General features: G+C 33.7%; 3 protein-coding genes and 1 long non-coding RNA gene across 9 annotated transcripts; 1 reads left to right on the top strand and 3 right to left on the bottom strand.

Moving 5' to 3' along the window:
* Positions 1-13,020: 13,020 nt before the first annotated feature.
* Positions 13,021-40,236, bottom strand: LOC148304911 (uncharacterized). Of its 5 annotated transcripts, none has more exons than XM_088267539.1 (17): positions 40,003-40,236; positions 38,518-38,706; positions 37,412-37,664; positions 36,686-36,800; positions 36,435-36,559; positions 35,620-35,780; positions 34,680-34,850; positions 33,960-34,079; positions 33,202-33,426; positions 31,355-31,425; positions 31,027-31,211; positions 30,522-30,635; positions 29,728-29,931; positions 28,735-28,905; positions 28,374-28,496; positions 27,766-27,900; positions 13,021-16,663 (listed from the first exon to the last, which is right to left on the bottom strand). In XM_088267539.1, exons 2-17 carry the CDS (start codon positions 38,681-38,683, stop codon positions 13,153-13,155), a joined length of 5,850 nt encoding a protein of 1,949 aa, XP_088123665.1. In that variant the 5' UTR covers positions 38,684-38,706; positions 40,003-40,236; the 3' UTR covers positions 13,021-13,152. The 5 variants fall into 5 exon arrangements, with proteins under 5 accessions (XP_088123665.1, XP_088123666.1, XP_088123667.1 ...); XM_088267540.1 differs by having other exon boundaries at positions 33,295-33,426; XM_088267541.1 differs by lacking the exon at positions 33,960-34,079.
* A 185-nt stretch (positions 40,237-40,421) lies between these two features.
* LOC148304910 (uncharacterized) lies at positions 40,422-41,215 on the top strand. Its single transcript, XR_015838282.1, has 2 exons — positions 40,422-40,647; positions 40,726-41,215. It is a non-coding gene; the product is annotated as an uncharacterized LOC148304910 (long non-coding RNA).
* A 110-nt stretch (positions 41,216-41,325) lies between these two features.
* On the bottom strand, positions 41,326-47,783 carry LOC148304909 (soluble calcium-activated nucleotidase 1). The gene is made up of 4 exons (XM_088267553.1): positions 46,885-47,783; positions 45,682-45,891; positions 44,386-44,619; positions 41,326-41,638 (listed from the first exon to the last, which is right to left on the bottom strand). Exons 1-4 carry the CDS (start codon positions 47,422-47,424, stop codon positions 41,435-41,437), a joined length of 1,188 nt encoding a protein of 395 aa, XP_088123679.1. The 5' UTR covers positions 47,425-47,783; the 3' UTR covers positions 41,326-41,434.
* A 328-nt stretch (positions 47,784-48,111) lies between these two features.
* Positions 48,112-65,802, bottom strand: beta'COP (coatomer subunit beta'). 2 transcript variants are annotated; one of them, XM_088267578.1, is made up of 19 exons: positions 65,721-65,802; positions 63,378-63,536; positions 62,031-62,223; positions 61,305-61,453; positions 60,637-60,811; positions 60,401-60,506; positions 59,636-59,716; positions 58,718-58,851; positions 56,958-57,257; positions 56,292-56,382; positions 55,939-56,104; positions 55,151-55,320; positions 54,133-54,301; positions 53,182-53,407; positions 52,023-52,179; positions 51,064-51,193; positions 50,023-50,213; positions 49,141-49,246; positions 48,112-48,300 (listed from the first exon to the last, which is right to left on the bottom strand). In XM_088267578.1, exons 1-19 carry the CDS (start codon positions 65,721-65,723, stop codon positions 48,259-48,261), a joined length of 2,748 nt encoding a protein of 915 aa, XP_088123704.1. In that variant the 5' UTR covers positions 65,724-65,802; the 3' UTR covers positions 48,112-48,258. The 2 variants fall into 2 exon arrangements, with proteins under 2 accessions (XP_088123704.1, XP_088123703.1); XM_088267577.1 differs by lacking the exon at positions 65,721-65,802 and having other exon boundaries at positions 63,378-63,542.
* Between the last annotated feature and the right edge of the window lie 6,287 nt (positions 65,803-72,089).

The raw sequence follows: 72,089 nt of genomic DNA, 5'->3' as shown, positions 1-72,089 counted from the left end.
AATTGTGAAAAAACAGCCAAACAGTACTAAACTCTTTCTCGTCTAAGAACAAAAAGCTATTCTACAGGTTTAACTATTCGTAAATTCGGTACTTAGAAATATTAAAACACGTATAGCACATAATAAAATTTGATTAAAAATTTCATGATTTAAAAAACCCTAATCACGAAGTTACAGTAGAATTGATTGATGAATTATAAAACAAAGAAATTAAAAACTAAATTAATAAAAGTTTCTTAATTCGTCTCTGTCATCACACATAATTGTAGCCAGTGGGAATGTGGCGCGGTTTTATTTCCTGAAGCCGGCACTAACATGAGCGAATTCAGTGCATATTGCCTCGGGATACAAAATTGAAACTACAGACTGGATTTACCGAAATCCAGGATAACATATTACTAAACAGGGATAAAAATGACCTAACCATCTGTATACTTCGTGAAAATAGCGTTTTCAAGTAAGAGAGACGTTTTTACATATTACACTTTACTTGTGTGAATAAAAACTTTTCCGTCGAGTTTTCTACAAGTGATTCGAGTACAGTGACATATCTCATTTACATACATACTAATGTCAGTACTAAAACAGAGGTCGTACCTACATTCGAAAGATAAAATATAAGATATATTAAAGATGAATCAATAGAGATGAAGCAATTAAGGAGAAAGGAATAAAATAATACAGTAAAACCTCGATTTAATAGACTAATTGGGAAGAGGGGGTGTCCGTTAAAGCTGATAGTCCGTTATATAACAATAGGTTTAAATTAAAATAAATTAATAAACTTTTTTATTTAATATGAACATTGTATTAAGATATAAATAAACAAAACAAAACACAAATAAAATGCTATTTATTGCCTTAGGACATTCGTAAAGTGACGTTGCTGTTTGATATCGACGCGCTTGCTTTCGGTAATCCTGCTTTGAAAAAATAATTGAATTTTGTTTGCTCTTTTTAAGTTTTTAGATATTATTTGTGATTATCATATCCGCTAATTTTTTTTTTATGCGGCGACACTTGAATTTACGCATTTACTAACAGGACGATTAAATTTTTTTTTACATATGACCTGATTTTTGATCGTTATATCCAAAGTTCTTACATAGATGGAGACCCATTTTATCGAGGTTTGATAATAAAAAAAATCGTTTCATAAATTTGTTTTACATTTAATTTACATTCGATGAAAAATCTTTGCCGGTGACTTTGTGAAATAAAAAAAACACATCTATAGTACACCCTGTTTAGCTCACGCTGTTTTCTTATCATGTTTTGGAAGATCCATCTTATCCGACCTTTTTGCCGCATTTTTCCATTGTGTTATTTTTACGAACCCTAAGCAATTACGCTCAAAGAAGTCTGTAATGCATTCCAATAAAATCTTTATTCCAAAATGTTCCTAAACATTGTACCATTATTGAAATCGGCGCTTGGCAAATTAGATTAGGGATTGGATCGAGTCTATCTTCCCGGCTTATCCCGGGTGAGCCCGGGTGAGGTCGGGGAAACCCGGGAGAACCCAGGATTGTTCCCCTCCCAACAATGGGTGTCGTGTGAAAGTGAATTACGGTATTTATTGGATCCCGAATTGATTTCGTCGCTGTATCCCGAATACGTTTTATCTCTTGATGAATTTTTCCAACCCCGACTGAACCCGAAGCACCTAATACAGTGCTTCCCAATATTTTTAAATTTATGTTTTACTTAGTAAATACCACCATTTCATTAAATCTACTGTTACACGTGTTTCGATGCATTCCGCATCATTTTTTTTAAATAAAGAGAAATATTTCTGTTTTTATTAGTTACACAAATGTTTCAATTTCATACTATTTCTGTGAGCCTAAGCGGCTCATTATTAGAAATAGGTATCAAATTGTGGTAGAGTAGGCTCGAAACGAGAAACTCTGACTTAAGCATCCGTGACAATAACCACGGGACCAAATATGTTCAAATATGTACCGTATTTGGTGTTTGAAAATGATGAGGAATGCATCGAAACACATGTCACAATAGATTTAAAGAAATAGTGGTATTTACTAAGTAAAACGTAAATGAAAAATGCATAGATTTTATCGTAAATGTCTGCCCAATCAATTAATGAAACTTCTTAATTTTATGTATTTTTAATTTTACTCAACTATTTAAGGCACCAAGTAAGAAAATATTTTTATAACTACATATAGCAGAATCTCGATTATTAGAATTTTCTTTTATTCGGATTCGATTTACATATCACAACATGCACTTAGAATAAGATCAAAAAGACAAAAAGGATATTTTTGACGAAAATGTCAATTCACAGCCTTTTTAATGTGTCTAAACACTTACCAGATTTGTGAACAAGTAATTTCATTAAGTGGCATTTACTAAGTATAACATTAATTAAACATTCTCAAAGTATAAGCTGCATAAAAAAATTAATTCACGTTTCCCAGTATGTAAAAATAATCCGAGGTTCGGATCATGCATACATCCAAATACAAGGGTATCTGCTAAATAAAAGCTTCCTCAATCTAACATAGGTGGCTGTTGTGAATTTTATGTACTCATAGGCTGGTTAAGTGATCACTTTACACACATGGGACATTCACCAGTCTACCTATGATTGACAACCAAACTTCTTAAATTTTGGGAATCACACATGTATGATCAACTTCATGACGTTCAGTGATTGCGATCACGACAGCTATCTATGAAAGGATTTAGAAATCTTTTATGTGGGAGACACCCTTTTATTGTCCGCCTCCGGAGTGTAATGGTCAGTACGCTCAGCTACCGTACTGGAGGTCCCGGGTTCGATTCCCAGGGAGAGTCAAATAAATATAAGTATTTTTTTCACTCTTATATTTATTAAATATTACCTTGGACTGGTACCGGAAGCGGAGGGCTGATCACCTTTCCTTCATGTGTTAACTATCAAGATAACACTGCGTTTATATGATGCAGTGCCCTTTGCACCATAGGGGTGCGGATAAGGGTTTAACCCTTTTATTTGTGTGCATTTTTTTTGTTAGTTTAGTTTTTTTCATAACTTTTCACCCCCACAGTTTGTGAACCACCGATCGAATATAGCAATAACGTATAACAACATCCGGGCGAATTATCGTTTATGGTCGAGATTACAGCATTCTGTGGGCGGCCTCAAGTGATATAGGGATAATTTAATTTTAATGTCACACCATTAAGCAAGTAAAATATTTGCTTCTTTTTTAAAAGTTAAACCGAATATGTGGATACGTATTTATTTCGGCGTGAAATTTATTGCGATTCGGGATTAACTTTGTAACTCTTTATTTATTTTGTTATTGAAATTCATTTCTGAAGTTCCATTGTTGTAAATAGTGTAATATTTTTCACTTTTAAACTCAATATATGTATATATATATATATATATATATATATATATATATATATATATATATATATATATATATATATTTTTATATACATATATATATATATATATATATATATATATATATATATATATATATATATATATACATATACATATATAAGCACAAACCAATCCAAGCCAATCATCCGTTTTTTAACATGCTAGCCGGACTGCCAGACAGTAAAATTCCGTGTAGTGCACAAGCGCCCAACATACTATAGATCGCAACTTAATTTTCTTTAAACCCACGTAACATTAACGTTTTTAATTAACGTTTTACTTAGTAAATGTCACTATTTCTTAAAATCTACTGTGACACGTGTTTCCATGCATTCCGCATCATCTTCAAACAAAAATGATGCGGAATGCATCGAAACAAGTGTCACAGTAGATTTTAAGAAATAGTGACATTTACTAAGTAAAACATTTTAAAAAATTGATAGTTTTTTACCACAAAGTGACTGCCAAATCAATTGATGAAACATTTAACGTAATTGAATTTTTGCTAGAAACACCGATTTTCTTTTGAAAAAATAAGTTTTTCTTCGAAATAAATATTTATATGGTTTTGAAAAAAAAAGAGTTATTAAAAGGTAAAAACAAATGAAATTTTTGTTTCAGTATGTGTATTCTTTTAAAAATATCTAATTCCAATACACATTCTAAGGAAAAATGTGCGCGGAGGCACGTCTGGTCCCTCGCGCGGCCGATAGCTTAATGAATTGCATGTTTGCGAGTACCCCATAAACATATGGTTTTCAGGCTATTCTGAGTCGTAGCGTAGAATGTAATCTACATTGTATATTTAGATTTCACAGCACATCTAACCAATGCAGTGACCGACGTACTATTTGGTACCGGCGAGGGAGGAATAGGGGTGAGAATTTGTATTTCCGTTTCCGATCGACGTTCAATGGAGTTTACAGTTGGATTGTAAAGGTTTTAATTGTGCGCAAAGCAAATTACCCTTTGTCCAATGACAATGTAATTAGTTATTAAATGGGTCTGGAGCATGACGTGACGTCATTAATAGATGATTGTGAATTCATAACGATATCACCGAATTACCAGTCGGGTGGATATATTCTTCTACACCCAAAACCTACGTTCAGAGCTAGGTACTTAAATATAAACGTAATGTTAGTGAGTCTTCGTTTTTAACATTGAAAGAGTCGTAAGAGATAAAATATTTACAACATTTTGAGTGTGTCCAAATACTTGTTCACAAAATCTGGATTATCTCCAATTACAGGAGTTATTTTCATATTATTTTTTGACATCTAAATAAATTATCTGGTCAAATTATAAGCTTAAATAATAAAAATGAGAATGATATTTTCCGGCGTTTCTCATGTGTGTGATTATAATCACATACTACTAATTAAAGAGTTTCTGCTCAATAAAAAGCTTCTTTTCACCTCACCAATAGATGTCTCTAGTGAAGTTCTATTGATTCAAGAGTGTTTCAAAATTGGTTCATATGAACCAATTTTGAAACATGTATATACATAGAACTTCCAAGCATTTGAGTAGTGTGGTTGTCAATAATGGGTAGAATTGATGAATGCTACACGTGTGTAAAGTGATCACTTAAACCAGCCTATGACGGTCGTCAGCCCCGTAAATGCCCAGACTTCCATATTCTTCTTCATCTTTGATGAGATGTCAAAAAATTAGATTAAATATTTATTCTTCCTCAAACCCTTATCCCCACGGCAGTGGTGCATAGGGCACTGCGTCATATAAACGCAGTGTTTTCTTAATCGTTAACACATGAAAGAAAGGTGATCAGCCCTCCACTTCAGGTATTGGTCCAGGGTAATATGAAATAAATATTAGAGCGAAAAAAATACTTACCCTTAATTGGACCTCTCCCCCTGGGTAACGAACCCGGGACCTTCAGAATCGTATCCGAGCGTGATGGTTGTCAATCACGGATAGAATTGGTGAATGTTACACATGTGTAAAATAATTACGTAAACCAGCCTAAGACGGTCGTAAGCCCCATAAATGCCCAGACTTCCATATTCTTCTTCACCTATGTTGAGATGTAAAAAAATAATCTGAAAAATAACTCATATAATTGGAGATAATCAGATTTGTGAACTTGTATTTGGAAACACTCAAAATGTTGTAAAATAATAAATAACTTTATCATTTTATTAATGTTTCCTTTTTTGGGTTTTCTAAACTATTTTGATAGTTCTTAAGTAAGCTCTTAAGCTACCACCTAATTTTAAATTAAAAATATATTAATTATATAATATATTATATTAATTATATAATTATGTAATATATTATATTAATTATATAATTATTATTATATTATTATATTAATTATATAATATATTTAGAGCCTTAAAAGAGTTTTAGGAGAATAGCGTAATATTATTAATGTTATTATCAAATCACGTCTCTGACGAATACAGCCCGCGTTGAATTATTTATTAATGTGATATAATTACATACAACTGGTGCATTAATTCCTGACCACATAATGGCTATTTATGACATATCCGAAGGTACATCGCTTGCAATACTCGCTGGGAATATTGTTAAATATTATTCTTATAGGCAGATGTTTTGCATTGTTTTCATTTTAAAAATGTCGCATATATTTTCATTGTTTTTTTTTCTATTTTAAATGTGCTCTTTTTTATTTTGTTAGTGCCATTTTATTTATCAATAACTTGAGTTTTTATCTGGCTTTCCCGCGTTATTAGGGCATATTGCAATGAACGAAGACTTTTCTTCTTCTTCTTCTTGGTATAGGCCTTGTGACCTGTTTTTAAGGGGTTTTTAAAACCTCTTGCGATGTCAATTTACAGCTGTCAATCCATCTCTTTGGTGGTCTACGTCTACCTTAGGGTTGACCATGCAATACAATGTGGGGGAGCCTAGATCGTTCCATTCTCCTTCCAGTTATCTTAGTTACATCCCCCACCTAACGACATCATCGATCTCGCATATTTCCCTTATCCTGGTGTTCCTTATTCTATCTCGTAGACTCTTGAAATGCTCCTTAGAGTCTTTTTTTCTGACACTCTTGGCACGTTTTTTTGTGATTGCGATGTTCGCTCTGCATTTGATCCCGTATGTCATGATGGGTCGCACACAGGTTTAATGTTTATTTTTATAATTTTGTTGCTGATCTTCGTGTCAGGGTTTTCAGACTAATCTAAGACGAAGTAAAGAGGATTCCGTGGTCGATCACCAGCTTGATACATGTAGACAAGTCAGCTACAAAACTTTTCGTGATCGAATAGACGAAAAATGCTACATGTAGAGAAAATGAAAGAATAGTAAGAGGGATTATGAACGATTCTTTTTTTTCTTTTTCTTTTAAAGAGAAATATTTGTGTTTTTATTATTTACAAAAATACTTCAATTTCATACTATTTCTGTGAGCTTAAGCGGCTCATTATTAGAAATATGTTTCAATTTTTGGTAGAGTTGGTTCGGCTCTGACTCAAACGTCCGCGACACAAACCACGGGACTACAACACGACACGTTCTTCTATAACCACGACCTGTTCCGACAGAAAAAAAGAATTATCGCTTACCTTACGTCCTCCGTAATAATTAACTTTCTGATTCCAATCAAAATAATTGACCAACTTGAAAATCGTTAGCCTCCAGAGCATACCTTGTGGCCCAGTTTGAATCAACTTTGATGATTGCATTTTTAATGGTCGATCTAGTAATTTCCTTCACGTGCCACAGTCGCTAATTACCGCATACCCCTGACCAGTCCCCAGCTCCCGACGGTATGGGTAGGGGTGTAAATGGATTCGCAAACACGATATCCGAACTCAACACTTGATGGAACTTTGTGTTTGATCTGCGGTGGCTGGAAATTAACGAAAGGGTTCAAACTTTCGATGAACTTTCGAAAATAAACAGAAATTTTACGTTCATATTTATTATTACATTGTTAACGTGGCACACCTGTGTAACCTTACCCAGAGAAACTAATCTCTGCTTACTTGATTATTTTAATTTTGTTCGGGAACGGTTGATTTACATTATACATATATTGTACATTCGATATACGAGTACTTTAACTGACGTTTGTTGAATAAACGAAAGGGTACAGAAAATAAAGAATTACATTTTTCCGAATTTTAACTTTTAACGCAACGAATTCGGTTGCGTTTGTTTTCGGCTTTTTCACTAACAGACTCTTAGCGTTGGGAATTCACAATTTAATTTTAAATGGATGAGGGTAGGATGCAGTAAGTACAGATATTTTTTGCATGAACTTTTCTTAACACTTTAATTTTCAAAAATTACACAAAATATCATTGATACAGCTAATTAATTGCATTTATCTGCATACATAAACAAAAACATAGATATCATTGAAAAACAATTTTTCAACATAACTAACTAATCATAACGCAGCTTCCCAGCAGAGTTAGACAGAAAAAATAGAACGTCACACCAATCTATCTTTGCAAATAACCTTCGCATCTTCTACATTCATGAATCTCCTCGTACATACCCGCCGATTGTTTCGACTCCTGAGCTGACCGCCATATGTATCATATTATATATTTTCCATATTTAAACAATAAAATAAACAAATTATGTAATTAAACAAAACAAAACAAATCTAACATATCGCTGGTTTAAATGCCAAAGGGCCACAACGCAAAAAAATAAACTCGTTATTCCAAAAATGGTATCTAAATCGTCAACATTTTTATATTCGAAAATAACACTTATGATTAGAAATGGACATTTACAACGATAGAATCATGGGTGTCTTTTTCGAATATAAAAATGTTGACGATTTAGATACCACCTTTGGAATAAAGAGTTTAATTTAATATTTTTTTGCGTTGTGGCCCTTTGGCATTTAACCAGCAATATATAATTATATATTAAAAATAAAATAAAATAAAACATCAAAAAGCAAAATTAATCTACAAATATTTACTTAACTTTTTTTGAAATCTCGTGATACGTTTGCAGAATTCTCCCAACACGTTGAGTCAATAATGGGATTTTATTATTTTCCGGTCAGCAGAAATAATGATTGCTCTATTGCTGATTGAAGAACGTGATTTTTGATCAACCGACGGGCTTTTTAATTAATTAAAGTTATTTGTTTGGTGTTTACACCAGTAAATGGCTTTGTATTGCGACAGGAAAATGCAATTAACGACAACAAAACCAATCAAACCGTTTTACCAACCTACGGTCACTTATCCAATGGAAGACAACAGTTTCAGGCCAGTTCTAATAGGGAAATTTTGTATGCTTTTTTATTTTCTTAATGTTGACAGTCTCAGCCATTGACACGTTTAATTTCATTATGTTAAATTTGACTTTTTATTTTTTATGACGTCCATGCGAACTAAGAGAAATATTTGTTTTTGGGTTTAACCTTTTTCATTCTAATAATCGGCGGGTATGTATGAGGAAATGCATTAATGTGGCGAAGATTATTTGAAAAGACAGCTTGGTGTGGCGTTCTTTTCTCTCTGCTTACCCCTGCGCAGAAGCAGGGTGATGGATAGTTAATTTTAAAAAAATCGATTCATCTTGATAACAAGACGACCAGATTGATTTTCATTCGATTCTGAAAATCAATGGATTAGTCCCATCATTATTTTAATGGTTACAAGTTAAACTCAGTAGTAGATTGTACAATCACGGGTATGCAACCTCGAGTGTCCTAACTATTCCTGTAATTTTTCTTTCATAGCCTATATTGCTCGCTATTTCTCAACCATTTCAACTCAAGCACTAATGTGCTCTAAAGGAGCACCCTTATCACATATGTTTCCCATAAAATATACTCTTCATTATATCCACAATCTAGATTATATCTAGAATCGAATAAACATTGCATCGATGCGACGCGGTACCCTATTTAGAAGAAAAAAACAAAATAAAAATTGATTACTTTTTTAGAGAAATGTATTCGTGGAAACAGTTTTACATATATCTCTTCGTAAAACTCATTTTCAGAAACTTAAGTCACACACATCATGATACTTTATATGTTTTTTTTTAAATATTCTTAAGCGGTTAGAGCTTTTGGTACGCAATAGTACTCGGTTGCAGCAGATTGACATAGTAAATGGCCATTCTAATTGGAAAACTGTAACATTGTTTTTTTTTTAAAGTTGAATGTAATCAAATGCGAGAAAAAAATAGCACTCCGATGCGTATATTTTAAATTTAAACGGTCGTGAATGAAATATTTTTGGTAATTTTACAGAATATAATTGTTGTTAATATTAATAAATGTATTCACTTTACGTGTTGAATGATACAAATCATTTGACCAAAATAATAATACAAAAGAATAAATACTAACGAGAACCGCCGGCTCTTATGTGAAAGACAAGTCCTTGGAGACAGTTTTAGTCGGTCCTCTGGGCCTCTAACGGTCAGTCCTTACAGGGGTCGTTTGTTTAAAATAGGAGGCCTCTATTAGATATCTCTGAGGCATATTAGGGAAGGCTCTGGAGGACCATTAACTCAGACGTGGATGTTTCTTATGCAAAATCAGATGTGGAATGCGGATAATAAACATTATATGTGTATATATATATATATATATATATATATATATATATGTGTGTGTGTGTGTGTGTGTGTATATATATATATATATACATATATATAGACTTTACTTTAACTACTGCTTTTATAATTTAAATAACCCAATAAATAAAAGGTTCCCTAAAATTAATAAAAAAATTCTTCTTCCAACCCTTATGCACGCACCCAATGGTGCACAGGGCACAGCATAGTATATGGTATAAGAAGTGTTATTAGTTATTAGCGATACTCGTACGGTAGTCATACGCGCTGAACCACTACTCTTAAGAGGGGTGCATAAAAAAATCATAATACTACCTCTAAAACTATATTTAAACATTAAAAGATTCCTGTGGTCAGTATTGACCTGTATCACGGAGTAATTTAACAAAAAAGAGTAGAGATTTAAAAAAAATGTTATTTACATTTATATGCATACTATAAATTTAAATTTTAAGAAAAACCTCTATATTGTATTTTGCATAGAAATTCCTTTAACATTTTTAAACTTGCAACACCAATTTTCAGCATCCTTCACGACCTGACATTTCAAAATTCCGCCGAAAATATTATTCGACCAATCATAGCGCTTGTGTCATCGGGTACCCGACAAATAACTGGTGTGAGAGGGAGAGGGATATTCTTGAACAAGTTCCAACATATCTGTATTCTTACTTTATGATTTGTTCTTCTTGGACCTACCTTCTCGAATTCCTTATTTAAAATTTAGTGGCAAATTATTTCAATAGATTCAAAGAGTATGTGATGATTCTTATTTTAAAAATGTTTTCCTTCAACTCAGAAAAAAAGATGGCGCACATATAGAATGGCATATCAGGCAGATAAAAACTGATATATTTTTGAAAATTTTGTGGATATACTTAAAGGTAATTTTGATGAAACTACCCGAATATGAATTGTTAATTTGTTCATAATTGAGTCAAGGCTAAATATTTTGTACCAGTAGAGAATATGTTTCATACAAAAGAAGAAAAAAAAAACACAAAATTCAAATAATATCACGCTTTATTTAATATTTTATCAAATTGTACACTTTACAACAATGTCCCTTACATAATGTACTGAAAATAAACTAAAATTAGGACTATACATTCAGGGTAACATAAATTTCTTGAAATCAAAAAATATAAAAAAGCATTTCGTAACTTTTAAAAAGTAAAAAAAAAATTGAAAACTGAAACCTGAAAAAATGTTATGTATAATGGGCTTTATATACATAATGTACGGGTATACAGTGCAAGATAAAACACGTGATCAAGATAACGCAGAATCAATGCGACCCAGAGTTTTAAAACCATTGATAAGAAAGTAATATTATTGCTTGCTTAGTAACGACAGCTTCAATTGATATCACATAATATTATAGTGAGTTTTAATATTTGCTTACAAATGACAGCTTAAATCACTATCATATAATATTAAAGTCAATTTTAATTCATTTTATTAACTTCGATTTAATCGATAAGGAGAGTTTTTGTATTGATCTTGTTTGATATCATAATAATAATAAATGACCATAAATTGTTTCATTAAATTAACACACTGGTAACGCTTAAAAACATCTATTACATACTGTTGGTAGAGAGCGGGAGATGCTTTAAACGGTTATATTTACTTACTTCTGGTAGAGCACGAGATGCCAAAAAAACATTGTACAGATTGGAATTGGATTTGCGGTTACTTGCGATTAGTATACTGAGGGTCGGGCGGCAGACTGTCTTAGTGTAATTAAGGCCGGGGTTGATGAAAAAACCGCCCGACAACAATGTGTTAAGTGAACAAACATAGTGATTCTTTAGCCACATTGTCATCTGCATACAAACGATAGAAAGTTCTATACTAAATTCAATAATAATATAATCAATTTAGTATAGATGCCACACTTCTCATGAGGACAGTATTCAGGCCTAAGAAGGAAGCTTAAAAGCAATCAATATTATTATATTATTATTATAATCTATCTAAATGTCAAACCCAATAAAAGGAAAAATAACATAAAAGAGAAACAATTTTTCCAATTAATTACAAGTTTCTTTGGCCCTGAGGTGTTGAGATTGAGATGTTGCGGTTGCAGATGACATTTGAACGGCCCCAAATTATGTGACAAAGATTTGAAAATAATGTGCCTGAATTGCGAATGAACCAAAAAAATATCACATTTTTTCACTCATCGGCTAACTGTTTTCAGGCATCAAATAATTGAAAAAGAAAACAACTAAAAATAATTTTAGCTACTGAATATTTTAGTACAACAAAATAAACTGCTACTACATATTGCATTCCTAACATGACTCGATTATTTAACTTTAGGATCAAAGAATTTTAAATAATACGAGTAATTTGTGAATTTCGCAAAGCACCTATATATATATATTAAAATATATTTACAAATCTGAACTACGTAGAATTAATTTTTTCACGGTTTAACGGTTTTTTGTTGACAAACCGAGTGTCATTCACAAGTTAAACTGCTATCAAGAAATTGTAGTATTTTTCATAAACTTCAACTGTCATAGTGATATCAAAATGCATACATTATCATTTTATTAGGTAAGTAATGATAAACATTGTCTTTATTGGTGAAATGGTTCACCAATACAAGTAAAACTCGGTGCAGAGAAATTTGTCAGTTTATCTGTATCTTTGTCTGTCTCATAAAAATGGAAAAATAATGAAAGTGGACTCTTTAAACTATATTAGAGTATAGTTGAAATAAAGAGTTTGAATGTTTAATTCACCTGACATCATATTATTAGGTGAAAACTTTGATACATCGAATCCTCAGAGGCAAAGGAAGAAGATTGTATACATAGCATTTGAAATGTAGCGCCGGCAACGTATATTGCGTATCCTATGGACGGCGAAGAACAATATTTCGGACATATTTATCACACCGAAGACGACATAAGATGTTCATGATAGTTGGAAACTGAACATGACTCTGGACAGTGAAAGATGGAGAGAGCTGATAAATCTTAGGTTAGAGATCATCACATACTACCAAAAATAATATTTAACTATTGAATCAATAAAGAAAACATTTGTACATTACCATACACTAACAAATATAATATGCATTCAAATATTTTAGACAGACCCGCTAAAGTTGTAATGTGTATATTGGGGAAAAGATACATGTTGAATGTGAAAGAAATCTTAGTCTAAATTGATCACTTGTGTTTGGACTTCTTCTTTTTCTTGCTGGCCTTCTTTTTGTGCTTGCGTTTCTTCTTCTTCTTTTTAGGTTCGTCAGAGCTGGAGTCAGAGTCGCTTCCGCTCTCGCTGGTCAGGTGTTTGGTCTTCTTCTTCTTGATCTTTTTCTTCTTCCGCCGCCGCTTCTTTGATTCCGAGGAACTGGAACTGCTGGTGTCGGTACTGCTCTCGGAACTCTCCGAGTGAGATCGCTTCCTCACGTTGCTGAGGTCCAGGTGTATGGTGTCGGAGTTACCGACTTCGCTGTTTGCTTCGGGGGTTTTGGCCTTTTTCTCGTGGTCTTTTCCTTCCGGTTCCGACTCGACTGTCTCATCATAATCCGGCTCAAAACTAGCTTCATCTAGGGTCGATTTCTTTCTTTCACCTTCACTGGGTTTCGATTCATCTTTACCATCCTTTTTACCGGCGCTAAGATCAATCGAACTTTGGACCTTTTTAGGTGTTCTATCTCGCCCGTCGTCAACGTTTTCTTTCTTGAGTTTCTTTTCTTCCTTTTCTTTTCTGTGTAGCCTTTTCTCTTTCTTTCTGATTTTCTTTTCAGGGCTTGAACTTCTGTTGACGCGCCTCTCCCTCTTACGATCTTCCCTGGCGGCAGTTCTATCCTCTTCTTCTCGACCTCTGTGTTTATCATAATGCCCGGTATCGTACCTTTCATGAACTCTTCTCTCTGGAACCCTATCTCCTTGATTTCTGGGATCGATTTCTTCTATTTTGCTGACGATTCTACGCCCTCTTTCTCTGCTGGGTTCGACGGTGATCCTTCTGTGGGGATCTTTATCGAATCTTCTCATTTGCGGAGTTTTAGATCTGGACTTTATTCTTTCGATAGTACTCTGTACTACCCTTTCATCTCTACTTCTTCTCGGTGGTTCGTCAACTTTCCCCCCCAGTCTCTCTTTGATAGAAAGTTTAGGAGGAGGAGTTCTTTCTTGCTTGCTCTTTTTGCTATCGTTAATTTCTACACATCTCTGATCGAAGTTAGATGGAACGGTGATTTGTATGTTGTTGACTATTTTGCCGTCACCGTCTACCGTTTGAGGTTTTAGATCCACAACTTCTCCACTGTACAGTTTAGCTCTGTCAGTGCTTATTTTCTTTATTTCAATAGGTCTGATTGCGTTGATAGCTTTAGCAAATATAGCGTTCTCGGCCCTCTTGAGAACTTCCGAAGTCACTTTTCCAGACTTGTCAGTCGGTGACTGTTCTCCCGACTCTCTCCTTTCATTCCCTGATATTTGGTCTTCGTCCACTTCCCATTTCGAGAGTTCAGGAAGGGGAGCGAGCATTTCACTTTTAGATTTATCCTTGGTTATGTCAATAGTATCAGGTTTCAGATCGAGATCATTCGCTCTCAGTTCCAATCCGTCAAATGATGATTCTTTCTCATCCTCATTATTAGCACCATCGGACTGCGCGTCATTACCATAAGGTTGGATAATTTCTTTATCTATACCCTCCGTTAATACACCATTGTCTATGCCTTCCGCGCCATTCTCGGGTGAACCTGAAGTTTTAGGAGCATTAGCGGCCAATTTTGGGGACTTGTCCTGCGTTGTACCATTATCATTGTCTTCCTTAGAAGCCTCTTTATTCTCAACATCTTTTTTGTCACCATATTCTTCATTTTTCGGTATGTCAACCTTTTCTCGTTTCTCTTTCTTCTCTTTTCTCTTTTTCTTATCTGTCTCTTTTTCCTTTTCCTTCTTTTTCTTTTTCTTATCTTTGATCTTTTTATCTTTATTTCTGTCATCATCAATCTTATTCTTGTCGTGATCTTTTTTAGAGTCCCTCCTGTGATCGAGTTCTCTGGATCGGGCGCGCGAGTCACCCCCGCGGACTTTAGATTTATCATCTTTGGGTTCGCGCTTGAGTGAGAGGGAGCGTCTCTTTCTATCCGGGCTGTAGTAAGTCCCGTAATCTCTATCCTTTTCTTGGTCTCTATTTTTATCGTAATCTCTGGGCCTCTCTTCTCGAGTCCTGTCGTAATTTCTGTCGTGATCCCGTTCCCGTTCCCTTTCCCGTTTATCCGAATCTCTCGGTCTATCGGAATCTCGGTGTTCCTTGTGTTCTGCGTAGCGATCTCGATTATAATTGGGTTTAGAATGACCCCTTCCTTGTCGATCGTGATGGTATCTACTGTTACGAGAATGGTTGTCTCTGGGTTGACCGGCGGGATCCCTCGAGTGATGAAACCTTTCGTCCCTGTGACCCTCCCTGGGGTGGGGCGGGCCGTCTCTCGGGTGGGGCGGGCCGTCTCTCGGGTGGGGAGGATTGTCTCTCGGTTCTCTCGGGTGAGGCGGACCGTCCCTAGGGTGAAGGGTGCCGTCTCGGGGATGTATTTGGGGATCTCTGGGATAAGGGCCATCCCTGCCGTGCGGGTGATTATCTCTAAAGTTTCCGTCTCGGAAGTTAGGCGGACCGTCTCTATAAGGCGGTCCATCCCTGAGAGGTCCGTCGCGAAAGTTTTGTCCATCTCTGAATCTAGGACCGTCTCTGAACAGTGGGGGAGGCCCGTCTCTGTAGCCTCCCGCTGGCGCGTCTCTATACCCGCTCGGGGGTGGGTCCCTGAAGCCAGGAGGTTGGCCATCAGGATAGCCATCTCTGAAGGACGACGGCGGTGGCCCATCTCGGAAGGGGGGCCCCTCCCTGAATCCACCCGGCGGGAGGTTATCCCTGAAGGGGGGCCCTTCTCGTAATCCAGGAGGAAGATCTCGGAAACTGGGCCCATTATCCCTAAATATTGGTGGCGCTCCATCTCTCATTCCGAGAGGCAGATCTCTCATTCCCGGAGGTAAATCTCTCATTCCCGGTGGCAAATCTTGAGTTCCTGGTGGAAGATCTCTCATTCCGGGTGGTAAATCCCTAAATCCTGGAGGCCCATCTCTTGACCCTAGCGGGGCATCCCTAAATCCAGAAGGTCCATCTCTGAAACCTGGTGGGCCGTCTCTCATTCCGGGTGGCCCATCTCTCATACTGAGTGGTCCATCTCTAATTCCAGGCGGGCCATCCCTCATACTGAGCGGTCCATCTCTCATACCGAGTGGTCCGTCTCTCATTCCGTGAGGTCCGTCTCTCATTCCAGGTGGTCCATCTCTCATTCCGAGTGGTCCATCTCTCATTCCAGATGGTCCTTCTCTCATTTCGGGCGGTCCGTCCCTCATTCCGGGTGGTCCATCCCTCATTCCGGGTGTTCCATCTCTACCGACCCGGAATGGAAGACGAGGCTCCCTGTAAGGTCCATTTCTGAATGGAAGAATCAGCCTGTCTCTCTCTCTTTCCCTGTCGCTTACTCCGGGCGGGGCCAAGTCATCCTTCCGATCCAAGGGAGAGTGCTCAAATCCAGGAGGCGGGGGTTGCGTTCCCGGAGGAATGTCTTCAAACGGAGGCGGGTAGCGCATTCTCTGTATATCCGGTTCAATAGGGACTGCTAACAGGGCGGGGGTAGGGCCATTATTCCTATGATTATACCTGCAAAAACAATTAAAATAACTCGCTTAGTCAAGCATGTACATGTATACAATGTAATTTGGATGAAAGTGACTTTAGTAATGATGATGTTTGGAGATCAATTTTGCATAAATATTAGGATATGGAATGTTTTTTTAAAATTTGTAATCTAAAACTGAAAAATTCTCTTTATAAACCAATTTTTCAGAAAAAAGAGGTTTTCTTTTGTCCTTTTTTCTAATTCATCAAAATATATATAGCGTCAAGAGACGAAGCATATTTTTATGGAAGTCTAGGCATTCAGGCCATCGGCAAGGCTTATGACCTGGAATTAAAAAGATACTTCAGTTCTGTTGTTCAATCAAATAAAATAAAATGTTAATATGAATGTACTGTATTATTACTCTAAAAAAACTATGAAAACCATACTTGATCCAATTGCCATCCACCGTAGGATCTTTTTCAGACTTCATTCATGATACAATCAGCAAGCGGCATAGGCTCATACTTTTGCTTGAATTAAGTACCAGGGATATTGCTAGTAAATGGTTCAAATGAGCAAGATCGGCTATGGTGTAGGAATTACGTGTAAATAAAAACTGCCGCTGGCTGCTTGTATCGTGACCGCCGCCTCAAAATGATATAGCGTGGCAATAACTACAAAAAAAACTGTATAACTATGAGTTATCTAGTTCATATCGCAGTTTACATCACCATACGACACCACTGTAATAAGGAGCCTGGGGAGTTACCACAAAAAGTATTTTCTACATAGTGCAAATAAATTCAACTGGACTTGCGTAATTAATTTTTTCCATGGTAAAGTTAAATTTATTGGCATTCGAGTGATTTTTGTAAATAAATCATTTGTAATTTCGGAGCAGGATAACAAAGATTAAGAATTTTAAATGCAACACAGTGAAATAAATTTCATACGAGGTATGAAAACAATATTTTTTCACCAATATTGTAAATCCTCAGTATAAGTTTTTAGCACAAATAGTCCTCGAGATCTGGTTGAACAAAGGAAGAGGAAAAAGGAATATGTTTGTATGGAGTGGATCCCAGCTTTGTGAAGGACTCCCAGGCGTATGCAGACATCACTCTCTGTTGAAGATTTGGAAACAATATCTTGGTTAAAGGCATACTGCTTCTTTGAAATTATTATGGATATTACTCATGGGAAATATTATATATGTAAATGTTTATTATATATGAATAAAATTTAATAATATTTTTTTTAACACTTTCACATTGACACAAATTGAATTTAAATTCTCTGACGGGGCAGTTTTACACACATGCAAAAAAAGCATTGTTTTTGAAAAATGGCTATAAATTTTAAACTAGTAGGGATTTGAAAACAAATCTTTCATAGATATTTCTTTAAAACCCGAAGTATTTAAAAATAATACTATCAGAGGTTCTTAATTTGTGTTCTGCATATTCAGGGTGACATATTTTATTTTGTTCTGGTTAGTAAAATCCTTCTAGTGGCATCTGTGGTCAAAATCTTGCTAAGTAATATAGCTCTGATCTTTTTTACGTTTGAAATATGACTTACGCAAAGACTCATCAGTGTTTCTTAGAAGAAATTTTAAAAAATTCTTAAAAACTTATACGAGTCGTCCGTAGCGAATGAGTTAACAATATTTTGAGCGAGTTCAAGTGAGAATTTCACCCTAGAAGGGTTTTTAACACACTGTTTGCGGGAGACCCTTAAAAGCGTGTTTTAAATACTGTTGGTAGAGAGCGGGAGACGCTTATAAGCGTTCTATTTGCTTACTTTTGGTAGAGCGCGTGACGCCACAAAACACCCTACACATCAAAATGGGGTTGCGGTTACTCGTGATTAGGTTATTTGCGATTAGTACACAACCCTAATTAGTATACTAATTTCGGTCGGGGTTGATGATCAAACTGCCCGACAACGTTAATGTGTTAATAAATAAAAGGTAATAGCTCTTATTACTTAACAGAAAATCCCAATAGATAAATGGAGACAATTTTTTTTATGTAACTTTATTTTAATTTTATAATTATTTAATTTCACTCTTATTTCAAATTCGAGTTCATAATAAAATGTATAAAACTACCACGCAGCCTCACTCCACAGGCTACGTAGGTAGAGATAATAGAATGCCACACCACTGTCTTTGTATACAATCTTCGCCTCTTTCACATTCGTACATCTCCTGATACATACCCGCGGATTATATATAACTCCTGAGCTAACCACTTTCAAGTATTTGAAATACTTGATCATGCCAAGTTTTCCTCGGTTATCGTGTATGGTGTATATGCGATAATGAAGGTTTGCACACTCTACCTCAAGATTTGGAAAAAGATATATAAATAATAGATAAAAATAGTCACCCTGTTTTTTTCCACTTATCTGAATATACTTTTGATATATTTTGAATTTTTTATACAAAATGGTCAACAAAAGGGCGAAATATATCAGATATTTCTTTTTAAAATTCTAAACAATCAATGTATTCATTAACATGATTTAGTATTTAACAGTGGTTTACATATGTAACAGAGAAAACTTCATTAAAATGAGAAAAAGTTGAAATATTCACTTGTTACATATTTTTACGGAGGAATATAATCATTCATTGAACATCATGATAAATTTTTCAAAATAATAATTTAAACTTGTGCCTTAAAAGGTAACGTAAAGAGATGGAGTTAAAGCCACAGCTTATATTTTTTAACATAGTATTTAATGTTGGACAGGTGCCGTGGCGTAATTGGGTAAACTACGACTACAAAACTGATGTGACGGATTCGATTCCCGCCAACTACAAAATAAATTTGACAAAGATTTGCTATCAATTGGTCCGGGTGTTTACGGTGTATTTTTCACATTTATCCCCACTTTCCTGCTAAGGACAAGCCTCTAAAAGTAGAGGCTGTGCGGGTTATTCCTTTTTTATTTATATATAAAAAAAATTATATGTTTATAATTGTAAGATTTGTAAGTTTGTAAGCCTGCAGTTTGATAGCATCCGAACAGAACTGTCAACCAAAAAGGCATGCGGCAGCACCTCTGCTAACTGTCTGACGTGTCAATACATTCCAAAGAATAATTGGAATGGCATAGTCTAATGAAGATATGGATGTGTCGGTCTTAACTGTGTACACCATTCACTACATGGAGTGGAAACATAGGCACAGAAAAAAGAAAGTATATTCTTTCTTACTTTGGATTACATATTGCCACGGAGGATGAGGAATTTTAAGAGCTGGTAGTTACAGGAACAGCTGAAGGTAAGCTTACAAGAAAACGGTCTTCTACAAGATGAGTGACCAAATACAGGAGTCGTATAAGTAAATGTGCCATCAACTAGAAGAGTGGAGATGAACTTAGCACAGAGTTCCTGACACTCGAGATGATCCTCAAAAAACTAAGACAAAAGATGAAAAGAGAATCTATAGCTATTCTTATATAAAGTTGTGATTTATATGCTTATTAAACTGTGCATGATGGGGGACCCAAAAGTCACGGAAATCGCGCTGTGGTGGGGAGGGAGAGTGGGTATACCCATTGTTCCATCCTGTGTCCGTTAAGGACAAGTCTCCTGAGTTAGTGTGTGAAGTTCTGTCGCTGTGAGTGCATCAGTTCGTCTGTGGGAATTTTTTTAGTGAAATAAATTTTTAAATTTCGCAGAAAACGTGATGGCCGATTGTCAAGAGCAACGCGTGGCTGTGAAATTTTGTTTCCTGTTGGGGAAATTGGTCGCGGATACTATTGTAATGCTTAAGACTGCTTATGGAGATGTTATGTAAAACCAAAGTCTACGAGTGGTTTTCACATTTTGAAAATGGAGAAATGTCAATTGAAGACCAACCCCGTTAAGGACGCCCCTCAATGTCAAGAACTGACAAAAACATCGACAAAATCAATGCTCTTGTTCGTGAAGACCGTCACTGAAACATTGATCAACTCTGTGAGATGTTTGGAACATTATGGAATTCAATTCAGAGGATTTTATCCAAAGAGTTGCACAAAGGAAGAGTAGCAGCCAAATTTGTCACTCAGGCATGTTTTGAGCTTCAAAATCAGCTCGATGAGGACCTTGAATTTTTTCTAAGGTGATCTAGCCCCCTGTGATTTTTTTGTTCCCCAGACACAAAAGGGACATAAGGGGAAAGCGTTTTGCCGCTGTGGAGGAGGTAAAACAAAAATCGCTGGTAGGCCTAAAGAACTACATTTCTTTACGGAATAACTATTGCACCAAATCCCAGATTTTACATTTGCTTTTAGTCTCAGATATGTATGTTATTAACAGAATTTCCTAACTATATAGGGGAATCCAAGGAATAGAGAGAAAAACTTGAAAAATAAGTTTCGCAGCAGAATAAGCCTATACAAAATGGATATAAAAATTGTCTCTCTCCAAATCTTCAGTCTTCCGAGTCCATCTTGCAGCGTTCCCACGATGAGCCTGTTTTTTATTAAGATTACGTGTAAACAAAAATATTTTTAAAAAAAACGAAACTAAATAATCATAAAATATAATAGGTGGAATTAATTTGCATATTTTTTGAACAATGACAAATTGTTTGTGTCTCGCTTAAGGAAACGTAATGAATCTTTTCAAATCCATGCATAAAGGTCAACAAAGCGGATTTGGGGAGAAGAATTTTTTTTTTAAATGAGATGTGTTGAATAAAGATATTTTATGCAATAGATCAGCAAAAATGGGCAATATCACCCTGGAAGTCTAGGGAAGAACTAGAGACCCTCGGCAAAAGAAAGGAAGTAACCAAGAGAAACGAGGCGAAAGTAGGTAATCTGTGCCAAGCGCACAAAGTTTGTCAATTTGATCAATCTTCAGTAGCTCTCAAGTGCACAGGGACGATTTATTGCCAAAAGTAAGGGAAGTGGTACTAAAGGTAACATTTTGGAAGAATTTTTGCTTATCTCATTTTATAAAAAATTCTTAAAGAAAAATTATCATCCAAATTATCATCCATCTTCTAAAAACATATTACTCGATTTGCCAAATTTGCAGTGACTTGTATTTAGAAGTATTCATCATTGGAAAGAATGAGGAAATCAATTTCTACCGAAATTTTTTTTTTTTTTAAAAAATGTATACTTTTACAGAATATATTACACTTTTGATAAAAATTTGGACGCAATTTGATCTCTTACTTCATTTCAATAAAAAAATATTTTTAAACAAAGTTTACACTGCAAACTTAGAAAATCAAAATATGTATATTTTAAAGATGGACTACGATATTGGAGATAATTATCACCTTCTTGACGCGAGTTCTGACCAAATTTTTCACTAAATTAAGAGTAAAGCATTTTTTATCAACATCCTATCAAAAAATATATTTTAGAATGTAGAACAGTCATCCATTCCATTGTTAACTACCTTTTTTTTAATAATGGGGTTCTTTTTGTCACCCTCAGATCAATTGCTATCTATCAAATATCTCATTTAAGAAAAACTATATATATATATATATATATGGAAAAAATATCAATTATTGTTAATTCCACCTGTATATTTTTAATAAGCACGACTTCTACTAAAAAGGATATATAGAGGTCATAATAAATCCATGATTTTTTCAGTTAAACGATTCTTTATTTCTTTTTTATACCCGAATTTATAAGACAAAACAAGAAAGTATATGCTGAAAATAAATTTCTTCTTGATAAATTTTTATTAAATACTATTTTCTGGATTTGATGTACGTTTATCATCTTGAAACTGACAGAATGGTGTATTTTCAGCTCCGAATTTATTCTTGATCTTTCCATTGAAGTAGAGGTATTTATTATCGAATTTTGCCGCATATTTCTTCAGGTAAATATTTTTTTAATCTAAGGATATATAAAGTCTTTTTCCAGCAGAAAATTGTATGAAAAAATTTAGACTAATTTTTTTAGTAGCCAATATAAAATTAAGTTATAATTTGAACAAAATATATACGTTCCAATTTGACGTATCACAAGAATAAAAGTCATTATATTTTCTAACATGCAGTTATAAAATATGCACAATACAGAAATAATATTTATACAATGTTTCCTCTTGACCGCCAAATTAATCTATGGCTGTCAAAATTATATATTAACAGAAATATAATAAATGTGTATAAGAGATTGCCCCGAATAAAACAGAAATAATTTGCTAGACAATATTTATATCCTCAATAACCGGTGGAATGTGCTAGATATATGTACTTTGTTGTAACTTCAATAAACGCACTATTCTGCTTTACAAATAAATCACACATATTTTGAATAAAAAATTGGATTTTGTAAAATGTCAGTAACCAGATTACATTATAAATTTGGTTGTGACACCTTTTTTTAATTTTAGGTAGAAAATTAAACAGAATTGATGAAATTTGTTGATGCAATGATATGTTTATGCCTTATATTAATTAAGTATATATTTTTAGGATTTACAATAGGGTTAAACGTTACCCTGATTTACCAGTTACTGTATTTTAAATTTCTAATTGAAAAAGAAAATACTATTGGCTCTACGAAATGGGAGTGATTAGCAATGTATTAAAGAAAAGTAAATCTTCTTTTTATAATAATCATCCGTGATGCTGTGTCTTAATTTCTCATCAATATAAAATTTAAGAATGAAACAAACCTCATTGGATAGGTTTTTAGATATGTATTTAATTTTTGCTGTAATTTTGTATTCTTTTCTTTGTAAATAAGATGAAGTATTATTAGTTTTTGTGTTCATTTTTTCATTTTATTGTTCGAAATTATTCCTTTTGGTTAAGACTATGAATGTTTTTCTGGGTTTGTATAAGACTTGGGTTATGCTTTTACGGAAATAACAAGATTCGTAACCCAAAGTTTCACTGTATATACTTGTTTGTTTTGGTATTTTATGTAATGTTTATTAGTTACTTTAGCCTAAATACGGAGAATATAGTAAAATGATTTAAATTAAATTAGACTCAAACATTTCCAAAGAATAAGAAATAAAAATTCCGAAAATTAGATAACATTGTTAATTTAGTAATTAAAATAAATTAGGAACATATTTTTCTGTAATAGTGCATATTTTTTACAAAATTTTTACCGAAATTTTAATCGCATCCATGAAAAGCATTTTATAAAACTGCAAATGAAACTTAAAATAATACATTCAAAAGCGTAAAATTTTACATAAAAAAATATATAAAGAAAGGGACATCGTTTTGGAATATAAAGGGTGGACCATCTAACATTTGGAATCTGAACTACCAGTTATTTTGAGTTCTAAAGACATAATGTAATTCACAAATTGATGGAAAATTTGTTTTATGTTTGACATTTACGAAATGGGATGCTTAACGCTTTAACAAAATTGGGAAATATTAAAAACTTACTTCCAAAGTGGCGAGTCTTTTGCCCAAACTGTAAGAAATTTATGAAAAATTTGTGATTGCGGTTTGTGGATTGATTTGTAAAACGAATTTGTGTAACCAGATTGTTATTGGTTGAAACAACCTTTTCGTCCAATGTAGTCGAAAAAATTGCTGCTGTTGCTCAGTGTGTGCTTGAACATCCATCGACATCAAGTCGTCATTGTTCTCAGGAACTGAACATTTCTCGCACTTCTCTGAGGAGAATTTTGGATAAAGACCTCGGTATAAAGGTCTACAAAATTCAGTTAGTTTATAAATTGAAGCCTCATGACCATTCAATGCGTTTTCGCTCGCTCAATGGGCTAAAGATCGCTTGGTCAAAGAAGAGCATATTTACCGAAAAATCATCTTTTCAGATGAAGCCCATTTCCACATTTCAAAAAGCAAAATTATCAAATTTGGGCCTCAGAAAATCCAAATGTCATCATTAAGAAGCCGATGCACTCACAACCAGTGATCATGAGCCATTTCCCTTTAAAAACGAACAAGGAGCTGCCGTTATGGTCAGCAAATTTGTTTCCAAAAATTGATAACATGGGCGACACAGCGAACTTAACAACCAATCATTTGCAGACTGTTTTCGAAAATCGAATGAGCCGACATTCTGATGCCAATTGGCCACCTAGTAACTATCATTTGACCCCGTTGAACTGTTTTTTGTGGGGAGCGGTTAAGGATAAGTGTTACACTCACCAACCAAAGATGATTGAGGCCTTGAAACACGAAGTTGCCATTCATGGGATTGAAGCCCAAACAATAGAAAATGTACTGAAAAATTTGGTTAGTCGAATGGGATACTGTATGACCAGCTGTGGCAGTCATTTGAATGATTTTGTGTTTTATCCTTAAATGGAAAGAATCAATCTTTTTAATAAAACCATATTTTTGAAAAAATTATCTATCTATAAGGTTTATTTTATAACCAATTCAAATTCCAAATTTTATATGGCCCTTCTTTCTTTATAATTAAAATAAATTTAAAATTGGATCATACTTCAAGATTATTAGGGATAAACATATTAATTTGTTCATATGAATTTAACAAGAAAACGAAGCGAATGTGAAAACGAAGTGAATGGTTCATGGGGTTTTAACAAGAAAACGAAGCGAATGTGAAAACAAAGTGAATGGTGAGAATTCTGGTTTCTGGGAACGCAGGGATGATCAACAATGGAATTTTGTTAGTTCACTTAAATTTGGAGACTATACAACCACAAGTTAAAACTTAAAAAATAAAATATATATTTACTAATAAAAAGTGTACCAAATCTTCAAAATACAAAAAAAAATCACTAAACACAGACAATAAATTTTTACACGGAAATTTGACAAACAAAAAGTTTCTGAAAATGCAAAAAAAGTTACGTCTAAATTTAAATATAAAATAAAAAGACAAAAAGTCATTTTCAAATGTTTATTGAAATGTCAAAACATTTACATGTATCACAGATTTATATCACAGACTTAAAAAAAAATACAATTATGCGCTCGTACTTACACAGAATTACATGTTTTACGATCATTTAACCCGATAACCAAGTGCAAAAAAAGGAGATTATTTAAACAAATGTTTTGTTTAAATAACAGTGAAACCCGGAAATCCGAATTAATTTGGGCCGTGGCCTGTTTGGATTTGGAAAAGTTCGGATCAGCCGAAAAGATTACCGATTTTAAGTGAAAAATGTAGTGTAGTGTTCGTGTGTGTTCCTTTTGTGTTATTTCTTGTTCATTCAGCTCTAATGTTAATGAAGTACTATATGACATTGTTTCTTTTAAACTAGATTTACATTATTTGCATTTTTTTACATTTCAATCTAATATTACAGTACTTGAGTAGCAATACAGGTACATTACTGTATACTTTATTAACATTTCAATAATTTTAAACCAAATTAGGTTATTTATGATAATTTTATGCATTATTAAATGTGTTCTTCAGTCTTTGCGTGTTTTTTTAAATGTTTTTCTTCAAAATTCTGTTCAAATTTCCCAGGGTTCCACTGTATTATAAAAAATTAGTAATGTTTGGAGCAAATTTGATAATAATCTGAATCACCTTATCTGAAAAATTTAGGTTTATACCCGAGTGGGTTAGTGCCAAATCACACTAACTGCAATAGACACAGCAGACACATTTTTATCATGACAGAGATGTTAGCCGCGGAGAATGGGTTCATCAATAATAAAATGCCACAGAAAAGTGTTTACGACATAATCATATTTTTATAATTCGATTATTATCACTTATGTTACATATGGTGGCAAACCCTGTGAGGAAAGTGTCCCTGTATATCCTGGATACAAAAAACCGGCAGAATTTTTTATATCGTTCCATTACCATTATTGGAGTTTTTCTTTCTTTACAAAATTAAATTTCCACCAATTACCTAATAAATTATATTAAATTTACTTGTTAAAACTCCCCAACCCCAAAAAATCTGAAAATTAACTATTAAAAACGGAGAAAGTGGTGTGATAATTATTTTGGAATAGTGTCAATTTTGTACCTATGTATAATAGTACATTAGCCGTATTTAAAAAAAGATATGTATAAAAAGTTTTAAATAATCTTTAATTACTAAATAGTAGTGAAACCATTTGAGAGAAGTGAAATACATTGTTTTAATTTTAAATAGCCAAAATTAACATACTCGGATAGTATATAGATATTTTTTATAAATAAAGAATTCAAATTGTAAAATTTATTTTGCCAACTCTGCCCGCGTTTATTAATAAGACTGTTCTGTTTTATCTGAGTTCACAATACTGTTTTGTAGTGTAATTTATTCGTTTTACAATGTATGAAACATACAACAAGATACAAAAATATATGTACATATCTCTTCAGACAAAATAAACATAAAACATTAATGATAATAAAAATTACAACAGTAAAAATATACTTTTAAACTAATAAATATAGTATACGTTACACATTGAGGTAAAAAAAAAGAATGACACCAAAAAAGGTTTTTTTTATATCTATGGAACAAAAAATGATGTCAAACAATTCAGCCTAGTATATAATTAAGTATTATTTTTATCCTTTGTATATGTAAAAAATAATATCTACATAAAATATCACAGATGTACGTTCAAACTTTTAAGTACATTTGAAGCGTGACAATATTCATACATAACCATTAAAAAATTTGGACTTTTTTTTAACATATTATTAATCTTTTTAATATCAAATTGACAAAAATAACAATTGAAGGAATTATAAATATCACAGTTTTTTATTATTATTATTTTGTACATAATTGAGAGGATTATAAGAAAAATAATATAAAGATTCAAAAAATAAATATTTTAAATATTTATAGATAGTCCAGGACAATTTTCACTGGGAAAAATATTATTTCAATAAAAAATTGTGACCATAAAAAAACAATCTCAAAAAATACATGGACACATAATTTTTTATATAAATTGACACAAATCTGAATAAAATACTAAACATATTATGTAAAGACCTAAAAAATTTAAACAATAATTGGAAGTATGTAGTAGAAAAGAACACCAAAGAATATTCCAGACCGTTTTACCTTAAGTTTTGATATACGGAAGTAACAGTGTTGCTACTATGAAAAATATAACATGATCAGGTACTTTTTTAAGAGATTTGTTTTATCTATGGTCAACAGCAACAAACGAGCACGAAACCCGGAGTATTTCCGAACGCAATATTTTTGTTTGAGTGTAGAGCGTACCTGGATGAGGGGTATCCTGGTCCGTCAGAGGGGAAGGAACGAGATGGCATGGGTCCTGAGGGGGGCCGCGCAGATAGCAGGGGTGATCTTCGGGGAGAACGGCTCAGGTCACGGTATGAAGGTGGATTGTTGAATCTAAGAAGAAAAATGGTATTAAAATCGGGGAAGGCAATATATATTTTGGAGGTATATGTTTTTGTTAGCATTTCAAATTGTGTTGCAGGATGATCAGCGTCTGTTAGAATTTTAATCTCTTTCTCTAACCCTTCTCCGCACCCCATGGTGCATAGGACACTGCATCGTATTGACAGTGTTATCTTGATCATTACTTACAGGAAGACAGGGTGATCACTCCTGCGCTTCAGGGACCAGTCCAGGGTAATATTAAATAAATATTAGAGTGTAAAATCACTTATATTTATTTTCAACCCCCCTGGGAATCGAACCCGGGACCTCCGGCATGGTAGCTAACACGCTACCATTATACCACGGAGGCGGTAGTATATATAATGAAACAATCTCACATGTAAAAATTCCAACGACATTGCAATTTTAACAGGAGTTAGGAAGTTACATTGTTTTTTTTTTAAATAACTTAAAATACACACCTCTGTCTATTGGGGCTGCCCTGAGGTGGCATAGCCCTGAGAGGGGACCGAAACCTTCCCGGGGAACGACGTCGCGGGGGCCTCCCGTCACGGGGCGAAACTGAATGGCTCCGGGAACGAGATCTACGGAGGAAAAAACATGTTCGAAATGAGTTCTTTTTTAAAAAATCAACAACATAAATATTTAAAGGCGACAAAAATGAAAAATTTAGTGAAAAATCACTTATATTTATTTTAACCTACCCTGGGAATCGTACCCGGGACCTCCTGTACAGTAACCGAGCATGCCGTTGGCTATTACACTAGAGGCGGACGTCTACCTGTATTATAACCTTGTTAAGGATGACGTGGACTTCCTCACCTGCTGATGGAGAAGGACTTGGACCTCCTGTCCCGGGAGCGGTGGCGCGGGGGCGCACTGGCGAGGGGTGCGCGCCGAGGGGGCGGGCTGCGCGAGAAGGAGCGTCCATACTTGTCGGGGGCCCGGCGCAGCGCAGAGCGCACCGACAGGGGCCGCGAGCGAGACCGAGACCTGACGAGAGAGGGATATCATCATTATGGTTTTAATACAAATATTCCCTGAAACGGTGAGCGATACTGAATAGAAATGTAAGAGGGGCGGTAAAGAAAAGATTCGATTAGGCAATTCATATTAGCACACTTTGGACGGGAAACGTATTTCCACCCGTTCGGTTGATTGATGCTTAAGGACAGGACGGGTATTTTTACCTTCTGCGCCGGCCTCATTTCAAAGTCAGAAAAGAAGGAATAACATATTTAATGTTTTTATATGAATATTATGTACCAATCTCTTCTGCACCAATGTTAAAATCTTAACTATATGTGCATAATGATCAAATTCCGTTGCCAGCGGTCCACAGACAAAAAACACCCGTCTGAAATGTGTTAGGTGAGTATTTTGGGGGACAAAAGCAAAGAATAAATTTTTTGCAATGCCAATCTTTTTTTAATGATCAACCTTGGAAAATAGCCAATTCGTTCGAAACATCATTGAATTCAAGACATATTGCTTATTAGAATGTTGAGTTTATATTTTGTCATGACTATAGAAGCCACCACAAGATATACTGGACTGTCCATCTGTATTATCAATATCATCTAATTGTGTCGATTTCTATGGATTCAACAAAGGGTTACTCGAATAAAGAATTTATATTGTACCAGTAACCGACCATACGGTATCAGTATATAAGGAAATAATGTGGAAAGAAAGTAAAAAGAAGAAAAAACATAAAACACTCAACTGAAAGTAAATGCGGGTATCGAAACTATCACGATTGTTTGAAATTTTGGAGTGCCAGAAAATGAATAAATTAAATATTCCATATCTCACCTTGAGTAAGGCGACCTCGACCTGATGGGCCTGCTACGGCTGCGACTCCTGGATCTTGTGAATCGGGATCTAGATCGCAGTGACCTGGACCTGGACCTGCTGAGTGACCTGGACCTCGTTCTCGACCTCTTCTCCCTCATTCTGGCCCGTTCCTCCTTCTCACGAATCATGCGTTCAAACGCTTCCAATGGGTCTTCCGCAGTTCTGCAATAAAAATAAGCTCAGATTGGTAAATTTCAAAACACCTATTTCGTCCCCAGATCCCCCACACAAGAGACCGATCAAGTTAAGGCAACAGCAGGCACCTCGGTGGTTGGAGCGCTACGTGCAGCGCAGTCAAGGGATAACTGGAGAAGAGCAATAACTTCCACGATGGTCACAACCCTCAGTAATGAGGAATAAAATGAGGAGAAGAGAGAATTTTGTCCCCAGAGGCTGGAGAGGGAGGGACGCCAGAAGTCTTGGTTCCTCATTATAGTAGTGTCAATTATTAAACGATTAATGATATTCTTATTATTGTCAGCGTATGTAATGTAATATTCAGCACGCTCCCCTACCGCACTAGAGGTTCCGGGTTCAATTCCAAAAGGGGGGGTTGAATAAATAAGTGAGTTTTTTCACTCTAATATTTATTTAACATTACCCTAAACTGGTACTTGAAGCGGTGGGCTATTCACCTTTCCTTCATGTGTTAACGATAACCTACTGACCTTTTTCCGCACGTGATGGTACAGTGCCCTATGCACCATCGAGTGCGGATAAGGGTTTAAAATAAAAAATATATATATGTTTACCCAGGCGGTCCTTGGATGGGAGTCTCCCTTATTCCTGGAGGTAGGGGCTGGTACGGGGGCTGATACGGTGCCACAGGAGGCCCGTACATACGAGGTGGCACTCCGCCATACGTACTGATAACACAATAAAAAAACAAATTATTATCAGTTAAATGATGTACTGAGTAAAGAGAATTTAGTAAACAAAGGTTAGTTTTTTGTCCACCTCCATAGTGTAGTGGTCAGCGTGTTTGGCTACCATACTGGAAGACCCGGGTTCGATTCCCAGGGGGGTCAAAATAAATATGGGTGATTTTCAGTCCCATATTTATTTAATATCACCCTGGACTGGTACAAGAAGAGCAGGGCTGATCACCTTGCCTTCATGCAATTAATGATCAAAATAACACTACATTGCTACAATGCAGTGCCTTATTCACCATGGGGTGCAGGTAAGGGTAAAAAGAAAAAAGAAGAAAAACAAAGACTGAAGAGATTTAGTTTTGAATAAAAAAGTTTTACTTACTTGTATGGCTGCACAGGATGTCGAATTAAACCAGGATAGGCTCCGGGATGGCCTTGAGGTCCGGGGTGACCTTGAGGTACAGGGTGGCCTTGAGGTCCAGAGTGACCGTGAGGTCCGGAATGGCCTTGAGTTCCGGGATGGCCTTGGGGTCCGGAGTGACCTTGAGGTCGTATGTAATCTTGCCCCTAAAATTGTAAATAAAATAAACATAAATAATTTTCGTATTAATTCCAATAGATAATGTGAGAAGACAATTTTAACTAATCCCGCAAAACCCTTTCCTTTGTATGCCCATTCACATGTACAGGGGGAATAATGTATAACTTACCATATGAGAGTTTGGCGGCGTTTCCAAACCAGGAGGCTTCAGAGGAGCTCTACTTCTGTGAGGATTAACACCTGCAAAAAAGAAACCAATCGTGTCATATATTGTGTAAAAAAATACACATCACGCACGCATGCGCAGACCCACTCATATGCACGCAGGCAGATATATATCGTAGTCATACAGGAAAAAAGTGACCAAGTGCATTTTTTACAAAAACATGATCATTGACTATTTGACATCTTACTAGCTTAATATTGCCCTGAAAAAAATCCCACAGGATTTTAAACTTGTAAGTGTAATATATTCACTGGTTAAAAATGATTAACAGCTTTGATGTTTATTTTCTTGCCAAGCAAAAGTGACTTAAATGGCCCTCCTGATTATACATTAACATTATACTCCTGATTAACATTACACGTTTTGTTAGTTGGTCACTTTCTCCTGTACGACTACGATATATGTATAAAACTAACACTAAATATAAATTATACAATACAAAAATTAAGAGAAAAAACCCACACATTTTTTAGAGAAAGCATTAGCAGTAGATACGCATTAATGAAATTGATATGAAATATACAAGAAAGATGAAATGAGAAGAATGATAGAATAACAGATGATTTATTACATTATTTTCTCATTATGAAAAAAAAAATCATATATTGTGAAAATAACGTGTTAAGAGAAGGTTTTTGCAAGGGAATCTTTTCGTTTCTAAAGGCCAAATTAATTTATTGGATTCAACATAAGGCCGCGTATGTAAATCTGTGGGCTTGACTTATACAGACATAAAAATATGGAAGGTGAATTTTTACGTTTAAAAGTATTCAGTTTTTTTTAATAGGCAAAAATAGCCAAGAGCCTAGCCATGCGCAGGTTCTCAAACCCTGGTATAGCACATGAAATTACCATACGATTTCAAGAATTTAAACTATTCCAAATATATACAAGCGTGCAAACATATTTTAATCGAGGCATCATTCAGACGTAGGACTGAATTCAAATATATTATGGTTGCTGTTTGTTTTTTTTTTTACTATAAGGAATTTCACTTGAGCTACTTCTACTTTTGATTGGCTGGTTAGTCATGCCCGTGTATGTGTAACTTCCGTGATTATGAGCAGGACTTACGAGACAATAATGAGGGGACACAATCCTGCACCTAAATGATGTCTTACTCTTCTAAACCTTCGACTGTGTTCTTACCGCTGGATCAAAACCAAGGTGGTAACAATATCAGATCCTAGTGTTTGTATGGACGTGTTTAAAAAGAGTTGTTTGTTATTTTTATAAAATTTGTATTTTTTAGCCTCCCTCAGATTACTCAAGACATCCTGATGTTCTGAACATTTTGATTTATGGTGCACATATTATTTTCTAGTATTTTTTTTTACGATGAAACAATACATGAACTTAAATTGTGTAGTAAAAACTAGACTTCCTTTCATTAATATGAATTTTATTTAATATAAAAAAATGGGAAATTAAAAAGTATTTTCTGAGGTTTGACTCTAGGAAAAAATAAAATAATTATTTAATTACATATTGTAATATCATAATATCTTGTCAGGGTTCAAGGTTTATTTAGTTTTAAAATATATGACAAAATGTTAACAATATTTAGGCATTATTACAAAAAAAAAAAATTCACAAAAAGACTACAAAAATATTCTTAAGATGGAGGAATATGGATAAGATGGAATGCAAATGCTACAACAGAAAATTGTACATGAAACCACCCATAGTTACATCAGGACATGATATTGCGTGTTCCCAACACAGTCAATGACATGAAAACAACTATTTTGTCTACGGCATGCTATTGGTCGAGGGATAATGATCCATACCATAGTTTCTCGCAAAATCGGGATGACTGTGGTGGTGTGGATGCGTGTGGGGGTGGGGCGATGGCTTATGGTGGTGTGGGTGGGGGTTGCTACCGTTGCTGGCACCGAGAGGCGGAGACGAGCGCGAAGGCACCTCCACGGTGATGTTGTCCTCGTACGAGCCATCCGAGTCCTCATACGGGTCAAGATCGTGGGATGCCCGACGAACAGGGTCACTCTTGGCCTCTGAACAAATTTTAAAACATGAAGTTTTACAAATGACAAGCTCGCCTCTAAGTTTTTAAACTGCCAGTAAGCTCACACACTGCAATTTTTTAGTAAACATTGTCATGTTGGTTGCTTAATTTATAATATACTATTGTAACAAAAAATAAATAAACTAATACATATTAACTTTTGTGTTAATATGCAAAACTCAAGGATCAACTGTGTAAACACTTCTTCCTGACATCCATGTGCAGAAGGAATTACATAAGGCAGAAAAAAGCAATAGAAAAATTAACAGCTGTAGAAATAGAAGAAATGGAATTACTATTAAAATTTAACACAAAAATGCTTAATTATACACAATACATAATAAAATGACAGAATGGGCGATAATTGTTAAAATAAGTATTTGCAAATATCTACTCCAGTTGACAGTTAGTTCTCCACAGGTGGCAGTCTACTGGTATCAGTTGTTTGTACAAAACTGGATGAGTTTTGCATATTAACATAAAAAAGATTTTTCTATTAACCATATAATAATTCCAACTAACCTGGTGGTTGCATAGGGCCATTCTGTGGCTTGGCATCCTGATCCTTGTTATTAGGTGGCGTAAGGACCTCGGCCGTTTGCCGGGACGGGGGTGGTTCTGCAGCTGCAGGCTTTAGGGGAGCTATAAGGGTAATAAATGCAAACTCAACACTCTGTTTAGTACCAAACAAAAAGTAAAAACCCAAAAAAAAGCTTACCGCAAAGGCAAACCGAAAAAAGTCACACTCATGTTAGAAATAAAACACCATTTCACAAGTTTACATCATATTCCAGAAAGCATCGATTTCTTTATTTAACACATTTCGGACGGGTATTTTTTATGCCTGCGGACCACTGGCGGCGGGATTTGACAATTGTCTACATATAGTTTAGACCTTACCAAAGAAATCGGTACATATTATTTATATAAAAACACCAAATAATTCCTTATTTTCTGACTTTGAAATAAGGCCGGCGCGGAAGGTAAAAATACCTTTCCCACCTTAAGCATTAATTGACCGAACAGGTAGAAATATCTTCCCTGTAAGTGTATTAATAAAGTAATTGTCATAAACTTAAAAAATATAATGCCCTGCCTTTTAGACCAATATGGGCTATAGAAAAAAAACGCCCGAGTATGTGTTGGTTAGGTTAACTATGATGGAAACAACTGTAATAATTAATGATTTTGTCAAGGGGAAATTGACAGGAAGCAATCATAATTAATATTAGTTTTTTTTACCCTTGGCCACAGGAGGCGGTCTGGGCCGCGGGCAGTATCCCGTCTGGTTGCGGAAGGTGGCCACCGAGTTCCTGAGGAACCTGTTGGGAATGAGGGTCCCCGGAGAGATGTCCTTATCTCGGCAATCTGGACACTCGTGGTCCTCCGACTCCAGCAGTGCACTTCGGATACCTAGAGAGAGGGGTAGGTAAATACAATGCAATCAAATACATAGGAAACCTGTACTGACAAAATGTAATGATTTACTCAATAATTTTATAAATACAGTAAAAGCTAATTAAAGTAGAAATCGGCAATTTAAATCATAATATTTAACCTGTTAACCGGGCGGGACGCATAAATACGTCCAACGCAAACGATATCGGGTACGGGAAGGACATATGAACACGTTCTTGAAATATATGTTTCATATATTATTTATATGGACGTATATTTATCGAACAACAAGGGTATTAATCATCCATAGATGTCTCGACATGAATTTAAGACACGGAGTAAATCAGTATTCGCGCCCATTACAAGTTGCGTAATTGGACAGCAGACCGCCCGGTTAACAGGTTAAGTAAGTAATATTTATTTATTTATCTATTTTTTTTTATAAAAATAAAAAATTTCATATTTAAATACATATATTGAATTTGAGGTGATATACTTCTTTCGAAATTTAAACATATCTAAATTATCACTGTAACTATTTTTAAAAATCAGCCCATATTTAAAAATTAATCCAAAATTCATTTCATTCAATAATTGATTTCCTAACTTTGATAAGAGATTGCTTAACTCAATTATAGAGCAGGGGAAGCGATAGCCTAAGGTTCTAGATTCAATTCCCAAAGTAGGCAGTTACTCCGCTCTGAGATAAAATTATGTATTTAAAACTGTTATAATCATTTCCTCTATTATTAATTTGTTAGACCTTAATGTATTTAATACATACACTCATCGCAGAATGAATTTCCGCAGCACGGGATCATGACGGCATCTGTGAGAAGGTCTCGGCACAAGGAACACAGAAGATCCTCGGGTATTTCTTGACGAGGGGCGTCATTGGCTCCGCTAACCGGCTCGACTCCAGAATCAGAAGCCTGGTAAGCCTCACTGTAAAAAAGTACACCCATTAGATATCTAGACTCCGAATTTTAATTGTTTTTTTATACCCAATTGAATAAATGGGAATCTGTAATGTAGAACCTTTGTAATGAGACATGTTACATGACTGACACTATTTTGAATTAGAATATTTACTTGATACATGTTTTATTAAGATTTTTATACATTATATTTCAGTGTTATATTTTAAATAAATAAAAAAGTGCATTGGAATATAGGAATGACACGCAGAATTTCAAAGGCCTAATTTATTTTTTCTACAAATGCAAACACTTCATTGTGACATGTTACAAGGATTACAATCACAAGGAAATATTAACACACACTACGGACTGTATGAGGGATGGGTAGGGAGAGAAAGAGTAAAGAAAGATATAGATTCTAAAAAGAGCCTCTGTGTGTAGTTTTCTGGATTTTTTTCATGGGAAAAAAATATTTTATACACAAATATTTCAGTATCATGCTATTTTAGTATGACTAAGCGGCCAATTATTAAATTAAAAACTGAGTTGTGGTGGAGTAAGCTCAAACCCAGCAACTCTGAGTCTGTGACATCAACCACGGGACTACAACCTGAGTTTAGATAAGATATTGTATTGGTGTTGCTAGTAAATAGATAATGAGGCGGCACATTTTACTTACTGGTCTACAACAGGAACTGCAAACTCGCCATGTGGAGTGATCATGGCACCCGGAGCTGTTGGACCCTCAACAGGGACCATGAAGCTACGCGGAATTCCAGTGCTTCTCTTTATATCAATCGGCTCCTGAAAAGAAAGGGATTTGATAGGATGAATAAAAATCAAACACACTGCAATTGAAGAATTGATTTCAATATGGCTTCAATGAAAGACCCTCAATAATTATATATTGTAGTAAAAAAAACAACTTACCGCAGATTTTCCGAGGGGGCAGTTTATAATCCAGTGTCCAGGCATTTTGCACTTGTAACATCGGTAGTTTGCTGGCACGGCTCCGTGCTGATTGGAACCCCTGATCTTTTCGTAGCTAAACATGAAGAAAAAAATTATTTTTTTGTTATTATATATTTACGGGTTTAATTTCCGTGTCAAATGCATTTAGCTTTTTTTTTTCAGATGACTTGTAATACATCACAGTCAACCTGTCCAAAATATAACAAAACATCTTGAGAACATAATTCTTAACAACGTTATTTAAAAAGTTGAGTATGTAAATCTAACTTGATCATTATTCTCATGAAGGCAAGACGATCTGTCCCGTACTTCAGGGCAAAACAGTAAAGGCAACTTGCAAGGCAAAACAGTAAGAGCTCGTCAATTTGAAGAACAATAATAATAATTTTGCAAAATTGGTCCCTCAATCATGGTTTTCATACAAAACTTCAATAATTTCATTATTTAAAGATGATTTTTCTATGAATGGAAGAGCTTTTATTGTAATATAAAAATAAAATAAAAGCATTACTGAAAAGTCTCGTATATTTATTTTGACCCTTCTATAAATTGGACCCATGACCTCCAAACATGGTAGCCAAATGCATAAAGGAAATGGACAAAAAACTATATTAAGATACTGAATTCATGAAAATGTTTATATGATTTAATATGAGTACATCAGTCATGTCTAATTTCACTCACTTGACGGGGTCATAGTCGAGCGTGGACTGTGACATCATGGCGCTGATCTTGTCGTCCTCAGTGCCCTCCATGCGGGACAGGTCGGAGGCGCCCTTGGCGGCGGAGGCCCCGTCCGCGGAGCGCGCGCTGCCAGGCAGTGCGGGCCCCCGGGACGCGGCGCCCTCCCACGCCTTCTTGGGCTGCTGCGCCATCGGCACGCGCGCCACCAGCAGGGACGTGTTTTTCGGTATGAGGGCCGTGTTGTCCGAGTACACTGGAAATAAATCGTTATAAACAAATTGTTTGCGGGAAATGCTTGAAAACGTCTTTAACCCATTGCAAAACAAAGCTGGCGATTTGCCGGTTTGTCTTTGAAGTGTTTTTTTTACATTAAAACAGAATGTCGATAACTTTATTCATAAATTTATACTGAAAATAAATTTTTATATAATTTTTTTTGTGTGTAATTTAATGTTATTGTAATAAAATAAATATGTCTATATTAAATAGTGTGTTGTATGAACAAATTATGCCATCTTTATTAGTGGTGCAATGGGTTACCATACTTTTGGTAGAGTGCGAGAGACGCCAAAAAACATTTATCAGATATCAGAATCGGGTTTGCAGTTACTCGTGATCAGTATACTGAGGGCCGGGCAGCAGACTGTCTAAGTATAATTAGGGTCAGGGTGAAGAAAAACCGTCCAACAACAATGAATGTGTTGATAATTACATACTCTTTTTGAACCCCTTACCTGTGGATGGCACAGAGTGTGATACCTTTCATATCATGTTTGACACAATTTGTGATAGGGCAGGGCACCTGAGGTTAAAACCTCAATTTATACAAGAGCAGTCTGGAAGTTTAGGGAACAAAAAAAATGGATAAGTAATCTGTAAGGCGCTGAGTTTAAAGAGGGAAGAGATAATGTAGACGATAATGAGCGGTTAGGTCGCACCATGACAGACCATCTAAATTAAAACAGGTATTAGTTTCTAGATTACCCTTGTATTATATTGCATAAAAACGCATAATCATATCACATTCCTGTTGGTCTCTGAATTGTTGCAGAAACATACCCTGGAGAAACTCAAACACAGTTGGGTAGAGCCAAAGATCAACTCACCTTCCTTAGTTTGGGCATTTGTGACCTGCAGATCAAAGTCTGAAGTCTTCCCGATCCTCTTCTGCTGGAATATGGCAGACTTCAGGTCGGCCACCGATATGTGGAGGCCATCAAACGTGACCGTGTCATACTCCAGCGAACTCTTGAACTTATAATGCACAGACATCGTGCCTACTTTAACTGTGCATTCTGTAAATATGCAAAGAAAGAAATTAAGTTTTTTTTTGTCTCTAATTCCAAAAAATAACAAAAAAATTACTATTATAAAGTATCCTTTTGTTTTTCTTGAATTGCAAAAACTACCAATATAAAGGTCTATTATAAAGGGATATGTCTCAGGGTGCAGAATAGATTCATCAATTTTACTATGATTATTATGTAAAATTAATATTGGATTAGACTTTCGAAATTAATTGAGTGAATACTATATTAAATAATCAGGGGTTTCACAAGAACAAGTTCACACAACTATGGCCATAATTCTCAATTACGGTTTAAACAGCTACTTAAATACCGGCGAAGAACCAAATACCTAAAATATGAACAATAAGTAAGCTGTTTTAATACAAAATGAAAAAACATAGTTTGAAAGTTATTGTTGGCATAAGGGATTAAACTAAGTCACGTTTTTCAGTTTTCAATTGATATTGTGATTAAGCTATTGCATTAACACGTCTACTTCATAATTCAAGTCTATTCCCAAACCATAAAAGGAAAAATTAAATGAGTCATGGGTTAAAAAGATTTTTTTTTAAATAAACTACATTTGAAACAAATGTATTCAATATCAATTTCTGATTTATCTTATTTTACACACTGTGCCAAAAATAAGAAAAATAGTACTTTAGGAGTCCAGATCTGTGAAATAACTTCCTAGGTGTGTGTGTTTTTTTTTGGATTTCCTCTTTACACATTCGTATGACAGTATAACCATTAAGTATTATATTATTTTATGGGCAGAAACGTGACAAAAAGGCTTATGAAGCAAACCAGAAGTTAAATCTAATGAACATTTTAAAAGTAACTGTGACTCAATTCTGTTTAAATATTTTCTTGCAATTAACAATTAATAAGGTTAATAATATAGCATATTGCATGTTTTTATTTATTTATTATTTACATTATAATGCGTCTAATGAAGTCGTAATGAAGTGAAGCCACCTAACCTTACCCTACAGTTTATGGTCAAGGTCTCTCAATATTTAGTCGATTCAAAACGAAATCTTCAGTATTTTATTGCTGCATACCTGGTTTATATTAGAAATGGCACTAACGTAAAACTAATTCGTATGTAATTAATTGATAACAGTAACAGAAAAGAATCATAAGTAATATTACATGAAATTTTTTAAATAGATTAGCGATACACTGAATTAGGTTTTATTGTATTTACAAGGTAATGAATTTAACACGCACTTTAACAATAAATCACACCAAAATCGGGAATAACAATGATGGAAGGTGGACGCGAAGCGGTCAACTTACTTGAAACAACGCTGTCAAGCCGCCATGACTTCCAAAGCAGAGAAAGTCTATTCGTGAACCATCCAAATAGATCAATATACGAACAACTCTTGCACAACTTTTCTCAATTATAACGCGTATGAAGTTTTTGAACAAACGATATGTATTTATTTTCACTAAAGGTTACAAAATGTGAATTTCACTTAACAGAAAAAGGCGAAGCGCCCAACCGCACGACAAAATTATTTATACCATAGAAATAACCCATCGAAAATAAACGTTGGATGAAAACCATAGATATATTTAATAATAAGTTCCTACTGGAGTAGCTTTTTGTGATAGGTTCCTACTTATCTAGCACTGTTTTTTTTTATTTTAGAATATTTTTATAAATCAAAATATTGTCTATGCAACAGCAAATAAAATTATTTGATTTTGAATTTCGAATAGCCTAATTATTGTTTCGTGGAACAGAACAAAAGACAAAGGAACAGAACAGTGTTTTTGTTCAGTTTTTCATTTATTTTCAATTAATAAAATTAAGGATACTAAAAATGGATTCCATTGAGTTAAACGATCCTGATTTTTATGATAAGTGTAATAGAGATCTAGATTCCCTGATCTCGTCCCTTAAAGATAAAAAAGATAAAATATTTTATGTTGAAAGTAAGTTCAATTATAATATCTTGTTCATCGTATTGTTTTATTTTTGAAAACTTTTATTGTGGGTATATTTTTTTGCAGCTAAAGCTTCTATATTGGCAGTGGAATTTTCTTTAATGTTTGATGCTCTAAAAATGGAGGGAATCAATGAAATGGAGAAGATTTTCCAAAATAAAGATGAGCAAAAAGAACAGGCCTAATAATATAAGGCTTTCATAATGTTTATTCTCCAAGTTTTTGTACCTAAACCATACTTAATAAAAATCATTTTGGTGTAAGATGTTAATTTTATTTTATAATTACAAATTAATTCTTACCTCCATGTTGCTTTAAAAAAAAATCACTCGTCAACGACGAGAAAATGTTCAAACCTCTAAGGATAACAAAAAAGAGTTGAAAGTGAAAGGTAAATTAATTGATACAAAATACAGTATTTTTTAGATAAGAATCGAAAATATATAATGATGACCCGTGTCATTTATAGAATTCTCCCATTAGTCCACCAGTTACCCATCACATACTAAATACTACCTTTACGAACATATACATTTTAAGATAAGTTTGTCAATCTTATACATGGGCATGTAAACACGGGTACTGTAGCATACCATTATTCTGTTTTACTTCTTTTAAATACATTTATTTAGGTATGGATAAATACAATTTAATAAAAGTCAAGTGTTATGTTTGTAAATTTATATTACTATAATTAAATACTGTACAATAAGTCATAGTATAATACAAATTGATTTAACACAGACAATTTTTGTATTGCTTCATTGCATGGAATTCATATAAATTCTAATCCTTCAAATTTCATGTTGGAAATTTTAGTTTCTTCCATTAGGATTTCCCCGTTGGTCCGAAATGCCATAATGAAGGTGGCTGTTGTACCCTGAAACTCCATTGTCCTTAAGGCTACTATAGCTTCATCATTGCTGCCAGGGATAAACTTGAAGGAAGAATAACCATGGGTTGGAGAAGGCGCGCCGACCTAGAAATAAAAGGAATGTTGATAAGTTGGTATTTTGGAGTTTGCAAATCTTTTGGATGTCATGAATAATCAACATTGTTCTAATTGATTGGAAATTGTTAAAATATTTTATATATTACATGCGCGTGTATTGGTGTGCTTATTGCAAAAAAAACATTTTTCCAACCAATAAACAGACTTGTGACAGACAAGGTCAAGTGTGGAGAAGGTTTGTATCTTATAAAGCTGTATAAAATATGTAAACAGATAGTGCTCATACATGATTAAGTAATTACATTGCTGTAAATTAATAATAGAAAGGAATGTATAGGGAGAATGATCAGTTAAGGGGCACGAGAGGGGGTATCCCAAAAAGGAGAGAATGATATGATGGATAGTTAGGGTCTTAAGAATAGATTTTTAGGGTATTAGAGGTGTTTTTTTTCACATTATGTTCCACATGCTAATTTTTCATATTGTAAAAGCATTTAATTTATTTAACAACATTTTTCGTTTTGTTCAAATCACCATTAGATAATTATTAATAAAAATAAATATTTATATAAAATTAATTTCATTTTATCAAATAATATTTTCGTAAAATCAATTTCATTCGCTGTCAATTAAAAATATATGTATGGTAAACAAATTACAGTTTAAAATTTACAATAATGTTTTCTTACTGGGTTTTCTTGCCAAGGGCACAGTTTTACAATTATGTATCATTTAATGATTATTTGCTAGTTGTTTGTTTTTCATGCGTCTGATAAATTACATGGCCAAATGACACAATCTATTTCGTGTCAATACACCTCCATAACTACATATTAATATCTTGTTTAAAAATAGTTAAATTCTTAAATAATTTTATGGTTAATGATAGTAAAATTGTGTGAATATCTTCAATTCGTGACATTGTATAGTATTAAAATGCCCAAACAACACTAATATAAACTATCTTAAGTGATAATTGAATTTTTTAGTAAAAAAACCTTAATTTATTACAGTTCCAAATATAAAAAAAAAAATGAAAAATAAAAAAAAACCATATCACAATTATTGCTGTTAACTGTTAACATAGGAAACTAATAAATTATTTAAGTATGTATTTTTTTACAGGTTATTATGAGATATATTTACTTATGATAAAATATATTGACAGTATTGTAAAAGCAATTAAATGATATTACTATACGGAGGAAAATCTAAAGATAAATTACAAGGCTTTTATTCTATATATTAATAATGAAACAAAAATGTTCAAAAGTTTTCATGTGAGGTTTCAAAATAATAAAAATTATTAACAGTATAGATCAGGCATGTCAAACTCGTAGCCGTAGAGTATTTTTTTGTGGCCCGCGGATACCCCTGTTATATCATTCATTTATTTTAATTCTTCATTGAAATTTTTTTTTTTGTACGGGAACATATGACATTCTTTTGCGAAATCATTAAGTTGATCTACTGTACCTCGTGACTGTCTCTGATAATAAACTTAAAATTAGGTTAAAATGAAAATGAGATTTTTTAGTTTTTTGATGTGGCCCGCCGGCATACCCAAAATACTTTATAAGATCCTTGGTGCCATTTGAGTTTGACACCTCTGGTATAGACTCATCATTAAAATCACAAAAAATCAACAAGATTCTGTACACACATTCAGAAATATAATGAAAAAAAAAAAAAAAATATTATTATTTTTCCTTATCCACACCAACTGGTGTAAATTTTGATAAAGTGTATTAAATAATACACTATATCATAATTACAAGGTGACATAATGAAGGCTAGTATTATGCTTCAGATGCCAATCCAGAGGAGCATTATAAGTTAATATTAAGAATAACATCTTTTCTGTGCAAAACACTCAATTTCATGCTGACCTGAATGGGAACCAAACTCGTAACTATAGATATGGAAGAATTTATCTACGGAATAAGATTGAAAAAATTTATAATAAAATTTTTGTAATGATTACAAATATATAATAAAACATAATTATTGTATGATTATCGTTAGACTTTCCAGTTTTCCAGGCTATATGAAATGCTAATAGCATTATTCTGTTTTTTTTCTGGTTACTTGGAGTTTCACACTTTTATTTTTCTATTTTTTCTATTGCATTACGATATCCATTGTCATTGATAGACGCGGTGGCGTAGTTGGATAGACGCTTTAGTATGAAACTGGCACTGGGTTTGATTTACGTCTATTGCAAAAATAATTTCAAAATACTTATTTTCAATTGGTCTGGGTGTTTATAATGTATATTTCACATTTACCTTCCCTAACCTACTTGTAGACAAGCTTTAAAAAAAACTCGACTGGGCTTTGCGGATTATACCTTTAAAAAATATATGAATTTCAGCTAACACATATATTTTTTAAAGTGATTATGTAAAACATTTTTTTTAAATCACACAATAGCAATGAACATTGATTCCTTTTTTTTCCAATAAATGAACTTTGAGTAGTGGATTTCATAAATGAGAATTAGCATGCATATAACTTTGTACATAATAGAATAATGAAACACCAAAACAGGACCAATTTTAGCGATCTGTCACCTAATAAAGAAGGCAATATAAAAGTTTATAATTCAATATCAATTATGTTCTCTCCCCTTATATATAGAAAATATCTGGACGCTTGTCCTAAGTGAGCCTATATAGGTTTAGCACTGTTAGGTGACTAAGAAAAAATGCTCTATAGTTTCCACCAAGAAATGCCGGTAGCTAATTTAAATCAAAATAAATTTGTATTCTTACTTTAACAACGTTGATATCTGAAAAACTGGAATCAGAAGTAATGAGCACATTGCATCCTTTAGTTTCATCCTTTGTTTCATTGTAAGGTTCGAATGAGCATCTTCGTGGGAGAAAAAACCATTGATTCTTGTAAGGGGACCATGATCCCGATTCGTGGATCATGTATCCGGGCCAGTCGATTCCGATAGCACGTCTTATAGCTTTGTATGGCACTACCCAGTTCTCATGACGGACCTACAAAAGAAAATTGTAAAATAATGCAAATTGTATTATAGGCACCTTCCCCGTATGTAATGGCCGAGTTTCGTTTGTACAAGTTCACTAAGCAAATTGGTGGATGACCAACAGTTAGTATTATAGGGTCAAACAATAAAGTAAATCTAAATACAAGGTACACCCTCAAACTGAGAAAAGGTATTATACATTATCTAATTCAATGCAATACGTTTTTTCAAAATCAATTTTCACTATATTGAAAGAAAAATATTTAATCCAATAATATTATCAAGCAATATTTTAGTTAAAAATACATAGAACATGTCTAATTCTTTTAACACAAATTGACTCCTTCTATGTACACTCTCTGTAGCCACAATCTATCAACTTTGAAAAATATTTCATATGTCTTTACTATACTTTTGTTTCAACTAACAAAAAAATATAATTTGCAATTACGTAATTATATTTTTTGAAGTCAGATTCAAATAAAGTATGCTTAAATTGTTCTCTTGTAAAATTGCATTTTGTGACTTACGATAGTATGCATAGGAGCAGTTTTAAAAAAACTTTCTGCAATTTTATGATAATGGAAAAAACTCTATATATTCGCTCACAAATATTCCACATTAAATGTGAATATATATATTTGCAATTGGAAGATTTTACTTTGTGTTCTAAAATCCAGACCAGTGTCTTTATGATGTCCAGTCAGGTTTTCTATCTACTGAGCTAAAATAGTCAGTTAGCTTGGCTGTGAAATTAATGGCTCCCGATATGCAATTATTTTTTTCCTATCATATAAAAAATTCATATTGCATTAGTGATTTTCATTCTGGGATTAAGTCCAGGATTTTAACAACTGATTTATTTTATTTATTGTTGATCAAATTGTAAAAGAAAAACACAAGTTTTTTCAAACTGGAGTTTATTTTATATCTAAATATAAACAGTTTATAATTAGACCCGGAGATAGAAGCAAAGGTTCTGAAACTAATTGTTATAATAAAATAAACTCAAGTCATAAAAAAACAAGTTTTTTCTTTTACAAACTGATTTATTTGTGAGAAAATTATATACCTCTCCATGATTATTGACAAGTTTAACCCACATCGGGTCAACACTTTCAAACTGCCCCCCTGGTGTGGTCCATTCCTTACCCATGGACCCAACGTACAGCACTTCCCCTCGGACGCTGGCCCACTCAGATTTAAAACCTTTAGTAGTCCGACCATCGCCATCAACCAATAGCAACCAAGGTATTACTTTATCATCTACTATTTCATAGACCTGCAAATGGAATACTAAATTTAAATGTGTTATTTATATGCAGGACTTGGTATAAATGAAGACCCATATTTAGTAATCTTTTGTTATCAGTGGTTGTGAAGTTAAGAAATCAAGTGGAATTAAGTATAATGGGTATTTTAAATCCATTGACTTGCCTGCCAGTATAATACGGGACATACATTTTGTAAACTGCAATAACGGTATATTTACTAAGCAAATTTTCAGTCACTGAGCGGGAATATTTCAAAACATTCAAATTCAATGATTGTACAGTGGAATTGGCTTTTTGTGATCGCTTTGGAGCTTATTTATTTTGATAAGAAAACCATCTGATTAAATTAAGCCAAAGTTAAAATAAAAAAACATTTTATAACATTATTTGAAAAAGTATTTACTAACAATTTAAAACAAAATATGAGTTATTAATATAATACACACTTATCACTTTATTAACACCTATAAATGTTTTTTCATTTATTTATTTTCATTTAACCAATATGTGCTGAAGCTCAAACACTACTAGTAACAGAAATAAAAGCCAACCAATGTGCATTTATTCGGAACGAGAAGTATAAATATAAATAAATTATAATTAAAATGAAACTTAGTTTACTATCACTATAAATAAAAAGACGAAGTCTGCCTCCATAGTGTAGTGGTTAGCGCGCTAGGCTACCATGTTGGAGGTCCTGGGTTAGATTCCTAAGAGGGTCAAAATAAATATTAATGATCTTTCAGTGTAATATTTATTATATATGACCCTGGACTGGTACCTGAAGCGGAAGGCTGATCACCTTTCCTTCGTGTATTTAACGATCAAGATAACACTGCTTCTATACGATGCAGTGCCCTATGCACCATTGGGGTGCGGATAAGGGTTAGAATAAATAAAAATGTAAATTTATAGTGATTTTAAAACAAAGTTACATTTTAATAATAAAATGGAAAATCACAAAGTGCTTCAAACATAAATTATATAAATAAATTACTTACCATTCCTGATCTATCGTCAAATGTGAGTAGTCTTCCGTCAAATACTACAAGTTCTGATAGTTCCATTCCTCTTCCCTTCAGAGCGTAGCTAGAACTTAATATTAAAGGAGGCTTAGTATCCCACGTTACAACCACAGAGCTGTGAGTGGGACTATAGCTCAAGTAGCCCTTTTTTAGGTAGCTGTGCCAAGTGTGTTTCTGGTCTTCAGCTAATGAATTAGTGTCTAAATCTGCCACAATAGCTATCCTAAAGGACATCATTCCTCCAGACTTGATTGGGGGGGTCAAGGGATAAGTATGGTTGTATGTTCTTAATTGCTGCGGCCATGTGTGAACATAGGAAGGATAATAGTCTTTTTTGCTATAGTAGTAGAATACAAACAAAATTATTACGCCTACAGTACTGACTAGAGATATGAACTGAGTTTGAATTCTGACAGTTCTATTCCCGACTCTATAGGCTGTCGGTGTCCTGAGCGCTGAGCGCCAGTCCCGTAACGAGTTCCTCATTGGATCTTCTTCGTCGTCTAGCAATAGCATGACTTTTAAACCATATACGATCCACGCTACCTACTTGACATTACATTTTATTCACTAAACCGACGCTAGCGTTCGCAAAGTAATTTTGTAACCATCGTTGTACGATTTATATGACACATATGCAGACAACTTATTTACACTACTGACATTTCATCTGTCACGTGGCAACGAAAGGTAAACGACGTAAACTAGCGAAGTAAAAGTCAATCGATTTTAATCTTTTAAGCGAATGAAGAAACATTACACAATTAATTTATTCATTGGATTCTAAAATCCGAGTGAAATAGGTAATTATTACAACTCAAGCATATTTTTTGACATTTCCCACGCACGATTGTCTATTGTCATTCATTATCTATGAATATTTCAGAATCATAGACAAAATTCCATCATATCCAAAGACAATATTTTTTCATTCAGATAAGCAGGTACTTTGTATTTTTTTTATTCAGAAAAATTTGTTTTTAATTATTTACAAAAATACTTCTCTTTCTTAGTATTTCTGTGAGCCTAGACGGCTCATTATTAAAAATAGGTATCAAAATGTGGTAGAGTGGGTTCGGACCGAGAAACTCTGACTCTAGAGTCCGCGACACTTACCATGGAACCACAACCCGACACGAAATGATTGTATATGAGGTGAATTATGAGCTGTCTTTATTAACATAAAATAAAAAAATAAACAAATTTGCACAACATGGATTTATTGTTATAAAATTATTGGAATAAAAACAATATCGAATGCAATACAAGTTGTGGTGAAAATAAAACGATTGATAATATTTTTCTTATAACTTCACATAAACATAAATATATTTACTAAAAATAAAGTAATTACTCCATCTGATCTAAGTCATCATCGAGTAGCCCTTCATCCTAGAAATGAAAAAAAATCATAAGTTATATTGAAATGTAAAAAAGGAGAAATGATTTATAGCATTAAATTACACAATGTAATTGTACACTTGAGTTTATTTTATGACGACTAGTTTCGGAAGCTATGCTTAAATCTTCAAACTTCTTTATGGTTCTAAATGTAAACTAAAAAATATTTTTTAGTTTACATTTAGAAGCATAAGCTTTCGAAACTAGTCGTCATTAAATAAAGTCAAATGGTAAAAAAACAAGTGTTTTTCATTTAAAATTTCATCATGTCTTACCACAAAGTGAATGCCGAAACAATAAATAAAATGTAATTGTACATTGGAAGGATACAGTAATCAGCAGCTGATAAAACAAGTGAACAGAGTTTGCAAAATCAATGGCTGAGAATTATTCCATTTACATTGACTTTGAGAAATGGATCCTTGCACATAAATTCATTAAAACTGTTTTCCAATATTGGTCAATATTTACTTCTAAACAGTTCATGATTTGAATGTCACTATTATTTATTGAATAAATGTTTATTCAGTTCATTTTAACAACTTATTATTGTTAATATTCTTATTGACAAAGATTTAAAAAAAAGATAGATATACATATTTTTAAATCTATGCATATTCAATTAAGATTTAAAAAAAAGTATTTTTACTATCTATGCCAATTATTGTCACCCTAGATGTTTTTGAGTATGGTAATTGACATATAAGAGATTTTTGATCAGAAAATAATCATATATGAAATCAGTAGTATTAATATCTGGGGAGAGGTCAAAAATGACTACATATATATTGGAATGATAGCGAAGACGTATGAAATATGTTATTTGCCTACCGCTAACTCCTCGATGTTTTCATCGAGGTTAAATTCTGCCAAGGACGCTTCCAAATCTTCTTCATCAACTGAAATTGCGGTTTTTGTAGTCGATGGTCGCCTCTCTCTAAAATAACATAAGAGACTTAAATTAATACTGCTTTACACATAGATTTCACCACTTGCAAATTCTTGGAAACTGCATCTGAAGAACGAGTTAATTTTACTATTATTTTTTTTCAACTTTTTTTTCTTCTACGTATGTATATCTTATATTGTTGCATGCAGTATGTTGTGGCTAGAGAGGATATGATGTCTCTCTGATTGGTGACTCTATTCACATTCCTACTTCATCTGTCTCTTCCGTTTCCCCTCAATACAGTAGTTTAGTATTTCACGGTAGTTTGTCAGTGATAGATTTAATTTAGAAGTATATAATTCTGGATCGTCCAAATAGTTAAGGCAATGATTGGGTATTTATAAATTAGTCCATAACAATAGACTCAGCAGCCAATGCATTAAGTGCTGTGATTTCCTTTCGATTATATTCCAAGAAAATCACATCATCTCATCAAGTCCGGTCCTGGATGAAATTGCATTCTGATACTAGTAATTTTCAACAACTGCATTGCCTGAACAAATAGATGTATAATTCAAAATTTAATTGTGAAGTTGGTATCACAAATAAACTATGATGTAAAAAAGATATGAAGAAATAAAAAAAGTACAAAGATGTCACAAGTCTTAAATTTTTAAATAAATTTGGCAGCTTTCGAAATGTATCAATGTGAATGCAACATTATCCTTCATACACGACTAATTTCGTTTGATCATATTCTCTAATAAGCGAAGATTTTGAATGATGTGGTCATGCCTTATTCATTAAATAAGCTTTAAACTTACTTATCATTCTCTTCTGGAGATTTTTCTGTCTCGTCCGTCTTGGTCCATTTTCCACTACGTAGTGCGGCTTCCATTTCCGCATCCAGATCTCTCTCCACATTAGATAATTGCTCCGATGCCAGGTCGTGTCGCAGTTCCTTTTGTAATTTTATGCCACAATTCTTTTGGTAATCTTCCAGGATGAGGGATTTCTTAAAAAAAACCAAATATATTTAGTATCATTATAAGTGAGTACAACTATACGGATATATGGTAAAAATAGATGGCTAACGGGAAAATATTGGATAAATTAAATACATAATATGATTTATTCAATAAATCCATTCAATTAAAGCATAATAGGTTTGAAAAAAAAATCATTCATAGTAATTCAATCCATTCTGAAAATTAGATATTAATAATATAAAAACACAAAATCCATGTATTAAATCTACAGCGCATTGGAGCAGAGCGCAACGCAGAAATTAATAATTCATTCATTACTTCAAACGAGTGATTACCTACATTTGATAATCAAATCCATCCGTTATGTACTTCTTTTGAATGCAGCTCAAAATGTTTATGAGTGATTCGATCACATACACAAATAAAACCATATTTATATATTTTTATCATTATATATAGAAGTGAAAAAAAAATGTACAAGGCAATTTTAGCTCTCATCTTGAAAATAACTTAATCAATCTAAAATTTAGCATAATACTGATTGATATGTACCCGTTGGACTAATAGATGAATTAATTTAAACAAGTTATTTGAGCATTAACACACTAAGGACGGGTGTTTTTTTTTACGCCTGCGGAGTGCTGGCGACAGGATTTGATAATTGTGTACGTCAAGACCCTAACACAGAGATTGGTACATAATACTCATATAAAAACATTAAATAATTCCTTCTTTTCTGACTTTGAAAATCGTCCTTAAGCATCAATCGACCGAATGGGTAGAAATACCTTTCCTGTCCTTAGTGTGTTAAGGTAACTTGATTACGAATTATTAGATTCTAAAAAGCAATTAATACCATTTTTAAAAACAAGGTACCTTATATTCGGGGAAAAGATTATCGTATGTTGCGGGATCCGCTAATGATTGACCGGTCTTCTCATTGGTAGCAGAAGCCTGCTCTCGCCATTTTTGTACTACTTCCGATATGCGTGATGGCAAGTATGATCTGTTAAACATAAATAAGAGTTCAACATCAATTAAATTTAATGGATAATTCATTCATCCTTGTTTAGATAAGTACTTTTCGAACCAATAATATAGGTACTTAAAAAGAGAAAACACTTTATTACTTAATCATATTATTTTATCATAGAGTATACAACATATAATATATTATGTAAAAATTGGCTACAGCAGTTAATAAAGGAGAAAAAATCAACTTAGTAGTATTTTTCCACAAGAATAGGCAGAAAGGATGGAATGCCACGTATGTGTAACTTGACAAATACTCCTAGTGTCAACATTCACGCAACTAACCAAACATGCATATGGTTATGCAGAATTTTGAGCAATTGTATTTTTGATTTACATATTTGCCTATATCAAGCCCATGGCTGTTTTTATATTTATCCTCGCATTCACGATTGCCAAATACACTTCTGAACCTTCTCTGATTATTAATTTTATCAGCTTGAAATTTAAACTATAGAACAGTGGTCCAGGTCTCGCTTAGCTATTTAAAAATTATCCTATGCATTTTTTAAATGTGTTTTTCTTTTATATTTTATAAATACATACAATATTATTTTACTATTGAAATAACTATGACTAATGAGTGCATCAAAATAACATTCAAACACAGCGAGAATATATGCACCACACCATACAAACAGTGACTTTCCAAGAGTGCAACTCAGTCTCAAGGCACCCTGACTCGGTAAGCTAATTGATGTTTGAGAAAACATCCAATATGGTTTTAGGTGTTTCACTATAGTCTATGCTGCTCTGCCGGAGTTTTATGGCATTAATTTATTCCGATATTAATCTTATCTTACCTGGCGAAGAAAGCAGCTAGAGGTAAGCTATCTCCTTGTACGAGGAGGTCCAGACACCCATCCAAGTCTCCAAGTAAAAATTTCATTAGGAACTTCATGTTTGCACCGCCTTCTTTGTTGTTATTGTTTGCCATATCTTGTAGGAGCACTTCATTGCCTAAAATTAACAACAATGTACGTTGGTAATTTTTTAATCATTGCCAAAACTGTCATACACGTCAGTGATTTCTCTAAATAACTTTTAATGTTATTCAGACCAGTTAACCACAATTTATCAAGAGATTGTTTTTTTTTTTAAATACCTAACGTCCAAGTGACTCTGAAATCTAAGGGGGGGGCTTCAACTTTATAAGTTTCATAGCCTATGCCTACTTGCTACTCAGGCTTCAACTTTATAAGTTTCATAGCCTATGCCTACTTGTGAGTGGATTTACTCTTTATGTTTGAAGTTACTATAATTTCATGTAATTCATGAGTGAAATTCTAGGCAAAAACACTCGCTGAGACAGATTGTTCTGTCAAATAATGACAGTTAAATGTTAAAACTCGGCTATGATAATCTCAGAAGGCAAGGGATACAAACAAAATATATCAACAATGGATGCTGCAATGGACTACCCATCCATTCTCCCTCAGGTTGAGGTACCGAATAAACTACTTCTGTACTTTCACTTTGTGGTAAAATCTATTTATTTTTAATTTACATTTTAATTAGTAAATATACCACTATTTATGTGAATTATGTATTATGATTTGTAGTTAAGCCATCAACCGGACAAATATGATAATAAAGTTTCATAAATCATTAAAAAGGAATTATTAATTTATGAATGTACAAATATAAATATAGCGGTTCTAGATTTTTAAGCTTTATGGTACAGCAAAGTAAATAGGTTCTATGATTTATATTTTCCATATGATACAAACTGCTACTTATCGAATAAAGAATTGGCTAAAAAGATAAGATTTAGTAAATCTAAGCATTAGCAATAAAATTAACTGATTTACAGAATCGAATGCTTTTAGAAAATTATGAATTCGATGATTTTAAAGGACATAGGGTAGGATACGTGATACAAGGGGTGATCCACTAAATATGATGTATAGATTGCGTCCGGAGAGCGAGACAAGGCGCACGAAGAAGAAGATAAAAGATTACCCGAGCTAGTTGCCAGAGTGAGGAGTCCCGTGTCGTCGTTGGCCTGTCGGAAGCAGTGGTCGGCGAGCGTCAGATCCGACTGCTGCATGGCGAGGTCCGCCAGGCGGAGCCAGCGCTGCGGGCTATCGGCGAGGAGCTTGGCCTGGGCGGAGTCACCCAGCTGCAGCGCCAGCTCGAACCGGTGCTCCGGGTCAGTGGACACGGCCAGCGCCTGCCGCTTGAAGCCCTGGCAGAGACAAATAATACAATACATAGTTTTTTTTAAAAATACAACATGGTCCAAGAAAACAACACAATTCTGTCCGTGTTTTAATTTTTATACAAATACTTATTTTTTTACATTATTTTTTGACATTATTATTTCTCAACACAGATGAAGAAGAATATGGAAGTCTGGGCATTTACAGGGCTTATGACCATCATAGGCTGGTTTAAATCACTTTACACACATGTAACATTCACCAATTCTACCCATGTATTCTGTCAAAACTTGTGCTCTTATTATACACATATATATTATTTATATTTTTTAGCTATTTTCAACTATCTTCTTCTTCTAACCCTTATCCGCACCCCAATGGTGCATAGGGCACTGAATCGTATAGAAGCAGTGTTATCTTGATCATTTAATACACAAAGGAAAGATGATCATCCTTCCGCTTCAGGTACCAGTCCAGGGTCATATTAAATAAATATTAGACTGAAAAATCACCAATATTTGTTTTGACCCTCTTGGGAATCGAACCCGGGACCTCCAGCATGGTAGCCTAGCGCGCTAACCACTAGACTATGGAGGCGGACTATAATTTTCAACTATAATCCATCAAAATCACTTTATTTGGATATGTATACCTTTTTCAACACGAGGTTCACAAATCCCTCTTAAGGCAAAACAGCTGCCACGAAAAATAAATAAATTGGATAGTAAAATGCCTAATCAATAAAAAGTACCTGTTTTTCCAGGAAGTGAGCGACTCTAGTGCGGTGCTCCTTGGGTACAGTTGGAAGTACTCGGTCGGCTGTTTCGAAGTCTCCCCTCATCACGGCGGTCTGGTACTCTAATACTGACAGCAGCAGTGAATACGAAGCCACATTCAGCTCCTTATCACCGACATAAAGCCTGGAGACAAACAAATTAATTAGCACTGCCTTCCTAACAAAGAAAGACTATTAAATTATTATTTCAGTATAGAGTAAACTTTATGTTATTCAAGGTAATGTCTAAAAAGTGTGAAAGAAAAATAAATACATATATATGAAAAATGGAATGTTGTTTTTCAAAAATAAAATAAAATACACATTGTACATATCGTAGTCATACAGGAGAAAGTAACCAAGTGCATTGTTTTACAAAAACGTGATCATTGACTATTCGATATCTTACAGCTTAATATTGCCCAGAAAAAATCAAAATGATTTTAAACTTGGTAAGTATAATATATTGACAAGTTAAAAATTACTAAAAGCATTGGTGTTTATTTTCTTGCCAAGCAATAGTTACTAAAATGGCCCTCCTGAACATTTTACGTTTTGGTAGTTGGTCACTTTCTTCTGTACGACTACGATATATTAAATCGAATATGGGAAATTGAATTGTTTTGTCAGGAAAAAATAAGTTTGAAATATTTGTTGTTTTCCACATATTTCATAAAACTTAATACATATAAAGATTTTTTTGTATGTTTTGTTAATGTTCAACCATTATTTTTCATTCAGGTTAGTAAACATTATCCCTTCCTTCTATATAATACAATACTACAAGATTATAAACACCATTGACTTGTAAGATATTTCATAGGCATAAGGGGCATTAAGGAGCCCTATAGAATTGAATTGTAAAAATAAACTCTGTGAATCAAAAAGATTGAGAACCATCGGCCCACAGATCAGACAAATACAACCCGGTATACAATTCAGACAGATAATTAATGGCAAATTATAGATTAAAGAATAGTAAATAAATACATACCGATTTTCCTTTGGTACGTATCCCAGGAGATACATTGTGTGGTCGAGATGAGCAATGGTAACTGTTTCACCTCCAACGTAATAGTTGATTCGGTTAACAGAATTTGTGTAAATGAAGCAATCACCGACCCACAAACCAGTCTTTACACTTTCGTTAACCTCGCCCAAAACCTATTTAAAAAACAGAATAAATGATTACAAATACATTCAATTTAAAAAAAAATTAAAAAAACATAATCCAAGCATTTTTCTTCAAGTGAACTTCTAGGTCAGTATATTGTGTTTACAATTTTTTTAAAAACTGCACTTTTAGATTATGACGACTCAAAAATTAAAATCGAAATCATTCAAATAATATAATTTAAATGACCAACCAGGTAAAAACACTTGCATAAATCAATTTTACATTTTTTACCGTCCACCTTTGTGGTGTAATGGTTAGCGTGTATTGCTACCGTGCTGGAGGTCCCAGGTTCGATTCCAGGGGGGGGGAATAAATAATAATGATTTTACACTCACATTAATTTAATACTACCCTGAACTGGTCCCTTAAGCGCAGGAGTGATCATGTTACCTTCATGTAAGTTACAATCAAGATAAAACTGCTTCAATACAATGCAGTGCCCTATGCACCATCGGGTGCAGATAAGGGTTTGAAAAAGAAGAAGAAATATAAATTTTATATTTTGACACCCCAAGAATGATGAAGGAGAATATCAAAGTCAAAACATTTACTGTAAAGAAGTAATTCGACACATTAAAAAATTTGTGAATTAATTTTATGTTTACCTCAAAGGCATCTTCAATTCCGTCATCAGTAATTTGAGTGTTGTTTTCCTTGGCTCGTGCCACAACCGAAGCATCATATTTCAATATAAAGTAGGACTCTTCGGTAGCTAAGCAGACCAATGTGCCGTTTTCTGTCCAGTAAACGTGTTTCGGTTGAATTTCAATCCTACAAAAGAGAACAATATAAAATCAACACCACATTGATGAAAATTATAAAATAGCGCGAGGGCATTGGCAATAGATACAGCAGTTATTTATTTAGTAGTTCCTGCGAAATATGCAACCATTTTACGATTTCAATATGTAAAAAGTCTACGGTTCCAATATGTTTAAAATAAATTAGGACAATCTACCTTCTGATGAGGTCCAGAGATTCCCAATCGTAGAATGAAAAGGCCATCCCACTGACTGACTTCACACCAAGCATGTACCCTCCAAATATCCCTAGAAATATTACAAACATTATTATTTGCATAAACTTACTTCTTCTTCAAACCCTCATACGCACCCGATGGTGCATAAGGCACTGGACATCATATAAACGCAGTTCGGCCGTTCTCGCTCACAATAGCCACGTATCCTTTCTTTGTCATTCTCTCGTTATCCATTCGCTACACGTGTCCATACCACCTTAAAGAACTCCTCTTTATAACTATTTTCTTCTCTTTTTTCAATCCTTATCCGCACCCCAATGGTGCATAGGGCACTGCATCATATAAACGGAGTGTTATTTTGATCGCATGAACGCAGTGTTATCTTGATCGAACACATGAAGGAAAGGTATCATAATCATAATTATAATCAGCCCTCTACTCCAGGTACCAGTCCAAGGTAATATTGAAATATTAAAGTGAAAAATCACTTATATTTATTTGACCCTTCCCTGGGAATCGAACCTGGGGCCTCCAGAACAGTAGCCAAGCGTGCTGACCATTACACCACGGAGGCGGACACCTCTTTATAATACCGAGTTTAATAACTGAAATTGCAAAATAGGTATAAATAGCTCGAGTTGGCACCTTCCGCTCCATAGTCCGGTTTGAAGCTCTTCCTCTCCTTGAAGTTCTTGAAGACCTTGATGGTGCTGGAGGTCTCCAGGGTGGCGTACTCGGAGCTGTCGCCGGCCCACACGAACTCGTGGGCCGCACCGAAGGCCTTGTTGCGCAGGGCCATGGCCGTGTAGATGATGTACTCCCCGTCGCCGCTGACCACCACGAAGCGGCCGTTGGGGTTGTGCGCGATGGTCTGCGGGAATATTTCGCAAGATCCCATGTCCTTAACCACCACGGGCAGACGCTCGCCGTCCTTAATCTCGGTATCTGGAACAGAAACACGCATTTAAAATTAAATAAATTCACATAACAACTATAAAGATTTTTTCATATTTATTTTATTTTATTTTATTTCACCAGGGCGCTTGTCCACTACCCGGAATTTTACCGTCCGGCAGTCCGGTTTTGAAAAATGAAAGCGACTACGACAGTTTAGCTTGATCGAATTTCAGCGCCGATCAAGAGCTCCGATCTGAAGAAAGATGGTTCCGATCCAATCATCGTTTGAAAATGCTAACTGACGTGCCGGACGGTAAAATTCCAGTGGACAAACGCCCTAACTGGGTTTCATTATCACCAAAAATGACAAAACACGGTCACTGGTCAAATAAAATATATAAGTATGGAAAAACCTATAAAGTTGTTATTTTATTTTATAAAATGCAATTCCAAGATACGCCAGTACAAAAACTTAATCCAACTTAGCTTTTTAATATTGCTACATAATTCAAATACAGTGAAACCTCTATCTATCATTTTTAAAGGGACCTATTGAAATAAACTGTGAATGCAGGAAAACAATGAAAGAGGAATTAAGAGATCGATACACAAGGAGATACAATTGAGTAAAGATACTGTCCCCCCAATGAAAAACAGAAAGTCAATAATGACAATAAGCCAACAGAGTATATTCGGCTTTGCAAATAATATGAATGTTTTCAATCTTTCAAAGAGTGTGCAGGCTCCTGAAAATGAAAGTACAGGCAGCGGGTCCTCTTCATTAATATTGACCTCTTCAGCTGTATCCGTCAACCTTGGATCACACAAGCTTTCGATAGTTTCTATCCCACAAGTTAGAATATTGTCGTCGAATATAACAAAATTGAGAAAATTGAAAAGAATGCAAAAAAAACAGACAAAATATATCAAATATGCATCGTAATTCAAAAAATGAATGCGGTAAAATGGTGGATAGAAAATATCGATGCGATCTATTTTTGTATGAAATGGATTCGGGGTCGAAGAAATAAACGACACATACGTGAAAACGATTATTCGAGGAACGATACATAGAGGTTTCACTGTAGATTCATTATTCGATTCGCAAGATTCATTCAATATTTTTTAATTTTTTAATTTATTAATATTTTTTAAGTTTCAACTAGATGGAGTAATGAATAAGCAGCATGGAGTAATGAAGTGTGCGTAGAATCACAAAAAGTGGAGAGATATAGTTTATAATATCAAGGAAGGATTCAGCAGTCGCCATCCTTATTCATAACGAACAGGATTTAGAAGTAAATTCCACACATCTCCAACAATCCAACACTCGTGGACGTCTGATATGTCCGAAAAATAAATTTTTCATCACCAAATTATATATAGGATATAAATACATTAATACAAGTGACCTTCGTTTGCTGATTAATTGAAGTGTAACAGTCCAAAGGAATGCCAGATTTACTTATGGTGTAATAACAATAATAAACAGTGGATAGATGGAATACCTTCAGGAAGCGCCTTGAGATTAGCTTGCTGTATTTCGGAATGTTTAGCCCAAATGATTTTCCCTCCATTTACATCCATAGACATGGCGGGCTCTTCACGTCCTACTTTCACCATTATTGACCCTTGATCATATCTGTTAGAATCAAATAAAATGAAAAATCATGAAAATTTTTACAAAATTATTTGTATTGGGTTACTAAAAAGGAACTAATGTGATCCTTGTGTGGTGTCAATGTTGAGTACTGAATTGGTCAGAAATAACATGGTTTCATAAAATCAGATTAACTACATGATGTACATAAGGTCAATCTATTGTGTCAAGGCAGAAATAAGGATCTATTTTCACCATAGATATATGTTTAAATAAAAAAAATCTAATATTGGCTCGGAATCATATAAAAGAAAATTAAGAGCAATTTAAAATAGCCAATGACAAAATGACAGTTCTTAAATGAATGAAAGCATAGAGTAGGTGCAGAATAAATCTAAATTTCTAATTATGATTATCGGAAAACAAAACAAATTGGGTGTGTTGTATGTTTTTAAAGTTTTTTTAAATTTTTTTTATTCCTTAGCTTCAATAATTGAATAGGGAAAATGATGATTTAATGTTATTAGGGTGGGATGAGGATCCAATTAATATATATTTTGAATGAATTTTTATTACAAGGTCAAACTTTCAACAGGTGAATAATGTCACCTCTCGAAGACCTCCTTATTTGGTATACAGATCAGAAATGATTTTTATCAATAAAAGTATCAACATTTTTTGCTGACCTATTACATAATTAGAATGAATCTAAAAGAAATGATGTAATAGAGGCTTTTTCTTTTTACGAAATTCAATATTGATTTATTTTTAAAGTTATTGTGGAAAAAAATGATAACGCATATATTTTTTTAAAATAAAGACTTACCCGAGGGCAACATTATTGGAGCCGTGCATACATGAGATAGTCCACACTCTTTCAAACCCATAATTCAGTGAAGACTCCAATCTAAAATATTTAAAAAAAAGTTAAAGCTAGACCAAAAGGAGGAAAAAAATGTTAAAGATATAGATCTGTTGCACAATTTTTGAAAAAAATCTTTTTCATGTTTTTCATGTATTATTTTATATGTAACATAAATAATATATAAAAATGAGTAAACAAAATATGGCTGACTAAGCATTGCACCATCACCATAATCGTGGAATCTGGAATATATTTATTATTATTATTTAAGCAACAAAGGCAAAAATAGTATGAATATAAGCATATCTCATGCTCAAGATAAAAAAATCCAAGCCACATGGTAAATATTTTACAGGAAAGGTAAAAACTGCATATACACTTTCGTAATTAAAAAAATATATATCATAACAAGATATAAAGATTAAATGCAGTTTTTTATTTACCTCCACTGTAATTTTTTGCTATTTGGGTTCACAGTTATGTTTTATCATGAGAAATATGTATTCGTATATTATACATAATTTTTTTAGCTGGTTAACAAAATTCGATTCCCGCCAAGTGCAAAGTAAATTCAAGAAATATTTATTAACAATTGGTCTGGGGGTTTGTGATGTATTTTTCACATTCACCTTCCCTATCCTTACTATCCTATCTGTAGACAAGCCTATTAATATAGAGGCATTGTGTATTATTCCTTAATACAAAAATGTGTAGTTATGTTTGTACCTGTATGTTCCCGCATGCCAGATTTTAACAGTGCCATCTTCCGATCCAGTCAACAAGATAGGAAGTTCTGGATGAAATGATACTGCGGACACGTTTTGCGTGTGGCCTGCGAAAATAATATGAAGAGTAAGTGAGACAAGTCTTTATTTTGAGACAAGATTTTTAATGTTTGTGATACTTTAGCAACTTCATAAGCACATAATTAACAATAAAACAAAAATACATTAGTTACATACCATCCAAAACTTGTACGCAGGTCTTATTTTGGTAATCCCAAATCCGGACTGTTCTGTCATCCGCACCGCTGATCAGGTAAGGTTTGTCTCCTCCGTGATAATAGTCCACACAGTTCACTCCCTTCTCGTGACCTTCCAGAGTGAAGTTGGCGGTGGATGAGCCCAGTTGCCAGACCTAAAAACACGCATTTCAAAAATTGTCACATTCTTCGACTTTTTACTTATCTTTTTTATTTGCCCCCAGTAGAACATGGGGCATATCATTGACATAGTATTTACTTGATTGCTAATTAAAAAATCCATCAAGTATCAATCTACAGTTAAGCACTGCTCTATTCTAACACTCTCCTTATCATTCATCATTCACTTTGTGTGAACGGTGAATGATAACGAGAGTGTTATATTACCATACCACAAAGTTAGCATTGCCTTTAATATACAAAATACTGCTCAATTCTAAAAGTTTTTGTGCTTTTACATAGTTCAAATAACAAAACAAAGTATTTACAATTTTTTATGAAATACTTTTCCGGTTTATTTCTAGTTCTGCATTTTTTCTCATATTTGTATTGAGCATTCCAGAAAAATGTGTAGTAACAATGAGGGGACTGCCATAAACAACTAGTTATTATAAAATGGATCATTTGGCTAAGTTTCACATATATTACCTTGACAGTTCTGTCCAAACTTGCGCTAGCGAATGTGTTATTGTCCTTTGGATTGATGACAATCTTCATCACGTAATGTGTATGTCCTTCGAAGACTTGCTGGCACGCCCACGTTCTCTCCCAGTTCCACAGTTTGATGAGCATATCGTCTAGAATAGTCAAACTGTTTTTAAAATCATGTCTACAAATAAAATCTAACATCGGGAAATAAAATATAAATAAATATAAAAATTTTGGGTATATAATTAAATAAATATCGGTCATCTAAATGAAAATAATATTTTTTAAAGAAATTTCGGAAGTAGGGGTTTGCCATTGGGGCCGTGGCGTAGTTGGGTAGATTCTCTACTGCGAAACTAGCATTGGGGGTTCGATTCTTGCCAAGTGCAAAATAAATTCAAGACAGATTTATTTTTTATCAGTCTGGGTGTTTGTGATGTATTTTTGCTTCTAAAAGAAGAGGCTTTGCAGCTTATTCCTTAATAAAAATAAAAGTTATTTTGCTTATTTCATTATGTATTATTTTGATATGTATATAATATTTAATCCTATTACTTTTTATAGCTAAAGGGATATAACTGAGCTGGGATTCCTAGAACAAAGTATTCGTAAAACAGCAAATATCTTTTCATCTGGTCTTAAATGAGGTAGGTTCCATTTTGGAACATGTATTGCCCTGATAATCTAGTTAGTACATTATGTATTTAGACTAGAAGTGATAGTTACCACTGCTTGTCAGGATATATGGCTGTGTTGGATGTACGGCGATGCATCTTATGTAATCTGAGTGCGCCTCGAAGGAATGCACTCTCTCGAGGGTGTTGTAGTTGAACACGCGAATCTGCATGTCATCTGAACCCGTCACGATCCAGTTCTTCCGAGGGACAAACTGAGCGGCTCGTACGGGCAGGCTGCAAACCTATAAAAAGGATACAGGCAATCCACACATTACAACTATTCATAACTGACCACCTATGTTTATTGTCAACCCTCTGCACAACCAATACTTTTTATTTCATTTTTATTTTATTTTTTTATTTTATTTCATCACACAAGAAAAGAGACATTTAATATTATATAAAGTGTGAAACATTATATGTGTCAGGTTGTGGTCCTGTGGTTAGTGTCGCGGACTCTTAAGTCAGAGTTTCTCGGTTCAAACTCACTCTACCACAATTTGATACCTATTTCTAATAATGAGCCGCTTAGGCTCACAGGAATAGTATGAATTTGAAATATTTGTGTAAATAATAAAAACACAAATATTTCTGTTTTTTTTTTAAATAAAAAAAATACAAGTAGTTAATAATCGAAGAAAAAAAAGTAAACATGACATTTTAAGGTTTATTATTATTGAAATTTTATAAAAGGTTATTACAGTAATACCACAATATAACGGACCTATATTTAATGGATTTCGGATTTAACAGACTAATATCCAGACAAATTTTTAAAAAATATTATTATTTTCGAATGATGAAATATGTTGATTTACTCAATAGATGTCATTGAGTTCGACTACTTATAAACCGGCGATAACACGGAATCGGTCCTTAGGGGTCAGTTCAAATTCCCGCACAAACGCGGGACCGGTCATTAAGGTGTTAATATTTATAATTAAAAAGTAACTTTCTTTTAAAATCACTATAAACATTTTATTATAACTTAATTATAATGTCTATCGGTTTCGAAGCTAACCGCTTCTTTATCAAGACTGATTAATACTAAAACACTATCTACTAAACAATATTCAAAATATTTTGACGGTTAGGGAAATTTTGGTAGATCTCAAGTGGCTTTATTTTTTTTGTTGATTGGCAGTCACAGTCAAAAGGGATCAGGGATGATGAGTGATTGGAAACATATTTAATAACGGACTTTTAGCAAAATCATTTACTTGTGTATTTATTAGTTGTAAATTATTATTAATTGCCTTTTTAATTTCTAATATTTCTAGGTAATCTAATTTAAGTTTTCTGTGTGTAATATATTAAGACCTTTATTTTATTTAATTATAAAATGGAAAATCACAATGTTAGCTTCAAATATAAATTATGTTAATATTTAACTCACCTCGAATCTTTTAACTTGCAACTGCGTCTCATAGTTCCATATGTTAACATCTCCACAGTATAGCGAGCAGAGCAGCCAAGGTTCTGTAGGGTGTTGGTCCACGCACTTGACTCGGTCGGACCGAGCCGTCAGCTTCCTCTTGATATCCAACCTGAGAGGCTGCATTACAAAACAAACACCGAATACAATTTACATTACAATCTTAAATGCCAAATGTTAAGTAGTGCCAAAAATTGGGGACAATTATGCACTACTGGTAGACGGAAATGTTTAAAAAAAAAAAGATGATATTTTCCTTTCCGCCTCATTATTTAACCTTTTAACCGCGTCAACTTTGTTCCTGAGAGACGCCCGTACACGGTGGTATTTCGCCGTTTTTAAAATGATTACTTTTATCATGTATTTAGTTAAGAAACGATTTATTTTCCTAAACAAAAACGTTCAATGGGATTCATTGTGCCTTTTTGGTACTCTATAATACACTTGTGTCACATTATTCTTGAAATATATCGTAATATAAACAAATTAGATCGTAACATAAATAAATCAAAGCACGCATCGTGTTTCACTCTTACCCACTGGCGATGCGTAGCGTCGAGAGTGAGACAGATATAGGGCATGATTATGGCGCGGACTAATTACCGACCGCAAGAAAAATCTAGGATCTGTTCTTTTATTTATCCTTGTGATGTTACAAATTATTAGTCAGATATTTCAACAGATGTCATAAGGCCAAGGATTGACGTATTATTTTATCCAAAGTTCCACACCATGAAAAAATCCCTCCAATTTGAACTGAGGTTCGAAACTTGGAGCAAAGTAAAAACACATACGGTTATGTCAGCCGCGTATGGGGCATGTTTTATTAAAACACATACGGTTATGCGAGCCGCGTGGATCCGGTTAAAAATCAAATTTGATAAAAAAACATTGCATTAAATTGTACATTTTTAAGTGATGCTTAGTAATGTTTAATGTCCAAATTGTTGTAAATACGGAAATATTGGAAGCATGATTCTCAAGATAATATACATTACAGATTTTTTTCTTTGAAAAGGGAATATAAAAGTGTAAATAACTACTGGCCTGCCATTGGTCAGTTTAGATGATCACTTTATACACTGTGTAACATTCACCATTCTATCCATGATTGAATATCCACATTTACTTTAATTTTAAAACTTATAATAACTTATTCAAAACTTATTAACATAAAAACAAGTCAGGTTAAGAGTCGGAATGTATGGGAGATGCATGAATGTAGAAGAGGCGAAGATTGTTGGCAAAGACAGATTGGCGTCGCATTCTAGTCTCTCTGCCCACCCCTGCGGAAAGTGGCGTGATGGTTATTTAGTTATTAACTGAATATTATAATTGAGAAGGAATATCGAAATCTTTTAGTACACAACCATGATACATGATTTACACACAACGAATGTGTGATAGTCCCAAGAATTAACAATAAATATGGGAGTCGAATACTGCAATATATCGTTCCAAACATTTTTAATTTGTTGCCGACAGATGTTAGAGGTCAAAATAAAATATGGCAAAGGCAAAATAAAGGAATGGGTGAATGATCAAGAGTTAATTTTATGAAAATTGTAAAATGTTTATATTCTTAATTTTTCCCTCTTTTTTGTGTGTATAAAATGTGTGGTTAAAATCGTTAAAAACAATAAAAAGTGTATTAAAAAAGAACTTCACCGACAAGACACACAAGGTGGCTTGGTGGGTCTCTGCAAAAAATTGTTTTAAATATGTATAAAATTGTGTTTTAAATAAATGTATACAATTTATGTTAATAAAAAGGGGAACAAATAAATTAGCAGATTCCTTCTGTATCCTAAGCCTGCTGAACGAAATTCTTATAAAGTGTTTTTCTATAAAATGGCAATGCCTAGTGAGGGCAAATAAATCAGTCTTGCACTTCAGGTGCTAGGTAGGGTAAAAATATTTATAACTTAAATATAAGGCAATTATTGGACGTAGCAAGGTGAATTAAACGCCGGCCACATAATTCAGTTTTTTTTTACACGTATGTATCAAAGCTGATGATGAAATCTATGGAAATTGTGCAAAGGTAAACATAAAAATTGCATTTTAAATAAATACTTTAGTAAATAATGAAACACTTAAAATAATTAATGCAATTCACGCCAAAAGATAAACTTAATATAATATCACGGGTAGAATCTTACGCCCCGCCATCATCTACAAACGTCATAAGGATAAATGTAATCGATGATAAACTACAAAACATAGCACAAACGATGCAAAACTATATTTTTTAAAGAGATAACTCTATATTTAATTGTATTTTCAAAGTAAATGAATACCAACCATTGTATTTTAGTTAATTAAATGGCTTTAAAAATTCACTAGTAAACTGACATCAGATCCAAACATGACACGCGGCCTCCATAGATAAAATCCGATTAGCGTTCATTTTGACAGATGTCTTCTTTTTCGATATGTTAAAAGTACTTACCTTATTATTATTTTTTTAATTCCTTTTCATTATTATTTTTATCCTTATTATTTTTTAAATTCTTTCTACGGCTCTTGAAATACCACTCAACATACTCCACTTGTGAGTAAAATTTTAAAGCTTCATTGGAGTTTAATTGTTTTTTTTGCATTTCAATATATAATATAATTCGAGCTTGCCTCTTTTACAAGGCATCAGGTTCACGCCGCCCAGGACGACCACTGCTGACAATTCGTCGGCACTTCTCGTCAGAACTTTGGGACGTGGATCTGACTTGGGAGGATGCAAGGGAGCTAGCAGCCTACAGAAAAGCCTGGAGACAGTTTGTGGACTCCATATGCTCCACCTAGGGAGCGGATATGGTTTAATAATAATAAAAATATAATTACAAGTACAAGAATATTCTATTATAAAGAAAAAATAAAACAAAGACAAGGCCTGTGTGTCGGTAAACATTATATTTTAGGTTGTAATAAAGAGTACTGGAAAGAATACAAAAGGTATCAAAAATATGAAAAAAGTTAAAAATAAATGTGCACTACATGAGTTATATGTTTAAAAGAGGAAACTATTTTGATAGTTTTTTTTAATAAATAGTTTCAGCATTTTTTTAGTAATTTTCTATGTTCAAAGCTACAATGATTTCATTCAAGTTTTTGAGTGAAACGTTGTAAGCAAAATATTCGGCAATTACTCACTAAAACGTACATAAAAGATAAAAATGTACTTAATGCCAAGAAATAAAATAAGGTAGTTTATAAAAATAATTACACTATTGAAAATTGCATTATATTTTTATGAAAATATAATGAAAAAATGGAGACATCTTTCGTTGAAATGTTTAAACTAATATTACTATTGATTCATAGATGTCTTTACTAGTACCGTTCTTTAAAAAACAGTAGCCTACCGTTTGTCCCGGATTGAATTGTTATTTGTATTTTATTTCAGAAACCTACTGTACCCTTTAAATTTTATGCTTTCATTTTATACCTGTAAATATATTAGGTGGCATTTTCCATTTAACTTACCATAAATCAAGAACTCGAAATTTCACATAATTTATGTATTTGCTTCTTACCGAAAAAATGCTCTACATGCGCGTATTATGATTTATTTTATTTTATTTTAGTGATATTTGTATCATTGTATCTTTGATTACTATTTAATGCAACACTCCTACTATTATACGTTATATGTTTTTAAAATAAAAATGATACATTCAATTCGATCAATCACAGGGTTTCCAAAATTTTGTTTCGAAGGACACCTGTGGAGGTTTAAAAAAGGATACTTGTGTATTGCGAAAAGCTATTTTTTCCGCGAAAAGCACGAATGATTTAAAACATAGACTCAAAATCATCGAAGTCAATAAAATTTTCATTTATATATGTACAAATATAATATGAATTAAAATTATATATTAATATAAATAAAATTACTATTGCTGACATATTCATTACCAATATTACAAAACAAACTAGGTGTTGTGAAAAAAAATACAAACTCTGTACTTTAGTAATAGGTCATTTTCTGCCAGAATAGTAAATGTGAGAGGGTAAACCTAAAATATATCTACAAATCATCATGTTTTACCCCTATTCGCAGCCAATGTTACATAGGGCACTGCGTAGGATCGACGCGATGTCAACCTCATCGGCAATTACATGAAGGCAAGACGAGAATCCTGCGCCTAGTCTGTTGGCTGTCGTCAACAGACTAGTCTCCTGAGGAGTTTAACGTGGTTACCTCCCAGTAATGAGCAAATGCTGAGAGGTTCCTGATTGACCCAAACTGGATTATCACTCTTGTTCCCAACACAGATTAAAATAAAACATTTTTTTAGTGAGAAGAAACAAAAATCCACTTGATGATCTATAAACCTTTTACATAATAAGCAAGGAAAATAATAAATGCAATTCCCGTCGAAAATGTCCTGCGCTTAATATTACTAGGTGTAATGGAGAAGCGCCTTTGAGGTAGTATTTTACAAAATTGTCAGTATATGAATTACCAAAAATTATTATTGTAAATAAAAATACATTCGATGTAAATATACGGATATGGTGTGTGAGTTAGTATTTTACTGTTTGATTTTTATACACACGTATGTAGAAAGGTACATTATATATCGAACGTATTCTTGTGTATCCATTACTATCTCAATCTGTCCAATAAACAACGACTTGGTATAATTTAAACACGCTTCATTTGTGGTGAAAGCACGCCAGTATAGCACTTTATAAATTGTATTTTGAAAGGAGCATGGCCATAAAGAGTACCACATTCTCTACACCGCGTTATAATAACAGTTTAACCTGTTATTATAGTGTCAAAGTCAAAGGATACGGAACGACTCTATTCTACCAGACTTGCAGCAAAAAATATCGAGTTGTTTATGGTACCATCAATAAACAAATGCAAAATATAGGGTATGAGTTTTCTACAAAGTTGCGAATGTGTTATTATGGTATTTCAATTCTTTATCATGGCGGAATGGTCAGTGCAAATATGTATTTAATTTTTAAAAATCATGCTTGCACCATAAATAAATGCGCTGTGCTACATATAATCGCGTATTTGTACAAATACATATGTATGTACCATGTACCTAATAAACGTGTGTGCATAATTGATTAATTATTAGTTTAATGGGAAGAACCTGCTTTTTATGAAACTTTTTTCAAATCATATCCCATTCTAGCCACCTTTGATTAAAATGAACTACTAAAAAAACAAACATTCCGAATTTTTGTGTGTTTACTTCTAATTTATAAAATTAACGTTATACATTTATTTTTAAATGTTACCTTGAGCAATTTGAATACAAAAGTGTGAAAGCTTTATTGCCCCTAGACACATGATCATTGTATTTTTACGATAAAAATATTCTTACGTATAAAAAAAGTTATTTAAAAAAGCCTTAACCAACCTTTTTACTTTTAATATTCATATAATATTACCTGACACGCTGGATTGATCACCTTGCCTGCATATAATAAATGATACAATTAACATTGCATAAATTTGAAGCAGTGCCCTATGCACCATTGGGTACGGATAAGGATCAGTAGTAAAACGTCCACTCCATTGTTCATATTCCCACTGAATAATAATAAATAGCACCTATGCGTTTTTCATCCTCCAAAGTTCCAAAACACATTTCCCAAATTTGGTACACACGTTTTAGATAATAATGTTGCATGTATCGAGACGTGTGTCACATTAGATTGCATTATAAATATTGGTTGTAACCAAGTAAAATGTAATTTACTTGGTTACAACCAATATTTGGTTGGTTACAACCTATGCGTTTTTCATCCTCCAAAGTTCCAAAACACATTTCCCAAATTTGGTACACACGTTTTAGATAATAATGTTGTATGTATCGAGACGTGTATCACATTAGATTGCATTATAAATATTGGTTGTAACCAAGTAAAATGTAATTTACTTGGTTACAACCAATATTTGGTTGGTTACAACCTATGCGTTTTTCATCCTCCAAAGTTCCAAAACACATTTCCCAAATTTGGTACACACGTTTTAGATAATAATGTTGTATGTATCGAGACGTGTATCACATTAGATTGCATTATAAATATTGGTTGTAACCAAGTAAAATGTAATTTACTTGGTTACAACCAATATTTGGTTGGTTACAACCTATGCGTTTTTCATCCTCCAAAGTTCCAAAACACATTTCCCAAATTTGGTACACACGTTTTAGATAATAATGTTGTATGTATCGAGACGTGTATCACATTAGATTGCATTATAAATATTGGTTGTAACCAAGTAAAATGTAATTTAAAAATCAATATATTTAGTTTAAAAATAATTGATCACAAAATCCATCATGCATCTTTGGAAGAATAATTAATAATCGTAGCTTCATTGTTGTTTTGAAGAGACTTAGACCCAAACTGTTCTATATATACATTCAAGATATTATATATTTATATTATAGACATGACCAAAAAGTCTTCTCACATTAACGGTAAATGATAATGCGGATTTTAAAAACAAAAACGCAACATGAAAATTCAACATTTAAGTGACGATATTCTTTAAATTTTGGCATAGACATTTTAAAATGGGCGACAACCATTAAGACGAGATAATCAATATTTTTTTATAACCCTTATCCGCACCTAATGGTGCATAGGGCACTGCATCAAATTGACGCAGTGTTATCTTGATCATTACTTACATGAAGGCAAGGTGATCACTCTTGCGCTTCAGGAACCAGTCCAGGGTAATATTAAATAAATATTACATTGTTAAATCACTAATATTTATTTTCACCTCCCCCCCTGGGAATCAAACCCGGGACCTCCAGCACGGTAGCTCAACACGCTGACCATTACACCACGGAGGCGGACAATCAATATTCTGCAACTTAATTTTCATTACACCTAGGTAACGTTTAACGTAAATGCTTTTTTGTTGTTGCTTAAAACACAGTTTATGTTATGAAAAAACTAGTTTTTCCTCGAAATAAATATATGGTTTTCTTAAGAGACCTTAAAAATATCCTTAAGTGGTGCTTGTTCGTACACGATCCGGCGGTTGGGTATCAGTGATTTAGAACATTAAAGAAAACAAGTTTTTTAGGACATAGATATTAGCATTTTGACATGAAAACTCGTTTGAAAAATGATAATAATATGTGAATAGATTTAACGTGTTATTTCCTGACATTTTTGCTGAATAATAAGTGTGACTAGACAAATAAAATGTGTAAATTTACACTCACACACACGCACACAGACGCGCACTAATGCACACACACACACATACACTTGAAAAAATGTAAGGAAAAATGCGTCTTAAGGCAGGATTTTCTTTAAACCCAGGTAAAATTTAACGCATTGTGTATTCACAAAATTAGTTTTGAAAAAAAAAATTCATAGAGTTAATAAAAGTATAATTTAAATATGTGTTCTTTAAAAAAATGTGCGCAGACACGGGCGGGTCCTCGAGCAGCCGGTCGCTTACTGAATTGAATGTTTACGAATACCCCATTAATTCCAGCCTCGAAAATGTCTTCTTGCCTTATCCATACCCAATGCATAGGGCAGTACATCGAAGTGATTTTAAGTCCTGCACTTCGTGTATCAGTCGAGAGTAATGTTAAATACATATTAGGGTGAATTTTTTATTTATTTATTTTCGATTTTTTTATTTTATTTATTTAATCCTGGAGGTCCAGCACGATTGCCAGCTCGCTATACGAAACAATGAAAATAAATAAATGAAGTAAAGCTGAAGGCGCCATTGATAATTAGTTTTCTTTTTAATATAAAACACATTAATTTTAGTACATGGATATTTTTGATAATTTTTTACCGAAATGAAGGACAACAACATATTTCTATTCTGTTTTTAATGTTTTCAGTCTCTAGGAAATATTTCCAGTCACGTGAAACAAATAAGGTGATGATATCTACATACGAGCTCCATGAATATTTTTTATAAAATTACTGTAATATCCCATACGTATGAAAACATGTTTTTTAAATTTATTTTTATAATTTGCTTGACTTTTTCACAGTTTAAATTGACATCGCTATTTATTTTATTATTTAATTTTTTTAATTTTAATAATTTATATATAATAATTAAGTTAACCTGTTGATGAGAACATCTGTAGTTCTCAAAACTATAGGTCATCAACTAAACAAAAACTCAAAAAGTGATTTTATTTTTATATTTAAATCGTCAACATTTTTAGTGTTGCTCACTAAGTGCATTCTAAATAAATAAATTGTTAAAATGGAGAAAAAATAGTTACTTAAGTCAAAATAACACATAAAGGGGGAACTCGCAAACTGGATGATTCAGTAAGCGATCGGCTGCGCGAGATTTTTGGAATATAGCATATATACATATATATATGGTATATTTTAAATTATCTTTTTTATTAAATTTCTTTCATTTTATTATTTTTTCAACACAAAAACAGTGTTTTAAGAAAAAAATTATTACGTTTAATATCTTCCTCTAACCCTTATCCGCACCCGATGGTGCATAGGGCACTGCATCATATAAACGCAGTATTATCTTGATCGTTAACACATGAAGGAAAGGTGATCAGCCTTCCGCTTCAGGTACCAGTCCAGGGTAATATAAGTGGTTTTTTCACTGTAATAAATATTACAGTGAAAAAACCACTTACATTAATTTGACTCCCCTTTGGGAATCGAACCCGGGACCTC

Source organism: Brachycentrus maculatus, unplaced genomic scaffold (assembly GCF_059751285.1).
Source record: "Brachycentrus maculatus isolate JH-2025_06_01 unplaced genomic scaffold, ASM5975128v1 h1tg000299l, whole genome shotgun sequence".
In the NCBI taxonomy this organism is placed as follows: Eukaryota; Metazoa; Arthropoda; class Insecta; order Trichoptera; family Brachycentridae; genus Brachycentrus; species Brachycentrus maculatus.
This window is presented reverse-complemented; position numbering and strand designations above follow the sequence as displayed.

Bases quoted from the DNA above. Each gene is read 5' to 3' on its own strand.
- LOC148304911 (XM_088267539.1), bottom strand. From the start codon at position 38,683: ATGTCTGTGCATTATAAGTTCAAGAGTTCGCTGGAGTATGACACGGTC. The intron at 35,781-36,434 runs GTAAGTAAAATG...ACTTTTTTACAG, and splicing joins GCAGTTCCTGTTGTAGACCA to TGAGGCTTACCAGGCTTCTG. The intron at 28,497-28,734 runs GTGAGGAAGTCC...TTTCCTCCGTAG, and splicing joins AAGTCCTTCTCCATCAGCAG to ATCTCGTTCCCGGAGCCATT.
- LOC148304909 (XM_088267553.1), bottom strand. From the start codon at position 47,424: ATGCTATTGCTAGACGACGAAGAAGATCCAATGAGGAACTCGTTACGG. The intron at 45,892-46,884 runs GTAAGTAATTTA...TTCCATTTGCAG, and splicing joins TTGACGATAGATCAGGAATG to GTCTATGAAATAGTAGATGA. The intron at 41,639-44,385 runs GTAAGAATACAA...TTTTATTTCTAG, and splicing joins CAGATATCAACGTTGTTAAA to GTCGGCGCGCCTTCTCCAAC.
- beta'COP (XM_088267577.1), bottom strand. From the start codon at position 63,542: ATGCAGCCTCTCAGGTTGGATATCAAGAGGAAGCTGACGGCTCGGTCC. The intron at 60,812-61,304 runs GTAATATATGTG...GCGTGTTTTTAG, and splicing joins GTTTGGACAGAACTGTCAAG to GTCTGGCAACTGGGCTCATC. The intron at 56,105-56,291 runs GTAGATTGTCCT...TCTCTTTTGTAG, and splicing joins TCTCTGGACCTCATCAGAAG to GATTGAAATTCAACCGAAAC.